General features: G+C 38.2%; 3 protein-coding genes across 4 annotated transcripts; all 3 read right to left on the minus strand.

Annotated features, from left to right (window-relative positions):
• Window positions 1-10,565: 10,565 nt before the first annotated feature.
• On the minus strand, window positions 10,566-17,088 carry LOC100329063 (wolframin). Its single transcript, XM_002741359.4, has 4 exons — window positions 16,834-17,088; window positions 14,753-15,232; window positions 13,890-14,041; window positions 10,566-13,629 (listed from the first exon to the last, which is right to left on the minus strand). The coding sequence occupies exons 1-4, from the start codon at window positions 16,931-16,933 to the stop codon at window positions 11,866-11,868; spliced, it is 2,496 nt and encodes an 831-aa protein (XP_002741405.2). The 5' UTR covers window positions 16,934-17,088; the 3' UTR covers window positions 10,566-11,865.
• Window positions 17,089-19,861: 2,773 nt separating this feature from the next.
• Window positions 19,862-39,718, minus strand: LOC100374552 (uncharacterized). Its single transcript, XM_085504834.1, has 14 exons — window positions 39,342-39,718; window positions 31,502-31,647; window positions 29,944-30,119; window positions 28,703-28,826; window positions 27,621-27,805; window positions 26,775-26,858; window positions 25,516-25,669; window positions 24,706-24,984; window positions 24,104-24,360; window positions 23,158-23,281; window positions 22,592-22,773; window positions 22,146-22,232; window positions 21,808-21,964; window positions 19,862-20,975 (listed from the first exon to the last, which is right to left on the minus strand). The coding sequence occupies exons 2-14, from the start codon at window positions 31,608-31,610 to the stop codon at window positions 20,392-20,394; spliced, it is 2,502 nt and encodes an 833-aa protein (XP_085360960.1). The 5' UTR covers window positions 31,611-31,647; window positions 39,342-39,718; the 3' UTR covers window positions 19,862-20,391.
• Window positions 39,719-43,507: 3,789 nt separating this feature from the next.
• On the minus strand, window positions 43,508-60,342 carry LOC100374399 (solute carrier family 23 member 1-like). 2 transcript variants are annotated; one of them, XM_085504705.1, is made up of 13 exons: window positions 60,274-60,342; window positions 53,385-53,648; window positions 50,813-50,970; window positions 50,462-50,550; window positions 49,991-50,073; window positions 49,198-49,379; window positions 48,325-48,445; window positions 47,597-47,738; window positions 46,473-46,726; window positions 45,943-46,072; window positions 45,564-45,707; window positions 44,492-44,587; window positions 43,508-44,315 (listed from the first exon to the last, which is right to left on the minus strand). In XM_085504705.1, exons 2-13 carry the CDS (start codon window positions 53,622-53,624, stop codon window positions 44,143-44,145), a joined length of 1,812 nt encoding a protein of 603 aa, XP_085360831.1. In that variant the 5' UTR covers window positions 53,625-53,648; window positions 60,274-60,342; the 3' UTR covers window positions 43,508-44,142. The 2 variants fall into 2 exon arrangements, with proteins under 2 accessions (XP_085360831.1, XP_085360832.1); XM_085504706.1 differs by lacking the exon at window positions 60,274-60,342 and adding an exon at window positions 56,172-56,249.
• Between the last annotated feature and the right edge of the window lie 11,747 nt (window positions 60,343-72,089).

Genomic DNA, 72,089 nt, shown 5'->3' on the forward strand with positions numbered 1-72,089 from the left:
CCCTGATAGATGAGTGGTCAGGTGATTGACCGATAATTGAAGTAAAGTTCAATGGGAGGTGGTTAGTACTTGCATGCGAGACAATCTGAGTAAACAAGCGGGTGAAACTTTTTTGAGTTTTTTGCAGTCTGCACGTATTTGGTCCAAGCTGTTAAAACAGCGTGCAAAAATCTCCAAAGCGATTCCAATGTTGCTAGATTTGTTTCTTTATTTTACCTAAGTTGTTGTTATATCGAACCATGCAGTTATAAAGTATGAAAAATGACTAAAATCCATTTGAAACCTCCCACGTTAGCTGACTGTTATATGAGCCGGCCGTAAAAGGAACAAACACATACTAAAAATGTTAAAAGCGAGTGAAAAGTTGGTAGATTTGCATGTATATTCTCCATAAGTCATTTCATATAGAACACCGCAGTTAAATTTAAAACAAAATTATGAAAAAGTCGAAAACAACTATTTATGTTGGCACATTGTACCACTACCCAAGCGCAAAGTGATTAACAAAGTGCTTACAAAGTTGTGAAAACCTTGTGCAAAGTTGGCAGATTTACACAGAAATGTTACCCATTTTGTTACATTATCGAGTCCAGTTGTTAAAAGTTCGCGAAAGTGAATGAATATGTCATAATAGGCCGATTGAATATCGTAGTGGCCCTCGAAGGATGTAGAATTTTTAAACATTTCCATACATTAAATGGCCGCCAATTACGATAACTTCTAATGACCCTGATAGATGAGTGGTCAGGTGATTGACTGATAATGGAAGTAAAGTTCAATCGGTCGTGGTTAGTACTTGCATGGGAGACGACCTGAGTAAAACAGCGGGTGAAACTTTTTTGAGTTTTTTGCAGTCTGCACCTATTTGGTCCAAGCTGTTAAAACAGCGTGCAAAGTTCTCCAAAGCGATTCCAAAGTTGCTAGATTTGTTTCTTTATTTGACCTAAGGTGTTGTTATATCGAACCATGCAGTTATAAAGTATGAAAAATGACTGAAATCCATTTGAAAACTCCCACGTTAGCAGACTGTCATATGAGCCGGCCGTAAAATGTACAAATACATCGTAAAAAAGTTAAAAGCGATTGAAAAGTTGGTGGATTTGCGTGTATATTCCCCCTAAGTCATTTCATATAGAACGCCGCAGTTAAATTGAGAACAAAATTATGTAAAAGTCTAAAACAGCTATTTATGTTGGCACATTGTACCACTACCCAAGCGCAAACTGATTAACAAAGTGCTTACAAAGTTGTGAAAAGCTTGTGCAAAGTCGGCAGATTTACATGGAAATGTTACCTATTCTGTTACATTATCAAGTCCAGTTGTTAAAAGTTCGCGAAAGTGAATGAATATGTCATGAAAGGCCGTTTGAATATCGTAGTGGCCCTCGAAGGATGTAGAATTTATAAACACATTTCCATACATTAAATGGCCTCCAATTACGGAAATTTCCAAATGACTCTGATAGATGAGTGGTCAGGTGATCGACCGATAATGGAAGTAAAGTTCAATCGGTCATGGTTAGTACTTGCATGGGAGACACCCTGAGTAAACCAGCGGGTGAAACTGTTTTGAGTTTTTTGTAGTCTGCACCTATTTGGTCCAAGCTGTTAAAACAGCGTGCAAAGTTCTCCAAAGCGATTCCAAAGTTGCTAGATTTGTTTGTTTATTTGACCTAAGTTGTTGTTATACCAAACTATGCAGTTATAAAGTATGAAAAATCACTGCAATCCATTTGAAACCTCCCACGTTAGCTGACTGTCATATGACCCGGCCGTAAAATGAACAAACACATACTAAAAATGTTAAAAGCGATTGAAAAGTAGGTGGATTTGCGTGTATAATCCCCCTAAGACATTTCATATAGAACCCCGCAGTTAAATTGAGCACAAAATTATATAAAAGTCTAAAACAGCTATTTATGTTAGCACATTGTACCACTACCCAAGCGCAAAGTGATTAACAAAGTGCTTACAAAGTTGTGAAAACCTTGTGCAAAGTTGGCAGATTTACATGGAAATGTTACCTATTCTGTTACATTATCGAGTCCAGTTGTTAATAGTTCGCGAAAGTGAATTAATATGTCATAATCGGCCGTTTGAATATTGCAGTGGCCCTCGAAGGATGTAGAATTTTTAAACATTTCCATACAATAAATGGTCGCCAATTACGATAATTTTTAAATGACCCTGATAGATGAGTGGTCAGGTGATTGACAGATAATGGAAGTAAAGTTCAATCGTTCGTGGTTCGTACTTGCATGGGAGACAACCTGAGTAAACCAGCGGGTGAAACTTTTTTGAGTTTTTTGCAGTCTGCACCTATTTGGTCCAAGCTGTTAAAACAGCGTGTAAAGTTCTCCAAAGCGATTCCAAAGTTGTTAGATTTGTTTGTTTATTTGACATAAGTTGTTTTATATCGATCCATGCAGTTATAAAGTATGAAAAATGACTGAAATCCATTTGAAACCTCCCATGTTAGCAGACTGTCATATGAGCCGGCCGTAAAATGAACAAACACATACTAAAAATGTTAAAATCGATTGAAAAGTTGGTGGATTTGAGTGTATATTCTCCCTAAGTCATTTCATATAGAACCCTGCAGTTAAATTTAGAACAAAATTATGTAAAGGTTGAAAACAGTTAAATATGTTGGCACATTGTACCACTACCGAAGCGCAAACTGATTAACAAAGTGCTTACAAAGTTGTGAAAAGCATGTGCAAAGTTGACAGATTTACATGGAAATGCTACCTATTCTGCTACATTATCGAGTCCAGTTGTTAAAAGTTCGCGAAAGTGAATGAATATGTCATAATAGGCCGTTTGAATATCGCAGTGGCCCGCGAAGAATGTAGAATTTTTAAACATTTTCATTCATTGAATGGCCGCCAATTACGATAAATTTCAAATGACCCTCATAGATGAGTGGTCAGGTGATTGACCGATAATGGAAGTAAAGTTCAATTGGTTGTGGTTAGTACTTGCATGGGAGACAACCTGAGTAAACCATCGGCTGAAACTTTTTGAGTTTTTTGGAGTCTGCACATATTTGGTCCAAGCTGTTAAAACAGCGTGCAAAGTTCTCCAAAGCGATTCCAAAGTTGCTAGATTTGTTTGTTTATTTGACCTAAGTTGTTGTTATATCTAACTATGCAGTTATAAAGTATGAAAAATGACTGAAATCCATTTGAAACCTCCCACGTTAGCAGACTGTCATATGACCCGGCCGTAAAATGAACAAACACATACTAAAAATGTTAAAAGTAATTGAAAAGTTGGTGGATTTGCGTGTATATTCCCCCCAAGTCATTTCATATAGAACCCCACAGTTAAATTGAGAACAAAATTATGTAAAAGTCTAAAACAGCTATTTATGTTGGCACACTGTACCACTACTCAAGCGCAAAGTGATTAACAAAGTGCTTACAAAGTTGTGAAAACCTTGTGCAAAGTTGGCAGATTTACATGTAAATGTTACCTATTCTGTTACATTAACAAGTCCAGTTGTTAAAAGTTCGCGAAAGTGAATGAATATGTCATAATAGGCCGTTTGAATATCGCAGTGGCCCTCGAAGGATGTAGAATTTTTAAACATTTCCATACATTGAATGGCCGCCAATTACGATAATTTTTAAAAGACCCTGATAGATGAGTGGTCAGGTGATTGACCGATGATGGAAGTAAAGTTCAATCGGTCGTGGTTAGTACTTGCATGGGAGACAACCTGAGTAACCAGCGGGTGAAACTTTTTTGAGTTTTTTGCAGTCTGCACCAAGCTGTTAAAACATTGTGCAAAGTTCTCCAAAGCGATTCCAAAGTTGCTAGATTTGTTTGTTTATTTGACCTAAGTTGTTGTTATACCGAACTATGCAGTTATAAAGTATGAAAAATCACTGCAATCCATTTGAAACCTCCCACGTTAGCAGACTGTCATATGACCCGGCCGTAAAATGAACAAACACATACTAAAAATGTTAAAAGCGATTGAAAAGTAGGTGGATTTGCGTGTATAATCCCCCTAAGACATTTCATATAGAACCCCGCAGTTAAATTGAGCACAAAATTATGTAAAAGTCTAAAACAGCTATTTATGTTAGCACATTGTACCACTACCCAAGCGCAAAGTGATTAACAAAGTGCTTACAAAGTTGTGAAAACCTTGTGCAAAGTTGGCAGATTTACATGGAAATGTTACCTATTCTGTTACATTAACAAGTCCAGTTGTTAAAAGTTCGCGAAAGTGAATGAATATGTCATAATAGGCCGTTTGAATATCGCAGTGGCCCTCGAAGGATGTAGAATTTTTAAACATTTCCATACATTAAATGGCCGCCAATTACAATAATATTTAATGACACTGATAGATGAGTGGTCATGTGATTGACTGATAATGGGGGTAAAGTTCAATTGGTCGTGGTTAGTACTTGCATGGGAGACAACCTGAGTAAACCAGCGGGTGAAACTTTTTTGAGTTTTTTGCAGTCTGCACCTATTTGGTCCAAGCAGTTAAAACAGCGTGCAAAGTTCTCTAAAGCGATTCCAAAATTGCTAGATTTGTTTGTTTATTTGACCTAAGTTGTTGTTATATCGGACCCTGCAGTTATAAAATATGAAAAATGACTAAAATCCATTTGAAACCTCCCATGTTAGCAGACTGTCATATGAGCCGGCCGTAAAATGTACAAATACATCCTAAAAAGTTAAAAGCGATTGAAAAGTTGGTGGATTTGCGTGTATATTCCCCCTTAAGTCATTTCATGTAGAACCCCACAGTTAAATTGAGAAGAAAATTATGTAAAAGTCTAAAACAGCTATTTATGTTGGCACATTGTACCACTACCCAAGCGCAAAGTGATTAACAAAGTGCTTACCAAGTCGTGAAAACCTTGTGCAAAGTTGACAGATTTACATAGAAATGTTACCTATTTTGTTACATTATCGAGTCCAGTTGTTAAAAGTTCGCGAAAGTGAATAAATATGTCATGAAAGGCCGTTTGAATATCGCAGTTGCCCTCGAAGGATGTAGAATTTTTTAAGATTTCGATACATTAAATGGCCGCCAATCACGATAGATTTTAAATGACCCTGATAGATGAGTGGTCAGGTGATCAACCAGTAATGGAAGTAAAGTTCAATCCGCCGTGGTTAGTACTTGCATGGGAGACAACCTGAGAAAACCAGCGGGTGACACTATTTTGAGTTTTTGCAGTCTGCACCTATTTGGTTCAAGCTCTTAAAACAGCGTGCAAGGTTCTCCAAAGCGATTCCAAAGTTGTTAGATTTGTTTGTTTATTTGACATAAGTTGTTTTATATCGATCCATGCAGTTATAAAGTATGAAAAATGAGTGAAATCCATTTGAAACCTCCCATGTTAGCAGACTGTCATATGAGCCGGCCGTAAAATGAACAAACACATACTAAAAATGTTAAAAGCGATTGAAAAGTTGGTGGATTTGAGTGTATATTCTCCCTAAGTCATTTCATATAGAACCCTGCAGTTAAATTTAGAACAAAATTATGTAAAGGTTGAAAACAGTTAATTATGTTGGCACATTGTACCACTACCCAAACGCAAAGTGATTAACAAAGTGCTTACAAAGTTGTGAAAAGTTTGTGCAAAGTTGGCAGATTTACATAGAAATGTTACCTATTCTGTTACATTATCGAGTCCAGTTGTTAAAAGTTCGCGAAAGTGAATGAATATGTCATAATAGGCCGTTTGAATATCGCAGTGGCTCTCGAAGGATGTAGAATTTTTAAACATTTCCATACAATAAATGGCCGGCAATTACGATAATTTTAAATGACCCTGATAGATGAGTGGTCAGGTGATTGACAGATAATGGAAGTAAAGTTCAATCGTTCGTGGTTAGTACTTACATGGAAGACAACCTGAGTAAACCAGTGGGGGAAACTTTTTTGAGTTTTTTGCAGTCTGCACCTATTTGGTCCAAGCAGTTAAAACAGCGTGCAAAGTTCTCTAAAGCGATTCCAAAATTGCTAGATTTGTTTGTTTATTTGACCTAAGTTGTTGTTATATCGGACCCTGCAGTTATAAAATATGAAAAATGACTAAAATCCATTTGAAACCTCCCATGTTAGCAGACTGTCATATGAGCCGGCCGTAAAATGTACAAATACATCCTAAAAAGTTAAAAGCGATTGAAAAGTTGGTGGATTTGCGTGTATATTCCCCCTTAAGTCATTTCATGTAGAACCCCACAGTTAAATTGAGAAGAAAATTATGTAAAAGTCTAAAACAGCTATTTATGTTGGCACATTGTACCACTACCCAAGCGCAAAGTGATTAACAAAGTGCTTACAAAGTTGTGAAAAGCTTGTGCATTGTTGACAGATTTACATGGAAATGTTACCTATTTTGTTACATTATCGAGTCCAGTTGTTAAAAGTTCGCGAAAGTGAATGAATGTGTCATAAAAGGCCGTTTGAATATCGTAGTGGCCCTCGAAGGATGTAGAATTTTTAAACATTTCAATATATTAAATGGCCGCCAATCACGATAGTTTTTAAATGACCCTGATAGATGAGTGGTCAATTGATCGACCGAAATGGAAGTAAAGTGCCATCGGTCGTGGTTAGTACTTGCATGGGAGACAACATGAGAAAGCCAGCGGGTGACACTTTTTTGAGTTTTTGCAGTCTACACCTATTTGGTCCAAGCTGTTAAAACAGCGTGCAAAGTTCTCCAAAGCGATTCCAAAGTTGCTAGATTTGTTTGATTGTTTGGCCTAAGTTTTTGTTATATCGAACAATGCAGTTACAAAGTATGAAAAATGACTAAAATCCATTTGAGACCTCCCATGTTAGCAGACTGTCATATGAGCGGGCCGTAAAATGAACAAACACATACTAAAAATTTTAAAAGGGATTGAAAAGTTGGTGGATTTGCGTGTATATTCCCCCTAAGTCATTTCATGTAGAACCCCGCAGTTAAATTTAGAACAAAATTATGTAAAAGTCTAAAACAGCTATTTATGTTGGCACATTGTACCACTACCCAAGCGCAAATTGATTAACAAAGTGCTTACAAAGTTGTGAAAAGTTTGTGCAAAGTTGGCAGATTTACATGGAAATGTTACCTATTCTATTACATTATCGAGTCCAGTTGTTGAAGTTCGCGAAAGTGAATGAAAGTGAATGAATATCTCATAAAAGGCCGTTTGAATATTTTCTAAAACAGCCTAAAAGGATATGAAAATCATTTGAAAAGTTGGTGGGTTTCCTAATATATTTGACCTAAGTCATTGTTATATCGACCCCACCGTTAAAAATAGAGAAAGAATGAGTCAATGTGTTGAAAAAGCCCCTTATATTAGCAGATTATACCACTATCAAAGCGTAATATGATAAACAAACTGCTTACAAAGTTGTGAAAAGTGATTGCAAAGTTGGCAAATTTACATGGAAATGTGACCTATCTTGATATATTATCGAGAACAATCGTTAAAAGTTTACAAAAGTGAATAAATATGTCGTAAATGGTCGTTTATTATCGTACTGACTGCTGAGGCACGCAGATGTCATAGGTCAACTTACGGGAGACACAATTGCAAACGAATGCAATTTTGAAACATTTTAAAACATCAAATGGCCATCAATTAAAATGAAATGCAAATGTACGTATATAAAATGTATTCTACTTTAGCAGACCATACTTCTTTGCGGTTCCAGACTAATCTATCTAGAAACAAGAATTGTGTGATACCATCACAACAAATAAAATAAAATGGCATCAATTTTGGAGAAGTTGTGTCGATACCATATACGGTCAGGCACGCGCATTGTTACCAACAATTAACAACTTTGATAATTTTCAAGGAATCAACCTGACATGGTTGGCGATAAGTTTTGCGCCCTCGCCGATGAATTCACTCGAACGCAGTAGTTTGTGAATCGTGTAGTTACAGGGCATTATATTTCATAATGAAAACACCTTTATAAACTGGACAAGTGTTTTGTGTTCAATCTGTTTGGCGCTGAAATTAGAATCTGTTCAAGTCAGAAATAGTATATCTATAATCACTAAAATAAAAAAACAGTCTAAACGAAGGTATTAAGGTAGCAACAGTGAAATAACATTTTTTTTTAATTTCGAATTATGTAACATTTGGTCCAAATTTACTGTGCGTGATGCATTTGGTCCGTAATTTCAGTTTATTCCCAAAAATCTGGGTAAACACGTCTTCCATACATTTACATATCATGTAGAGTGGCAGACTGAAGACAAATGATTTAATTTTCATACTGATTTGTTGACCATCTGGCTTTATTATGTATTGTGTAATCTATAAATACTGTCCGTTATGCCATCGCGATCGATGCACAGACAATTACGTTATAGCATTTTAAGCTTTTTCTGTGTTTTTAAAATAATATATCATGGAAGGAGTTCTAAAATGAAAAAAACCTAGCCGCCGAAAAATGTCCGACGTCTGGGCTCATATATAGTCAGCCCGCAGAGTGGTTTGAAGATGAGTCTATCGACAGTTATGACAAAAGTTCTGCGCACAAAATTGCTCTGTGTGATTGTCACGCTGACACCGACAGTTCAGACGACGACAACGAGATGGAAATCTTGGATACAGACGCTGGTTCATTGTAGAGTTACAGTCTGTAAATAAAATTGGCAGTGATATATTGATGGGTCGTTACTGTAAAAAGGGGAATGTCGTTTTGGTAGAAAACACGAACATCCATCCTGGCCTGGGAGTCATCTTTACGATAAGAGCACGAATCCAAAATGCAACTCCACAACCGGATTTTTTTCGGCATGAAAAAGTAGACATTCTTGTGATTTAAACCGTAATACTTTCCATAGAGTAATGCAAACTATCTTTACTTCAAGTTTGAAGGTATGTATATCCCGTAAGTAAATACTCACATAACTAATACATTTATCAGTTGTCTGAGGTAAAAGCTGTCATGATGGCTAAATAATTATTTAACTGTTTATTCGCGGCCAAATTCGAAGAAAAGTTTTTTTTTGCGTTTTTACGGAAACTAATTTTTGACTATCATAACTATTGAAGATGTCATCATTTATCACTTTTTTTAACAAATTACACAATCCATTTGCCACAAAATGGGATAAAATATGATGTTTAATGGACGTTTATGGGAGCCGTTGACGAAATTCATGAAATTTAGTTCATAAAATTCAACGAGTATATATATATATACGTAGTCTCTGATTAAAAAAAAATATTTACAGAAGTCAGGCATAATTAGTTCGTTTGTCACAGACATGTTGCTCTACTTGTTGCAGTGCATTGTTTTTTAGTTAAAACAACTGATTGAGCGTATATTCGGAGTTTGCCCCTAATTCGAATTCATTTGAACAGGGAGTACAGCCCATATGTTAAATGGCCTGAAAACGAGAATGCCCCCCCCCCATATATGCTGAATCTCTTGGACACGAGAATGAACCCCCTCTAGACCCATATGTTGAATGCCTTGAAAATGAATCGATACAGATGTGAGAGAGTATTACTCAGTTTTGACTATGACACCGCATATACTACTAAATGGTATAAAAACTTATTCAAGAAAAGCTAAAGACTATCTTTCTTTACTTAAAACTCACACTGCTTTATACACCACTATAATGTTATTTGTCAACGCTTAATAACAAATTATCCAAAAGATATAATGTAATATTCCAAACATACTTGACTGTATGATCTGACTCAGTCAATACACCCCCCCCCCGTAAATGGCGCTGTGCACATCTCAAAGTAAAGACTATTTGTATGTCGCACAGTTTCAATCACAAAGATCTATTTATTTTTTCACGGTGGTAAATATTTTCAGGAGATGCTATATACATATATTTATGTGTGTTTGTATAGTGTATGCGTATGCGAAATTATTTTACGTGATTTCAATTTTAAGTTAAAGGGTGGTTGTCGTCGCGCCACGCATGTGCGTGATATATGGGTCTCTTATAAACAATGATGACTACTTTGACTGTTGCGCAAATCAACGAGTACAAACTGAGACGTCACCATGCTTCAATTGGTAATTTTTAGGTGATTGGAAGGTATCGAAGGAGTCTCCGGCGTTAATTAGTGCAAGTCGCGCTCAGGTCAAACCTCTTACTTGTATTGCATTGTGGGAAAATCAATGTTTATCAACACAAATGTCGCACATGCGCAGCGCGATGACCAGCGCCCTTTAATAAATAACCATTTTCCTTACGTGAAATGTGTATAGATGAAAACCAAAATAAAACGATTCAATTTCTGTTCTAGCTAAAGTATATCATGTTCTATCACATATACTCTACTTGAATATGTGTTAAAATAAAATGTAATAAAACAAAGTTAGATCGTAAGGGTTCCATACTTCTGAATTCTATTAAGTCTCATTTCGTCAAAAACTAGTTTAGATGGAAAAGGCAATGTATAACGTAAGATGTATTGTGCGAGAGTATAATCACGTGTTAACCCGTTGATGTCATCCGCTCGTACTGAATGTCGTGTTTTCGCGGAATAACAAATTAAAAAACTTACAAAAACATAAAAAGTGAAACGTTACAGCTAAAGCCTGTACAACCATATTTTATTCAAATCGGGTGAAAAGATGCTTTCTCGTGAATGGTCGATCGTCAGTTGACAAGAGTTACAACTAAGGAGCTCGAAAACACTACCGTCATCTCAAGGCTGTTGACTACCATTACAATCTATCGCCAGATTTCTTTGACTTTTACCATATATAATAACCGAACTACTTTTCACCTTAAAATGTGTCAAATGACGATATTTTCAGCGATATAATGTTGGTTGCTATGGCAACAATTATTCGCCGTTGGGGTACATGGTGTGAAAACACTATACGTAATTATAAGAAGGTTGTCCCGAATTATTGGCAAACGCTGAAGTACTATTTATTTTTCGTGAAATAATACATTAATATGTCATTGAATGGAAATAGTTCCAAAAATTACATTTTTGCATGTTTCCAGAAAGCTTTTCTCTCACTCAATGAATCATGTCTATATCAACAATTATGTAACACTCGGAAGAAGAACGTGGTAATTTGTTTCGCCCTTATTTAATAGGTCGAATGCCCGCGAACGACTTTAACGTTCATAGAGAAAAACTAGTGTAAAATTGATTTGTCTGGACAACTGTGAAATTACCATTTACGAATCAATTACATAGCTAAAATAAATGAAGAGCTTGTGTAGCATTGAGATCGTGGATAGGCACTTAGAACTCAGAATACCTTGGTCAATTAAAGCATATATGTGTGTTATCATGTTATTCATTGAAATAGAGACATGTTGCAGGTTGTTGCACCAATACGTTGCATGGCGGGATTGCATAACATATGAATCATTTGTTGATCTGCATATCATTTAATGTGGAACAGTCGTCGTGACGTGTCATGTTCGATATGGTCACCATACGACCTATTCTCGGGGGCGGTGCTACGTCACAGAATGATGTTCTATGTTGCTAAGACGCGCACCACTTTACCGCGTATTTCTATGGGCTCTGCGCGAACTGCTGTGGAACACCGCATGCAACAGCCGGTGAAAACAGATAAAGTCGAGGAAACCGCACAAACCCAACATTGAAGTAATCCTGAAAAACCAAATATATATATGTTGCACATGCAGGGATAATCTAGTTGGTACACAGTTTTGAAAAGTCCCAACAACTATTCCAAAGTACAGTTTCTGAGCGTTTTTGACCTTTCAAGTTTGTTTTCACCGTGATGGTTGCCTGGCGCTGAAAATGCCCGGATATCCGCCCGAGAATACAACGCATGTAAATTATATTGTTTGTTTAAGTGAATTTCGAACGCACGTGCCGCGTGACATCTGTGTCACTTTAATTTTACTCTGACGTGGAAAAGAATGGCGGGATGAAGAAATTCAAAGCGAAAAACAGAGATTCCATTAGCTGTTCGGATATGGTTTGTTGCTGGGTGATTAGATCCGCTTGTATAGATGTACACGTTAGACACTGAAGTGAGTAAAGAGTCAAGGTCAACCCCGGAGCTCCTAAATTAGTCGTCAGCGTACCGGTGAACTCTATGCGATTACCGATCTGTAGCGATAAAGCCGTGTGTCGGAAGGAATGACTGGCCACGATATTAATTACGCTCGATTTACCATCAGTCGATTTCATTTTGGCACTTATTTGAAAAGTCAACGTGTCGTACTTAGACATGTGACAATCACGACCGGAAATTTGTTTGATTTCACATAATTTATTCGTGCCATTTTCGGTAGCGTTTTCTGTTGTGTTGCATTCTGGGTACGGGTCGCCATAGACGCAGCTTAGCCAATTAGAAAGTGTGGCGGGGAACACGTTGAGGGCGGCCTCTGCTTTGTTGTCTACGGCTGATATTTTAACGCCAGTGACGTTGCCCTGCCACGTGACCCACTGGCCGGTTAAATGATCACAGACGATTTGTGTGTTTGCCACAGTACTCTTGCCTGTGACAGGTCCGCAAAGATTATAGTACTGTTGCCAAGACATCTTGGACGCGCCTGATTTGAATTGAGTTATTCCAACGTAAACAGCAGGGAAAAGTGACAATATCCCGGCTACAACTAACGCCGAGGTGACAGCTTTCTTGCTCAGTTTGAATGGCAGACCTTTACTGAGATATATAGGTAAAAGTAAGACTACTCCAAGAAGTATTAATGAGATTAAAATTTTCAGACCTGATCCTGTGATGAAAACAACTTTTATAACCCAAATAGCTAACCAAACAATCGTAATAAGCACCATTATAGGAGCAATGAAAACCATGGCCCACCAACCAAACAAACCTCTCATTAACCCATATATGGACGACTGCGAGTAACACGTGACTGCTATCTGGAGCCACATCACGCATATTAAATGAGGTATCAAAATCTGTAACCCGTCACGCCACGACTTGCGCAGTAGTACGTTGATAAACAGAGCGGGAGGTATGAGATGGAGAGCGGTCAGAACGGTTAGATGGACGTGAAGCGACTCCATCAAGCTGATGGTGTATCCGTTGTTCAGATTATTCGCAATGCTCAACATAACGCCTTGTGACGAGCTCTGTACAACGGAGCTTTGAACTGCGGTGACGACCTGTACACAGAGCGACACTAACGTGATATGGTCTTCGGAGTCGCCTAAGCCGATATAGGACGACATTGTGAGGAACAGTGATATAATAGTGAACTCAGAATACGGTAGCCAGTCGGTATCCACCAGGGAAAAACTGAAAACAAATGACAACAAGGCGGCCAGAAAACTGAAATAAGGCTTGAGCGTAGTCCAATCAAAATACGACTCGGTCTGGTCCTTGTCTAGTGCTCTATAATGGTCGCTTAGCATCTGCGACCACGATTTCAAATTAATTTGTTTCCTTTTACCCTGAAACATCTGAAGCGTGCAGACTATTAGAGAAAAGAATGAGAGGTACTGTAAAAATATGGGAACAACAAATAAAATGGTATCTAATGTACACACACTGTACAGGAAGATTAACAGTAAGGTTTGGATCTGTGCAGTGGGGACCATGTTACGCAGCCATGACAAGCCTTTGTTTGATACGGTGTCGATGACGTAACTAGCGGCTAATTTCATTGAATAACCAGGATATTTGAGAACCTATGGGACAGAAAAAAAAATAGTTTAAGTGGTTAAGTGAGATTGCTTTATCGTGTTGTCAAAAGGTTACTACTTGTGAAACTATAAAAACAAAAGTAAAAAAACTAGTTACAACGAACGACAGAGGGCACTAAACATTGAATAATGTGTATAGTTTGTATAGTTTAATACATATGGTATTATGTCAAAAGAAAAAGTAAAATAATAGTTACAAGAAATGACAGAGGGAGCTAATAATTGAACAATCTGTATAAATTTACCTTCTGTATCGCCGTGGCTTTCTCATACTCCTCTGGGTCAATATTTGTATCGAAATCACCGATATCAGACAAATTTGACAGCTCTTTTGGAAGTATTCCTTCAGCTAGGTCAACCGCCTTGCCAATGAATGCATCTTCACTCAGCTCCTCACCTAGTAACAATAATAACACAATAAGAGTTACATCAACTATCAGAGGTACAGAGATTTCTTAATATTTAACACAATTCAACGGAAATGTGCTGCCATAGAGTTATGCATTTTAACTGGACGCATTAATCAAGGTATTATAACACATCGAGCAAATATTTCAAATTAAGTTCTGTGAGCTAAGATCAGCACCGACTGTGTACTGTATGTCTATTTGTCTCAAAAGTGTAACGAGTCGTATGCAAATGATTTAGCTGACTAAAGTTTAATAAAATAATGATTATTTCTAATAAAACCTATTAAGCACTTTTGGTTATGTCAAATTTAAAATTGTCATTATTTCTGTTGGTGAAATCCTATGAGAATTATACGAACGAATCATACCAAGTAACATACATAGGTAAGAATGGCGGCACACGCCGTCGGCGTACAAAAATGTACAAAACGATACAAAATTGTAAAAATATCAATAGTTTCTTACCCAGTACATATATATTTTATTTTATGTGGCCCACATTTTGTGCATGTTTCAAAACAGTTTTACATAGCTGCAAACCAGACCGTGTAAACTCTGAAAGTAGTCCGGTACCATATCTCATATCATAATTTATGAAATTAATTTTACCACAGTGTGACGTCACACATAGGCGATAACGTGTCTACGTGTATGATAATTATACTTATCGCCCTATATATTCCAAGGATAATGTATACCTTTATCGATTAGTTTCTCCATAATCCTGATTTCCCTCAATTTACTTGCAGACATCGCGGCGCCTGATATAGCGTTACGTAACGATTCTTTGGTCAACACTGTTTCATTCTCTGGTAACAGTGAGTGGAAGAAAGACTTGGCAGCGTCGGCTATACCGCCCCCTGAGTCAATCTCGTCGTTCTCCGTTGTATCGTCCTCTGTGTTAGTACTGACGTCACCTACAGTGTCTGTTGTGGTATCCGGGGGTGCATTGTTAGAAACGTTTCCTTCATCTGTGGTGATAGCTCGAGAATTGTCGTCTGATTGTTCCGTATCGAGAACAGTGATTGGTGGGGATTCCTTTCCACCGAGAACTTCAACGCTTTGGGTCGGCGCATCTGGTTGTTCTGCGCCGTCGTTTACGGACTTGGACAGAGGTGTAGGCATAGAGCCGTCGTCTGCTTCCACGTTTTGCATTCTATTATCTTCTTCTCTTTTTTCTGAACAAAACAATAGAAAGAAATTGTTATGTTACACGATTAATAGTTAACAGACTTAAACTAGGTTCGACACGCCGTGACCTCTCAACTAAAGGTTAATCAGCTATATTTATTTATTATTTATTTAATAGTACAGTTGTTGTGTGTGTTATTTGAATCTCGTGTGTTGCGTGTTTATAGTAATTCAAGTTTGTCTGTATATACTAAGACTAGTATGAGGTCTATACTATCTGTAGCCTCCCAGAGTCTACACTAAAGTCAACATCCCCATTTTGTATAACATCGTTTAAATTTGCATATTCACTTTGTATTATATGCAGAACACATCTCACTTAGAATTGTGATCAACATGAAAAATTATTATATCAGTTGTTTTGGCAAGAATTCTGAAATATTGGAGTATTGGAGAACTCAGGCTGAACTTGCACTGAAACGTCGTGGTGTCTAATTACCAACTGAAACACTGATGAAACATAATCATTCAAGGCAACTTTACTTCATTTTACTGAATTGTTCGAGTTACGGACATCGAGCTACGAAAACATCGAGTTACGAAAATGACCACCATAATTTAGGAACCACGCCCACTTTTGCTTTTCAGGGTTCTGTTGGATCATGGGGGTAATGGTTGGATAATATTTTTCATGAACCGCGCTTAACCCACATCCCTAAGACCTGGTCGGTGAGAGGTTTGAAACAGATCATACATTGAATGGAAATGCATGTAAGTGTGTGTGTGTGTGGGGGGGGGGGGGATATGTCGACAAACAAGCTGCTCTCTTATTGGTCTGACTGTTGGGTGTTTAGGGCAGGCACACTTCGCATTGACTCAATAGCACCAAGCATTTTGCACGAATCAGTGTTCTCTCACTTTTGTAAATATTGTCTCGCGGGTTCAGAACAAGGTCATACTTGTCATGTTTTCTGCATAGGCTTACAAAGAAATGAGATACGACAATAGCAAGGTACGGACAGAAATGTCAGTCATACAAAAAGCAACTATCAAATACAAAGCGATCGAACACCTAAGACTGTGGTTCGACAACCGACATTATCGGCAAACCTGGAACTATGACCCGCAGCTTTGTGGACGAGACATTGTTTATATATATATATTGCCTCAGCAAAGCGAGTATTATGTGTCAGTAACCCGGTCAACATTACTGGGTAGTTCTATTTTTAGAAGTGATAACACATGTTTTTAATTTGAATATGTTACTAATTGATGCCGCACTGGATGACCTGAAAAAGATTACATAGTCAGAGAGGGACGGCGAAAGATATAATTTAAATTTCAACTGATATGAGTTTTTATTTAATTGACGTAATGTAATAACGTCATGCGATTTCTCGCTGCTGTAAAACTTCAACAGAAATATCATCAATACATTTTCGTGAAATATGTTTAACCGTAAAATTGAGTGATTTGTGTGTGTGTAGATGTATGCTGTTGATGTAAATTGAACCATGTAGGTATTGAGTCGACGATTGCACAATGAGAGGCATACGTCAGCATACATGAATTACGTGTATAGTTCAGGGTAACATTGCGTGAATGTAGTTTCGTCCTACTAGACGAACCACAATACCTACTACAATACCTGATTGAGGTTCTGCATCGAACTCTTTCCCGCCCTCTTCTGCCGTTTCTTCCACAAGTCGCCTTTTCTCGGCACCCGATGCGTCCGATGTTTCGTCCATCTTGTTGTGTCTCTGTAAACGTCCGAATTCCTAACATACCATGGGTACCAAGGCCGTAACTTACGTCAAGTTGACCTTTGTACCGACCTTTCACCCAAGTACATAAATCTCAACGTTTTACTAATTTTTAACGCTGATTTCGCCTCACATCCGGGTTCCACATCTTCCTGATTACATCACTTGTATCTAAATGGTGCTATAATCTGAATTACGTGTTGCCATCCATTTACATTGGCTACTCTAGTAGTCAATACTCATTATTAACAAAAATAATGGCAGTAGGGACAATTTCGTATCAAAGTTTCTGAAATGTGAACTTCTCTATTAAAATGAGCATCATTTTAAAAATATTCACGACTAACACACTTTTAGGAATAATTTTTCAGAAATGTTGCCAAATTATAATTTGTGCACGTGGTTGGCTGTTTTAATGTGCAAAGAAAAACAACAACTTGGAGTATCTGAATTTCATTCCAAAATGACCGTCTAAATAGGAATTAACGCAACTAGGAAATCGCAAGTCGGCGTTTCGTGGAAACAAGTTTGAAGGGGCGGTGGTCTTCGCGCAGCTCACGTTCGCAGTTCATCATGTAAACAGTGTATTTTAAACGCGTGTTTACGTCGCTATGAATCCCACATCGAACACGACGCGGCGCAACAGCCACCCCAATTTTATATTTGCTCTTTAAATCACAGGCGCCCGGAACGTTTCTTGGCTAATAAAAAATGACCTAAAGTGGGATCGGCATAGTTAATCAGTCGCCGGTACATTCCCCTACTACTCATATAATAACACAAGGTAGGAAAGCGTTGACACCATGACATCGAAACTTCCCGAAAATAACACGATTTTCCAAATTATATTTCGATCCGCTTCTACCCCAGACCATTCGTCCCGGTGTTATCGCTCTCGATAGCGATAACACCGGGACGAATGGTCTGGGGTAATCCGCTTCACACAACTCAGGCATGATATCGGTAGAAACTATCGATCGACTTACATTTCCTTTATTCGAACTAAAACGGGTTAAATCCTGTGAAAATCGAAACACCAGAGCAATATGAATCAACCCATCTACGCGGATATTTTGAAGCAGAGGCCCGAGCATGCGTAAATGTTTGAAACTGCGCATGTTTGGAACTGCGCATGCTCGAGCCTCTGGGGCGGTGGTCGTTACGCCGCGTCCTGATCGATATGGGACTCACAGCGACGTATACAACGCGTTTAAAATGCATAGTTTGTTCAAAGTTGGTCGTTTATTTGATAAAACCTTTCGCTCAGTAAAATCAGGATTTCCACATTATTATCTAGTTAACTACTAATGAAAACAAAAATGAATCCTTGCAATGAAAAGTCTCTGTGCCGTTTCTTTTATTCTTCAGAATTGGATCACACGCCGTATAAACAAATCAATAAAATTCACGAGTAATTTCGTTCTAAATAATGTTCTAGTAATAAAATCTAGAAATCGTTCCAAGGTGGCACGTTAACATTCAATCAACAACAAAAACCCAAAACAAAAAAAACCCACTGTATTGTTGACTTTTCCAAAGCAGCGTAGTGGGTTTGTAAGGATGCTGGTCATAACAATTGCATGTCAATGATCGTCACGGCATGTTAATTCATAGTCACGTGATCAATCTGGCCATTGCCGCCCAGACCACAATTAAACTTCACAAATACGCCAATGTAAACCTTGAACAGGGACTATTTTAATGCACATAGACACAAGTACCCCATAATCAAAACAATGATAAACAATGCCACCGTGTTTCTAATGAAGCCGTTTCAACAACAATGGTACAAACAGATTGGAATAGTACTGCAATTTAAATGTTGGTTAGTTTTCACTAAAATTATACTCACAAATTTAAAGTTTCGTTATTCCGGTATAACAATAAATGAATAAATAGTACAAATCATAATACCTATTTAGTATGATTAGCAATCTCGTGGGAAAATAGTAATTGAATATTCCTTGGACACTGCCCTCTACTCTGACACTGATCAAATAGTTTCTTACTATGCATTGCTTCTTAACTCTCCATTTTCAAAAACGTTTCTTTCTTAACAATTGTTTCAATGTTTCAACTGTCGAGCATAGTGTATCTTCATATATGTATTATAATCAAAACCTGCCCTGGGAGATTTCCTCTCACCTTTAAATTGCGCCCTCTAGAGACGAAACAGGTGTTTTGTTTTGTTTTTTGGCGAATGACTACAAATCAGTATCAACGTTAACCGATTTACGTCATGTATGTACGCGTTTTGTCACGAGGGGTACGAATAAGAGTAAGACAATTCACCATTTCCTACGATATCCTGTACATTTGAATTGCAATATCGTGGCAACATATATGCTACTTTGGATTTTAGTCTCTATCGGAGATTGTAAATGTTTGTTTTTCTCATGGTTTTTGTGGCGTTTGGGGATTATTTTATTTTTTGCGTCAGAATACATGGTTTCATTATGGTGATATATGTCACTGGTCGAATTGAATTTTGTTTATATAATAATGTTTATATTGTCGTTAGAGTTCATTAATGCGTCAAACCAACGTTTATTTACTGGAGGAATGACTTACCTGTTAGCGGAAGACACAAGCCAATACTAGTAAAATTTGTACATTTCATGTCGTGTTACCATTGAGTCACTGACCTACGAGTACTTTTACGGGACTTTTACATTGTCATCTCATGTTGAGCGATATTGTCAGACGGGGCAGTAATGAAACCTGACCGTTGCTGGCGTGTGCCTATTATTGCAATGTATCGCATAAGTGCGGTGGTCGTCGCGCGTGTTTTGTTCGATATCGGACCAATAGCAACATATAAAACGCGTGTAAAATACATTGTTTGTATACATGAAATTCGAACACGGGTTGCTTAACGACCATAGCCCTTTAAATAATGATTAAATAGTAATATTTTACTAAAATATATTTAATTTATTTCTTTGAAAAAAATGCCTATTTGGTTTACAATACTGAATGTGTATGTAACAAAAGGCATGCCGCCAAAAGCAATCTCCTTTGAAGGCGTTCGAGAGTTAAATATACAAACTCTCTAAACAGCGTTTGAATAAATACAGTTATTGATACGCTGCCTTCAAATCACCCAAGTCCACGGAGCCAACTAGTGAACACGTGCTGTTCCCATCAACAATGGCGACGAGCGCTGAGTGGAGCACGTACCGGAAGCGGAAGTTGATAGGTGACACTTATCAACAGACTATCGTTGGGTTGAACTAAATAAAAACGAGAAAGTGTAGATATATGTGTATATTCAGTCATTGTATATGCTATCATTGAGTACGTGCCGTAGTGATGGATACCGTGTTGTTTTGTATTTGTCTGCGTGTCTCCGGTTTGTTATCACTGCACCCAGTGAACTTGAACTCCGCCACAACTCCTAAGGCTGGGTTTCAAATTGAAATTTGTCACAAAGTTTGAGGTTTTCAGCCACTGCGATCGTTTTTCCCCGACTCCGCATTTTCCGAAACGTTATCACTCTCCTCTGAATCACTGTCACTATCGTCCTCATCTGTCGTTGATTTTTCATCGCTGCGTAGTGCCTCCTCCTCATCAGGGGTTTCTACAGACCCCCTATGTTGTTCATTTTTCCCATTGCAAGTGTCATGTTTTGCGCTTACGCCATTTAAACACGTCTCGTTTTGAAGACTGGTATCGTCCTTTTTGTCCTCCGTGTTCACGCTCTGATATGCCATTTCAAGATCGTTCACTTTTTCATTTTTCTTCTCGACTTTCACATGTTTAGCATTCTTGTTCTTTTTCTTCGCATCACCATTTTGATGTGCGTGTCTGCGTCGGTTTCTTCCACGCCGACACAGGCAGCAAATTACAATGATGATCAGCATTAACGTGACAACAAATCCGATACAAGCACCGATCACAATGTACTGAAATATCGTTTTTTTTTCTTCTAATACTTCTGGTGTGCGGTGACCAAATATCATTTCTATAGTGGCGGGTGTGGACGGCGTTGCAGAGTCTATCGTTAATTCAGTGTGAGATTCTGGAACTATAACAAAAGTATAACCTATAAGAATGCGAAACAGCTGAAAATATGAAAACTTTGAAGCAAATAACATTTTGTTGGGGCTATATCTTTCTGCTTTCTGATTTTGATATTAAATAAAACTTCGAAATAGTGACACCAAAACACAAGAATGAAACTCGTCGCATGGAATAAACATAAATTGCAAAACTGCAAGATGCAAACAATTGTAATTAGAAAATATTTTAGGAAAAAATAGTTGAATTATTCAATCAAGTACCGATATCCGCGTTTCATAAAAACTCATGCCAACTATAACTTTCCTAATTGATAGGCGGTCTAATTTCGGTGAATTCGATTTATTTTCGGGGGACTAATTGCGTAAAAATTAAATTAATACGAAGAACAAATGTTTTATTTTTGCGTTGAATTCGGACTTCAATTGGTTCAACAAAAACATGCTCGTTGCTTTGCGACCCGGGACAAGGCAACCACCATATCATCCAACGAATCTGAATGCAACACACTGCTCAAACAAATAGCGCCCGCTAGCAAGTGCTTCTGTGGCGTAGGTGGGTGTAAGAGACGCCCTCAGATTTTAAGGTATGAACGACTTCACAACCAAATAAAGTTGTCTATTGATTACACCCACTGATTTTTGACGTCACTGAGGCGTTTTGTCGACAGGGGTGTGCCGTTTACTAATGTTTTAGCTATTTACTAGTACTTCACCAGAGATATCAATTAGTTCTTGCCTTTTGCAGCGCCTGTTGGAGTGTTCAAACAAGAATAAAAATGTTGATCTTTTTATGGACCACGTGAAACAAAACAATTATAAGTCAATTTTTAGCCTCACCCTCTGTACTCGGGATTATGACACTAAGCCATGCACTTGAGTATGTTATTCCATACGAGTTACCAGCCAAACACGTGTATTTACCAGCGTCCTCAACGGTAACATTTGGTAAGACGAGATAATTTGGATTGATATCCCAAGTGGAGTTGATGTCGGTCTGCAACGAAATAGATTTAGGTATATTAATTGCAAGGAAATACGTAAAGAAATTTCTCTATATATTCTACCATGCAGAGAAGCACCACCAGTGCTCAAAGTGAACGCATCAATTCGATAGAGCGCTATGACGTGTAATATAGTAGTGGTCGTAAGTTCCGCTAAGAACTTCAGTCTCATACCTTATTGAGGCACACAAACGGGGGGATTTCGTCAAATAAGTAAGCAATTATTTCAATACAAGTCCTTGGTTGATTCAGCCACTCGTACTGAAAGAGATGCACATTAATATATTCATAACAATTTATCATATGGTTATCAAGTCCCGACGTTATTTAACTCGAACAAAATGTGGCCAATCTCGACAGCGCAATGAAATAACGTAAACATCCGGGACATATTTGATTCATGTCCACGTCAAGAAAAAAATCTTGTTTAGAATATATCAGGCATTTGAGGTGACACTCCCTCCGTGGCACTCGAACGAGAATGGGGGAAGTATATTTTATACGGGTTTATACGGTATATTTTATATTTTATATGAATCCGTCTGACACTCTCAAATGAGGACCATATCAAAAAGGACACTCAGGTCATGACATATTAACCAGACGAAGACGTCTAATACCTCAACAGCTTTGAATGAATAGTCTCCGATATTGACGTCACTATTCACATGTTTCACCCATCGTAGTTTCGGGTACACTTCTTCGCCAACCACTTCACATTTAAGCACCACAGATGACCCAATGAGGGCGCTACTGTTCTTCGGCATGCCTTCTCGCAAAACTGGGGGGTCGGCATTCCGTGCTGTGAATAAAAGATATATACATTTTTATTACATCATTACATCATTCGTTACGACACGAACACGTGACGCATTATTTTGGGCATAAACCACGACCCACGAATAATAAAACTACAATGGACTGGCACATTATGTTGATTTGGTACCCTAAAATTTATCCCGCCTTCAGGTTCCTGTGCCATTTGAAATGTTTATAGGCGTGAATGGCGAAATCTTAGAAACTATATGATACGTAGTACGCTATGACATAGATCATTTCATAAACTGTCTCTTCTGTGGCGGTTTATAAGGGAAGATTCCCTATTTAGCGTGGCGAGGCGAGGGGTTTCCAATTCAGTAAGATTATTCAATTCTGAACACAACACAAGACTTCTTAAGTTACCTACCCACGACGTCCAGACGGTAGCTTGCATTGATGGACCCATGTGGGTTCGAAACGATACAGGTGTATTCGCCGCTATCCAACTCCAGTAAGTCCACCAGTATTAACGTCCACTTCTTGTGCCTGACCTGTGGATGGTTAACGATACCAGTTAATAATAATTGGATAAAGTTGGCAGAGTTGTAATTCAGAAAATTAATCACAGTTGGATTTCACATTTTGATTTTAGTGTTTCATACACTGGAATCGGGAAAAAAATGTTTGATGATGTAATGAACAAACTGCACATGAGCAATGAAAATCCGTGAGTACAATATATGTAGTTAATTATTTCATCGACCAGAACTATTTTATTATACGCTTTAGTTTAATAGCAATAATTGCATATTGATGACAAAGGTTGAAGTGTGTAAGTGACTAACTCAGTGTCAGACGAAAATTCTCTTCTTGGCGCGCTTTTTGGGGGATTGGCCACTATAGTCTGGTTCCATGTTTCAATTTCAACACGTGGTTCCCGTGCAACATCAGCACAAGTATGGTGTTTGAATGCAACTGTGATACTCTGATACTGCCTTTAGTTCTGTTCTTGATAAATATGCATATGGAAATAGATAGGGCCAATCAATCATTGTACTGCAACAACCGAATTGACAATAATTGACCGGGATTATTACCCTTAGCGTCGTACTTGGGGAGGGAGTCAGACTGTTAACACTCTGACATCGTTCAAGTTAGAGACATATGGTAAAGCTAGTATTACACCTGAGAGGGCGGGTTTCATGAACGACGGTTCTAACGTGACAGTACAAGAAACACGAAAATATTTAATGTTCGAAATATTCGTTGTGCAACCACTTGATTGCAGAAAGCTTGTGTGATATAATATCCCACCACACTAAGCAATCCAAAAAAATATTAGATGCCGAACGTTGCTTTGTCTCGACACTAACCTTGTAACCCAGGTTCTCACTATCAAGAACATGACCATTTTTGGACCATTTTATTTCTGGTTCTGGATGACCGCCAGAAGGACACCGTAATCGGACGTAGCCGCCTATAGTCTTGGTCAGTGACGTTCTGGACATCTTCTGTGGTGATGTGAAGTATGGTGGTGTCTCCATACTGTTATTTCTGGGTTCAGGCTCGTAGTTTGCCAGAATGCTCTCTTCATCACTGCTGTATTCAGCGAAACTGTTGATGTCAGATACTGTAATTGGAAAATTTGTCTTTTTTTTATTTATTATCTTCAGGTGCGTGGTGAAATCGACCTTAAATTTGAGCCACAAGCAAACTCATTCACCCGAGGGCTTGAACTTAAACCTCAGACATGACCGACACTATTCTCGACAGCAATTCATTCATAATCACCCATCCCCAGCAAAGACTTACGCCTGACTACATTCAGATGAGATCAATGTTCATTTGTGTTGATCACGCGCCCGTTCTTGTCTCACGTGATATCGCGTGAACAGAGATTGGGATTTTCATCGTTTCTGCTCACATCATATGCGATAATTAAGTTCTTCCACATAACGTGCACACGTACACTTACCTGCGTTTTTCCCAACGCTGAGGCTATAATTGCGCCAAATGTCACCATGGCCATTTGTCACGTGGCACGAATACTGCCCGCTGTCCTCTGGCAGAGCATATAAAATTATCAAAGTTTGGCTCGTTTCTAAATAATTGGAGAAGTCGGTGATTGGCTTCCCCTTGTTGTACCATATGACGCTTGGGGTCGGATATGCTGTAGCAGCACAGCTAAACCGAACCGACTCGCCGATACTGGCGTCTACCATGGTGTTTAATTCCTCGATGAATGAAGGTGCCACTACGAGAAATCATGTATACATATATAATATTAATGAGCACGTGTGTACAGTAGGCACTGATATCAAGCATACCATTGGTGGATTACGAGGTCACATAACATTTTCAGTGACCGAGTACGTCATGCCGCTAAGCTAGTTGTGTTAACAAAATCTTTCAAATATGTGTCTGTCTAAAGTGGGTATGATTTTAAGAGGATTTTGGCAAACAAATGATTGTGGTAAATTCTGTGGATCGAAATGCAAATTTCTGTGATATTCAAACATAATTAACTTTTCAGCTAATCGATCGACACAAAACTGGTACACTGTATCTACCGTGACTGCCATATTTTTCAATATATTTAGCGAGCAATGAACCACCGTGAAATGGCTAACACCCCCCCCCCCCCATAGTAGCACATACCAATACTGTGGGAGTGCCCTGGGGGTTCTAAGACGGTCGCCAAATAACTATGCCTAGTTAACTAGATTTAGATGTTCCCACATTTACTACAGCTTCATAAAGTTCGGATGAGTGAACAGTATGTTACCTGGAGGTCTTTTCACGGTAAGCCATGCACTGCGACGAGCTATTCCAATTGCGTTCCCAGCCAGACAAGTGTACTCAGCGGCGTCCTCAAAAGTAACGTTGGTCAAACGAAGCTTCTCTGGATCGATCGGTGGCTGACCTATGTCGGTTTCCGGCTAATAACACGAGAATATATTATATTAAAGTTATGCGTCTGTTCAGATTACCACAATTCCGAAGCATATAATTTCACAATGGCTTGCATGAACGAATTTCAAAGATTTCACCCTCAAGATAAGGAGTTCGTTGTGGTTGACCTGAGCTACAGTGCTGACGCCAAATCGTAAAGTAAATCCATGATGGTTTACCGTGTTCTTTCCTGACCCATAAATTACGTGTCATGCCTCGGAGGGAATGTACTTTAAATTACATAGTTATATGGACCAATTCAAATTATCGGACGTTTTGGTAGTTTGTGGCCCCAATATTGCTTGAAAAAAATGTCTGAGTAGGGCGTTTGTAAAATTTTGTCAAAACTGATTTTGGATTCAATTTGCTTGTTGGAAAATATCTACCACGTGCACACGCTCAACGGTGACGTAACACTAAGTCTCTGTGTGCGACAGATCGGCCGCTATGCCAGCGGGACTCCATGACGTGCAGTCAAGCCTCGCTGATGATATACGGTTACGTCGATAGCAACGGCGCGCGTACTTCACCAACTTATTTAGCTCTCCCCTGCGGCTGTACACCTCAGGTCAGGACCCTTTAGCCTGCATCAGTGACATAATCACGTGGTCTGTCGATAATCATGAGCACGTAATGACGCAATAAACGAAGGCTGATAACATGAACTGTGCCAGATCACACGAGTCCAGGGCAAAACACCGACCATGACCGAGGAACATCAGAACGTTGCAATGGAAACGCCGAATTAATGGGACAGTTACAGACAATGATAACGCTTATTGAAAACTGGCAATGCATCACATGTTTGAAACGAAAACTATCACTTGGATAATCAATTAGCGTTGCCTCGGGTGACTGCAACCTTGAAAACTGCCAGCAACACGGATTTAGAACATTTCCGGAGAACCAGTGCACCAAATCCCGAACAATGGAATAATGTACAACAGCGATAGGAAAGAACAGTTTTCAGTTATTAAATATATCTTTCGTTGGTTTATGTCATCTTGAATAAAAAAATGCACAAAATGCACCAATATTTTTTGACACTACACCCCCACTCCTCCACTAAAATAAAATAAAAAACGAACATACCGCAATACAAATAAACGGCGACTTTTCAAACAAATTCCTCGTCATGGCAACGCAGTTCCATTCGGGGTGTTTAGGCCATTCACGCTGGAATAAAAAAAAAACGAGAATGCGTGCATTATTACCTTATTGTATAATTGGTTGAACACATCGAAATAAAAAGCAATTTAATTCAAGGCATTATTATCTGAGCACGTAGTGGTCGAGTACATCAGAATAATGGTTCGGTGTATTACGTGGTGGTGCCGACTATTCGGATGAATCAGCAGCGTAAAGTGAGTATGTACACTTCAATGCGTTAGAAACAGAGACATAATAAAATCAATTTCAGGTCAGTTATTTAACGGCCTGTTCGTCCACTAATGGCGTGTAACATAATGAACCTTAACGTAAACCAGCATTGTCTGTTGACGTGGACAATCTTGCTGCTTGCCATCATTTTATTTGGTGACACAAATTGTATTATTGTGCGTGTGTCATCTGCAATTTGAGATTAATGAGTAAAATCTATCTTTTCCTAAAACCCAGACTTGGTCATAGACCGAGACAAAATATTATCTTGCGACGTAGATAGTGTCAAGAACAGTCGCCAACTGTTGGTTTTGTCAGTGATGTATATGTAAGTGCGTGGCGCGACTAATAGTATAAGTTTTCAAAATAGTTCATCGCGCCAATGGTCAAATCGGTGAAATTCCGTAACGGACCAGCTTCACTCAATTACCATCGTTTGATTACTTCGAGGTGAAAATGTCACCTACGAAACCCATCACTCGTAAACGAGCCTTAAAAAACGCCCTCGTCGGTGACTGATGAATATATTCTAAGTTATGGAAATAATTGACGATTTACCTGTAAGAGAGAAAACGCATCGCCGACGTCATTGTTCGATGTACTTGTGTGCTTTAACCACTGTATATGCGGCGCTAAGGAGTCACGTGACTGTACCTGACATCTGAATGTCACGCTGTCCCCAATGTACGCCGTCTGGTTTTTTGGTAGCCCTGACTGCAGTCGTGGTATTTTTATCACTCGTGCTGTGGTGCAAAATATAAATAAAATTAATAAACACATATTACCGCACATATGCGCAATGCATTATGGGAGAGAAGTTCCCATTATTTACCCTGGGAACTCACTAAATTAAATGTAATTTTTTTTGAAATCCTTCAACAATATTAGAATTCATATCAATAAACATATATGACGTTTTTCTTGCTGTTTCTTCGACCAAAAAAATTCGTGATACGAAACAAATCGTCAGTAAGGCATGGACGCTCGTCGTAGATAATATCGAGTTTTCTATATTTTTTCCGCTTATATTTGCCTTGTTTTTTTGTGTAACGTCACAATGCCTAGAGACATGTAGATAGGCTGCAGAGAAACAATTTGAAGAATAACTACCAGATTATACAGAACATGAGAAAATAATGACCCTCTCCCCTCCCACTACAGTGGCGGATCCAGAGGGCGGGCCAGGGGAGCCACACCCCCCAAACGCATGACGATTCGTATCATCTGGATTACGCATAGTTTCTCTGCGATTTACGCTCCGTATATCTTAAGCGTAGCTTAGACCCCCCCCCCCCCAATACATTTTGCTGGATCCGCCACTGTCCCACTATAAAAACGTGATTGGCCATTCTTGTAACATATGACATGACAAGACACGTGATTCGACATATTGTTCGTACTATAATTCGTAATCCTAAGCACATGTTTGTTGGACCATAAGGTTTGAAGATATCGCGGGAAAATGCATGGTCGCTTGTTGAAAAGTGTCGAGCCAGTGACAGCACCCTTCGTGAGTACTCTCAAACGATCCTGCAAGTTTTCGGACGTAAATTGTGTATCACGGGCATATAAATAATAATGGCCCTCCCCAAAACATTATTATAGTTATATAAGCTATGTCTGTGTTTGGACCAACTTACCAATGACCTCTAGTTCATACGTAGCGTTTATTGACCCGTACTGGTTACCCACAATGCATGTGTATAGCCCACTGTCCGATGGCAGAAGGTCTTCCAAGATTAGACTCCATTTCTTAATACGAACCTACAAAACATATGCAATACATGGACGTGACAATAACGACACACTTTGATCGGAATGGCAGGGTACTAGTCTTTTATCTGACGGTGGGCGGACGAAGGCGTGTAGTCTCCCACGACGACGCCCATGTCCGCGGAACAACTTGTGATGCATTGATGTCAACTTGAAGCTAAAGCAACCCCAGTAACTAAATTCAAATGAGAATTTTTCTCTGAACAGTAATTATAAGCCTCAGTCGTCGTGCAGCGCGTGTTTGAAAAAAATTGTGTAAGTATCTTGCAATATTTACGTCGCATGGGTCTCTCATAGCGGTGGCGCGCGACGTCGATGTCGCTGTAACCGTTTTGAGATGCCCCAATTACCGAACCCCAACGTGCTTTTTGAACTGAATAGGGTATTGTAGCACTGTAGCTTTTGAGATTATCAGCGTAGTCACCATGAGCTCATTTGTTTGTTGACTGGCAACATATCGAACAAGGTAATGGTTCAACTGTAAATCGAGGTTGCTATCTCGTTGCTGATTTATTGTGATCTGTACTATCCAGAGGGGAGGCAAGGGAGGTAGCTAGTACGGTTTTACGGGAAATAAAAATGTTTTTTTTTTACAATTTACAAGGAAAAAAAGACGTTTTACAGTTTACAGTGTTAAAAAATGAAACATTGAATGGTCCAAAGAGCTCTCCGACTCAAATTCTCCGCCACTACTGCGCCGTGTATAGAGACGCATGCGCATATGACCCTCGTAATGCTCTTCATTCGGTTAGAGGGCTTTTTACGTCTTGACATTAAATTTTGTAGTGAATTGTGTCATCTAGTCGTTTTACAGTTTCTAAAATGTAATTTCCCTAGATTATTTTTTACGATTATTTTATTTGGATGTAAATTCTTGTACATACAGAGAAAAATGACACATTTTTACAGTGTACGAAAAAAATATTTGATTGATTACGTTGTACGTCTAGCCTGTGATTACAGATTTACGGAATTTTTTTTTTTATATACGTTGTACGAACAAAAAATAATGCAATTACGTTGAACGAAAATAACCCTTGCCCCCCACCTCCCTCTATCCAGAACAGTATCGGGTGGTCAATGCCTTCAAGTTCAGTGAAATACCAACCTTATCAATTCGGATGTTACTTGCATCCATTTCTTGGTGGTTTTTTAACCAGTTGATACGAGGCGTTGGGTTGCCGTCTGCATGACAGTGGAAACGAGCCGTCACACCTTTCCCAGCAGGCTCGGCGATAAACCGTCGGCTCATCTTTTGCGGTGACGTGAAATATGGCTTACTACCTGTTGAGATAAAAACAAACAGTGGAACAAGTTATAATCAACAACTCTGTGATTTTTTTTTCTTCTCACTTCTTCAACTGTTGAGATATAGCCTCTCTGCGCTTTAGCGACACGTGATTGGCTCTGTAATAATCATAATTTGCATATTAATACCGAATATGATACGAACGTGAGAGAGAACTGTTAGCCCCTGTCAAGGGAATTTACTATCATAATGACATACATTTATCAAACATAATTATGATGAAAACGGAGATTTTTAGATAAGTTCTGATATTTAAAGTTTGGAAGTAATAAATATTTATATGTATATCAGAACATATCTTCCCCGGGCGCTTCAAGTAAGAGTCAAGGTTGTTAATTGTTTGACGTACATGAGAAACGGAATCTAAATAAGTTACCAGTTCGCACGCAAGGAATAACAGTTGCAAATGAGCAACTATCCAGTGTGGGTGTGCCCTCAAGGCAAAGCTCAAACAAAGCTGACAACAGATTTTGAGTCTTAAATTGTTTATTACTCTCTTAAAACCTCTTCACCTCACCGCCCTAAATCAGTGTCGGTTTAGTTTTGGAGGGGCGGCGCGATCATAAATATAACGCGTTGTTCCTGCAACGTAACACATCAGGCAACAATATATATTGTTTGAATATTTTTTCTTGTGCCGTTTTGTTGTTGATATTGCTACAGCCATGTGCAGATGGAATCTTTCGAAGTAGAGGTCGACTTAAAATCATAAAAGCTAGTCTAGGTATCGTCACCGTTACTGAGCTATGAAACATACAACGCTGGCCCCAGGCCATGTCACCGTTTTAAATCCCGATTACCTAGTATGTTGTCACTTAAAATTATAAATTGATAGAGCAGCTTTGTATGGAAATGGACCACGTGGAAATTCTCAGTCATTGTGTTATCGAACAATAATGGCAATTCTCATCAACACAATTTTTCTGTCGCCCACAAGTGCTACAGCTGCTTATTGAGTTGCAACATAGAAACTTGTATCCTGCAATGTCCCTTGGAATGAATTACGTACCGAGTGTTAAATTAGAGGGCGGAAAGGCGGTGAAATAATATAGACTAAATAAATCCGAGTAAGATATACGATAGCGCCAAAATATGCTGAAAATACCAACAAATTTGTATAACACATAACCCCATACGAAGCGCGCAAAAAGTAAAGTTGAAACACTTGCCCACCAGGGAATAAAAAAAACAAGCAAAGAAAGTGGCAAAATATATTACCAGATTAACCCATTTTAACCGTCACAATCCGACACACCCGGTCTTTGTGAGTCAAGTTGTTGCAGCAAGTAGACAAAGCGGCACATTTAAGGCAAGGTGGCACAAGATCGGGGTATTAGTATCCGTGCAAAGTACGTACCTTTGAGGGAGTCTCGTATTGTCCTCTCCAATGGCAAGCTATCACATGACGAGCTAATTGCTAGCATAACAATCACCAACAACGTCGCTTTACTTTTATTGTGTCTCATCCTAGTTTCGACCACTCTCGCGATGTTTAGAATCCTTCTGCAAACATGGAATTATATGAATTGTTAGCAACGGTGTGAGTTTCAAAGATGAGGAACGCGGTGCATCCGCCTAGGCGGACTGAGTTCAGACGAGCGTATAACAGAGAGAGAGTGTGTGTGTTGAGCTTGTTTTATATACACGGTTCTGATTGGTTTTAAGACCGTAATTAACGACCCCCCTGATACGTTATCAGGAGTCAGAAGTCAAAAAAATGGTCCCGACAATCGGCTTGGGATTTACACGTGGGTTGAACTAAAGCATTGTTATAAGTCTTGTCACTGAGTTCCACTTGGTTGATTTAATGAAAGTATTTTTTGCATGGATCCATCGACTGTGTAATTTTAATGAAGAACGTAAAACATAGTATTTTCGTGGTCAAGAATGCAGCCAACTTAACCCCAATGTTAACGTTAGTTTTATTTTGCTGGTGGATTCTCGTGGAGGAAACTATTGCCTCAAATATGTACATCCAGTATTTGATGTCAGTTTTTCCCCTTTCTTGCCACTCAGAGTTAACCAATGGAAATTAAATGTCCGCCCTATCTGTTTTGTTTTCTTCCCCCTCCGCGGCTCAAGTGTAGTACCGACACCCTATCGTATTTGTTTTCCTTGCCGGATCTTTGCTGTGAATGTAAATATATTGTTTTCATCGCCACCTTATCTTATGAGCTTTGTATTATGACTATACACAAATTAAATTCGTATCTCAATCTTCATAGTGATTTTCTCTGCGGCAGAACATGATGTCCATCTCCCGATAATGACTCGATTCAGGTTGTACTCTCTACGTTCTTCAGGGCACGGGAATAAGTACTACTTAATGTAGGTCACGTAACTTTACCGAGGGCGTGTCAATCAAAACACCGAAATACTCTAACGTTATTGTTTTTTACAACTTAATAAATGGGTTGAAAACATACCATGCAAACATTTAAAACAAAATTATGCGCAATTTTTAATAATTTTCAAAGTTTCTTTACGATTTCTATATTGTCCGTTGACAACATTCCATTGCATTGTTACACTTATATGCGTTTGAAATCGCTCACCCAGCGGCCCGATGAAATACCATACTAGTGTGTTTCGTAAGTCTCTGTGTTACACCGCCATATCGCTCGATTGTTCGCGTCAATGTTCCCCGAGAGAAAAAATGTGTAACTCCTACTGGCACCGTAGCATATTCTTTGTGTGCGTTGCAACACAATTGTTTCTAAAAAAAGAACTTTCACCTAAAATATTTCAAGCTTGAATCACCAACATTGGCGTGTATTTCAGTTGAGTTGAAAGCGATTAATATACTTCGCCGGCTTAAAGGCGTCCAATAAGTGTGCGCTATTAACGCGTATATGAATTCATAAATCAAGGTTTTATTTCTAAAAGTTATATTACAAAAAACACTGTCTGTGAAATGAAACGTTGGAAATCGGAAATGGTTTAGTAGTATCTCCGGTATTTATTACACGCTCAGCGCTCTCAACAATTAGTTGACATAATCGAATAAACGTGCCTACTGTATATGCACATGTCGTTGTTCCATGATTATATTTAGTATCGCGCGTTGACATACTTCCGTGATTGCCACGGTCGCAGTATTTGTCTAAGTTAGTCCGGCAATTTTGACTCACCTCTAGCTTATTACAGTGACTTCCGACTGGGCTGATATAGCGAATGGATGAATCTATTCAATTCGACCACAATGCACCGCGCGAGTTATGTGTGTGTGTGTGTGTGTGTGTGTGTGTACTTGGATTGCCATATGTTGCGAGGACAAAAATACAGATATATAGCTACTTCCGAGGACATACACACCTTCCGAGGACCTTTTTCATAGTCCTCGGAAAACATAATTTATATTAATAGTTAATTCGTTTTGCGTAGCTTAGGTTTAGTATCGGGGGAAGGTATGGTTCACGTTATATTAATATTAATATAATTATACCATACCTTACCCCGATACTAAACCTAAGCTTCGCAAACATTTCTATGTTCAGTCACGGGATATTCAACTCTTGTTTAATTAAACTTAATTAAAGTGCAATTCTCCATTGTATTGCATTGTAATTGAGTTTAATTAAACTCCAATTAAAACGCAACCCTATATAGGAACGCGTTTTAATCGAGTTCTTATCGCAACTATATTAAAAGTTAATTCAACTATATTAAAAGTTAATCCAATGGAGTCTTCGGAACATATAGCAATACAAGTATGTGTGTGTGTGTGTGTGTGTGTGTGTGTGTGTGTGTGTGTGTGTGTGTGTGTGTGTGTGTGTGTGTGTGTGTGTGTGTGTGTGTGTGTGTGTGTGTGTGTGTGTGTGTGTGTGTGTGTGTGTGTGTGTGTGTGTGTGTGTGTGTGTTTTGAAACAACGTGACATGCAATGCATCTCTCCCACATACTGTGGAGCATTTCCATGAAGTAATTCTATTTCCGGTTTCTGGGTTTACTCAAAATGTGCTAAATACTTGAAAAATCAGTTAAAAATATTTTTTTTTCAGTACGATTAGTTTTTTTCAATGCATGCAGTGACGGTAGTATTTGGGCTACTCAGTTTCATTTAAATATATCAACGTTTACATATATACGCAACAATATTTTTTAAGAGTCGATTCCAAAATGACCGACGAGAGGCAGTTTTGTATTTTTAGCATGTCTCTGTTTATTTATCAGACGAGTCGCGTCATAAATGGTGCATACCGTTAAGTTCTGAAATAGGCGAAGGGGACTACGTTATTGACAGTGCAAACGCATTCTAATTCGGCCTGTCATTTTCAGTATTTCCCAGATGCTTACAACAACACCTGCACACCTGCGGGAATTGAGTCCTAGGCGACACGCTACGCCGCCTGTCGCGTGCGCAAATGTCGACTCCGTCCCCCGCTTTAAATCCAAGCAGATACAATTGAAATAATGCAACCAGACAAAAACAACTTATATTTTACACTCCTGTATTGTTCTCACCACATGTGTACAAATATTGTTGTAAAATATCGATTTTTTCTGAAAACGGACTCGACAGTTTTAGTTAAATTTAAATAGTTTGTAGATAACCCGCATAGTTCACGTTACTATATACAATGGTCGCTTTGTTATGGCGGACAGACCAACACCAAATACAAACCCCACTACGTGGTTAGTCAGAGTTCCTCAGATTCGGCGTATGGAAATTAGACATATTTCCATTTAGTGGGTTGAAAAACCCAAACATTTTCAAAAGAGAAAGGAAAAATATAAACTTATTTACCGTAAAGACGAATGCGAATTCCTAAAGTCAGATGGCGTGTCAAAGTGTGCACTATGAGTACACGTACGCAGTCCGTAACAGGCGCTAATTGGGAAAACGCTTTAGTTAATATAACTGTGTAGACACGTGACCTCTGCCCGATGCCGAAGACGATATTTATCATTGGCGGATTTAGATGGGGGCCGAGGGGGCCGCAGCCCCCTAATTTTCAACAACCAACATGGCTTTGCGCCATCGGCGCTCGCGAACTTGGCCTTAGCCCAACTTATCGGCCCCCCCTATTCCAGAATCCTAGATCCGCCCCTGTTTATCGATCCGGAGATAGTTCGGCTACCCATGAGAGGGGACATCTGATCGCAAAGCAGCCGAGTAATCAAACGAAAGGTTGAATGATTAAAACTACTATACACAGTATGCCAACAAAACACAAAGGCGGAAACTTTTAAGAAGGAATGTGCACTACGACAAAAAACGTGTTCAATATCACTATTCCCTTCGCAGTATTAATAACTTCCTGTGGCTGATATCAACAGTTTAACTGTGCACAGTACTCGAGATGTCATTTTAACGACCCAGTGATTGCTATATTTTAATTTAAGATGTTAGGATAGAGACACCTGTATCTACACAAGGGAGCGATAACCAATAAATTACCGTTCAATTGTAAGTCCATTGGGACGTTGAGACGGTCACTTATATTAGACTGGATACAGGTGTAATGTACAACGTGCCCATTATGGCAGGTTAATATACTCATAAAAAAGGACGATATTGGAAGACGAAGTCTAATATTGCGATCGTTCGTCATGACAATCCCGGCCCGCGTATTCGTATCCCGCTATAACCTATCTTTTGGATTCATCTGACGCACGGTCATCTCAGCTCGTTTTAAATATGTCAATCTCACTCGTATAGACATACACACGTGCGGTTTGGGCCAGAATTCAATATTTGTGTTGTTATATTATGAGTAAATACCCCTAAACATTTACACAAAGTGAAGTAGAAGATATGCCTCTTCGCGTGTGAAGCATCGATTCGACGAATGCAGCTTACGTGGCGTTCACCCCGAGGCTTCAGACTTGTCTGGATCCATCGCTCAGGACCGTTCGCCGTAGTAAATAAATTACCACGGTTATAAAACATGAGATGTGAGTCACGTCCCTGGTGTATACAAGTCTTTGGCACCTGGCAGTACATACAACCGTGGCGAAACAGACAGAAGTTGTTTTTAAATTCACCTGGCGCTCAACAAGCTTGACAGAGTTGTCGGTATTTTCAGTATTTTCACGCGTGTCCACTGGGACACACTAACATGTCATTGTATTAAGATTGTTGAAGGTGAAATACACTTGCAAACCAAAGAAATGCCATTCGGAACATATTGTATCGACTAAGTCATTCAACCAGTTAAAAGCGATACGAGACATGTTCTGGATCGAGATTAAGGTGTTAGAAGAAACAAGCGCATTGTACAATATCGTTCATTTAATTTCACGCCATTCTCCGTGGCCCTGATTCCGGGGTGGTGATGTGGGTAAAACATCCAAAGTCCCGTTTAAAATAATATGTTCACCATATATACTAGCATATATATTTCAAACGTTACGGCAACCCAGAGCCACCTACAAACTCGATAAATTTCGGCACTTTGTTTAGCCGGTCATTCATGCAATTTCAAGTATATGTTTTTTAAAAAAAAAAGTTTAAAATTGAACGCATCAAGATATTGTATCTCGGGCAAATACACAACAATCCTAATAGTGTCCCTTGTGGGCCATATCGCACAATTATGTATGGCTCATATGAAATCTGGGGTCACAACAGATCGTGGCTTTTTGGTACTTTCTGGACCATTAGCTTGACAGTATCTCCGTATCACACAACAGAACAAGTACACACTGGTGGGGTACAATGAAATGCATTTCACACTGCAGCCAACTCAATGGAAATAAGAGCAAAACTTATCCACGTAGCTGCCAGGGGCCAGCTGCCCATAATAAAACTGTAATAAGTTCGAAAGTTTATTGTTTCCGACTTTCACCGACACCTGCGGGTAGCGATTTGCTGCGTTGTTGGATATGTTGGCCCATGGCGATAGATACGCAATTGTTCTTTTAAACGACTCAGTTGTTTAAAAAAGGTCCTAAGAGCGAGCGCGCACTGAAAACGTGGCACGAATTTACGAGCAATGACAAGCACAGATTTAAAAACAAATAGCTCATCAAGTTCTATTGTGCTTGTTTTAGCTAGTAGTTAGTACCCGCGCGACGAGAGCTTAATATGTCGCTATGTCGGTGCTATAGTGCGGGCATTAGCCGCGTACCAGAGAACCACTCAACCTTTGCTTGTCTAATTTATTCAAGCCTAACAAAGGCACACACTCGCTTAGAACTATAAATACAGCTAGGTGAAATACATTCCACATAGCTTGACAAGTCGTAGCATGTCTGTGCGAAGGACAGACAACTTTAAATGGGCGTGTGTAGGCAGGGATACAGCGAATAAACCCCCAGTTTAAACACACTACAGGACCAACACGTTAGTTCCAATGGCATCGCCAGCCCCGGTGACTTAACATGGGAAAGACTAATAAAACAACACAGTATCCGACTTGACAATAGGGTGAGGGAGAGATGCAATCAACTATGGTCGATGGATATGTTCTATCATATACATATACAATATACACGGCACTGTGTTCTAAACGCAATAAGTTTCCTGAGAGACAATGGAAGTTAGCATAAATCACAGTGCATTTGTCACAGCCCAGGTTCCGCTGACTACGCCTCTAAACTGTTTCCCGTTATACCCTGCCGGGGTACACTGGCGAAGCAGTGACTCGTTCTTTTTATGATAGAGATATATTTTTTTAATGAAACCAGACCACGTCAAGTGTAACATTATATAGGTGGTTTAAATCATTCTCGCCATGCCTTGGTTCACATGGGTGAAAAATAAAAAACGCCGACACGGACACGACGTTATAATTTTGATAATATTATAAATATTATAGTTTTCAGGATATATTACCTCGTGGCCGTTGTAGTAGGCGGTATGCATGGCGTGACTGGAATTTTAGGTCTAGAAAGCCAGTGTAAGGTCATTGATGGGGATGACCCCGATACCCAATGATCATACTGATATTCATTCAATAACCCCCGACGAGCAAAGTCCAATTCAATGATTGTAAATATGATCACGGTCTGTATGATCGACGCCAGTTTCATGAAGAAGGTTTGGAATAATGGCAGAGTACATTAATTGTCACGCTGTCAGCATTCAACGCTCTGTGTCGCCTGTTTTTTATAACCCATCCTAAACTATACACGACAAAGATAAATGCGAACGTATTGTGCGATGGGACAAAAGCAGCCAGGTATATGGCAGCTACCCTAAAACACTCCGTACCGATTCGACTATAGCGGCCAACTCGATCACTCATATTATTTATGCCAGCTCATTTGTGATTAATGGTGGGTTAATAAGTTGACGTGGTTACTACTCACCGTCACTGTGTTGTGGCGTAATACAACGTCATTGAACTTGGAGTCTAGGCGTGTCCGGCAATCTTGGGCGATATCGGCATCAAGACGAAAGGCAGAGGGACCAATCTCACCGATTGTCTAGCTCGACCAGTGACGCATGTCTGACGCGTGTGTTTAGGTACTAACAGCTAGCAGCGCGTGGCAGGCGTATGTCAATTGGCAGAGGCGCGGATATTAATATTTTTTATAAACACACCGAATCGTGTTTTTTTAACAAAGAGAGGAGAAGGGATTGAGGTCAGGCTTTACATATTTATACCACAGTTATCGCCCCTATTATATTTAGTGTTTGTAGATTTATATCAATGTTTCCTTGGTGACTAATATTCAGCTGCTTTGATTATGTTTGTATGGATTATCCCGATTTCATTAGAATCATATTTTGATTAGGAATATTTTTTTATGAATATGGTTATCATATCGAGGTTTGAGCTGACTTACCAGATACGTTTGGATAGGATGGGTACATATATAGCCACGCCTATCGTATTTTGTTCCGTATATATGGGATGGAAATTACAGAAGCACAACAATACGATGAAGAGGAAATATGCCTTTTATTACAAAGCATTCCTTGGCATTATTCGAACAACAAAAGTGCAGGATGTTCCATTCATATAGAGGGTGCGTAGCTTGGCATTACAGGGGCACATGCAGTATTAATGCCTTGCCGGAAGTCTCGCGTTAAAACGCAAGAAAAAGAATTGCATACTGTATCCACGTTGTTTTGTATCAAATGACTAGAGGCCACGAACTCTGTATAAAACCTTCGATTATATCCATGATTTGACATTCGTGTCTCAGTGAAAAACGAAAGTTAATAAACCGAAATATGAAATAAGTATTGGTGTATCCGCCGATAACCACTGAAGCAGTTACTCAGTATATGTCGTGATCGACCTACCTGTGCCGTCAGATTTGTCCCACGTCGCGTCTTAGTGTTCGTACTCCATACCCACGTAGGTCAGACACACCAGCAAGTGACCGGTTAGAAAGGCGAACTTAAAATCCAAGATAAAAGTCAAAGTGAGTGGTGGTGATTGAGGACATACACAGTAATGAACCGCCAGTGTATTCGCCCCAAACAGACCGTTCATAACCAAGTCGATGTCACTTTAGAAAGCTAAATATTGACTATACTGGCGTGCGAATCTATCCACGATGACAATACCCTGCTGTCATTATGAGGTAACAACCCATTCACAGACAACAATGCACGGAGTTCGGTTGAGACAGGAATCTTTACACATCAGCGTATACGTCGACACATGCTTTCAGTTCACACATTTAAGTTCAGCAGTTGCGCGGACTTCGAGACTCGCAGTGCAAACACCATTATGCCACTCTCAACCCACACATACCGAGAAATCAACGACTTGGCCTGCCAAAGATTAGGTGCATTCCAAACAGCCACCGGAACACAAACAAATTAAACATCAACGGCGACATTTTTTCACGCCAGGCGCACCACATTGTCAAGAACGTTAATATCTTCTTAAGATCAGAACACACAATTCATGGCCGTGTATATGTACTTTATTTTTAATAGGATTTACGCTACGTGTTATACAGTTTAAAAAAACGGCACCAACCACCACCTGTTGATGTCGGTGTTGCCTGTTGATATGGCCGTCGATTGACGCAACCAGGGACTTCTTCCCAATGCGGTAATAAAAGAAATAAATTGTTGTTTTGAACATTGTGTATGTTTCAACAAAACAAAAATAAGCAAACCTAGTTGATTTATGCACGGTGATGGGATTAAACAGTGACTTGTTTGGGTGGCGCATTTAGATAAACAGTTTTACATTACAGCACCGCATTCCCAATCAACCAAAGAGAGGGGGCGTATCGTGGGCAAGAAACAACGAGAACAACAGCATTGTCAAATTATTTTCTACTATGGGCCGGAATATCTGATGAGTCGCGTTGTTGATTAACACAATCACACAATACCATGCAATAAACCAGCCCGTAAAACATCTTATAACTATAATATGAACCCATCGAGGCGTTCTTTCAATGAAAGGAGTCATGCATTACGCCCGTATATGTTTTTAGGCCTATGGGTGGATAGTGGGCGTACCAGATATAGTGCAAAACCCCGATTCTCGGAGTCGGTCACGGACTCGGACACTCTGGAGACGTGCTACAACCAAGGACTGATTAAGTGCTAAGTAGCGTGGTACAGTTTAGAAAACACACACTTGACATGTGTGTAAACACCACAATCCCCGCGTTGTATTCAACTGATAACTATCACCTCTATTATGCGCTGAAGGTCACGGAAATACTGCTCGTGAGTGTTTGCTCTGTGTGTTTTAAACAAGTTCATTTCCCCATCGTTCAATGCAACCGTCAATAACAACACCGTCTTACTGAGTTCATAACCATCCCTGTTCGCCGATGTGCAGATGAACAGGTGTTATCGGCCGTGAAATGGACGTGTTGTGACTTGTTAATTTATTTGATGTACAGCGCCACCATTCAAGTTGCTGGTTTATTTTCTGTTAATTTTCCATGACGGGTAGTAATTCGACAACGCGGGGTTTAGTTACGAATGTACGTGCTAGACCTCAGACGTCAATAATCCCACTGTACCCGGCATACAATGATTTCACGAAGACTACTTGATATAAATCATGGGAAATGTAAGAGTACAGCTTCGAACAGAATCGAAGATTATATTCTCTTGTCTCTTGTAATTCAGGGTATATGAGATAGAAAAAAAAAACTTTTTCTTCAGAAATAAAACGTATAAATGTTGTGAAAAATGCTCACAGTTACATTTCCTTGTTTCTGCATTGGTTACCATGGTGACAGCATTGCTTCACATTTAACAGTTTTGCTCGATGGCCTGATGTTTGTATTATTATTGATACTAATCATACTGTTAACACAGGGGAGCGTTTCCCTAGAACGATATGGTGCGCCGCCACGCATCTTCAAATGTGACTCATTTTCGACGCAGCAGTTGGCGTTTCGACCATAGTTTATTTCCAAAAACACACTATCGGGCTTAGTCGGGTTTGTATTTCAGATGACAAACGACTTCAACTTAAAAACCAAGCAGAGTTGTCTACTAGTATTTGATGACTCTGGCATCTACGTCGCAATCGTGTACCTTACTCTGGTTCCAAAAACGCATATACTTGATACTTAGCATTTTACGTCGCAATCCAGGTAAAATGTTCATCGACAGGCTCGAGTATGTAAGGTTTGGAGTGTTATTTATTAATAACCATCACATGAAACGAACATCTGATGCTATTTTCACTAACATACGTTGTATACATGTTTCAATGCGCGATGCATCTTTCTATTAAGTCGTCCATCTACCAACAAAGCAGGTCCGTGACTCAGATAAAGAAAGGACGATTTTATGAGATTTAATACATTCTAAATGACTATATCGATAAACGATTTTCATCTAAGTCCCACATTACCACACGATCGCTTCATCGCTAGAAGGCTCGAGTCGTGCGACTTATGTAAACGGTTTCGCGGCACCATTTAGTAGTTGCAGATACAAACTATGGTGCATTCATCATAATTTCTTCATCAATGCTTTCAACTATTCTATCAAACACAAGTAAATTGCTTAAAATAAATACGGATATTTAAACATATCCAATTAAATCCAAATCTTGATTTCGAGTTCGATTTAGATTAGACTAGAACTAAAACCCAAATGCTTGTGATGTCAAATGATTTGAGTATGTACCTTCTCGACAGAAGTAAATGTTTTTTAACGTCGGCAAAAATTATGATTTTAAAAATAAACGAATGACGAACATTCTGGTAATCACGACGTTGATGGTGGTTCTATCGCACACTGCAGTGAAAGGGGCTGGGTAGAATTATCTACTTTCCCTGGAACTATTTCAAACACAAGTAAATCCAATATGAATATAATACCCTTTATATAATAGTATTTGTTGAACAGGAAAGATTGAACTATACTGGATCTGGTACAGTAGTTAGCGTGTCAAGTTGACCTCACATCGGGAGGTTTTCAGTTCGTTTCCCACAGCCGGCCGTTCACCCTGCAGTATATAAGGTCATGCCACTAATCAACCAATCATCATTCGTAGCCCAATTTAAATGCCTTGCAAGACCCAATGATTTTGTTTAAATATTTTTCTCAGGTGCGCCTTCTTTGAGGGCGTGCATCAACTGGGTCAAAGGTGAGGCTAACATGTGATCTTTTGCTTATTACTTAGCGGCTGTGTACCTGTGGGTTTATTCTGTGTGTATTTGGATGTTCTAACCTTGGTGTTTTTTTCCAGTGATTTCTCTAGGTGCAATGCAAATACAGTAGGTGTGTCTTGTTTACCTGCGATTTGTAAAGGTGTGAGCAGGCATGTTTTTTCATTTGGTTGATTACTGGCATGTTGATTTCCCATTTTTGAGCCATGTTTTCAACTTTGTTTATCATTTTCATATAGCAATCTCCTTATATGTTAACATTGTCGTCTATGGAGTTTTAATGAGTGGTATGAGCCCATAACCCAAACACGTGGTATTGGGTTTGGAGACCAGATTGTATATAACAAACAAATCGGGAGAGACAGCAAGTACCCTGACTTCATGTCTGGATATGTCATTTGGCACAAAACCATTTGAAATAAATAAATAAAAATCCCACAACATCAAATATACATTGCACACGTACGCTGTAATTTGTATAATTTACCGAGTTTGAATGAAACTGGTCAATCACAGAATGGCAAGTTGGGTTGGGAGTAGACTCTGATGGAATTCAAAATGAATAGCATCTGTCTGCAAAGGGCCCCAAGCAGATGATTAATATTGAAAGAAATATCCAAATTAAAATTCAAGCGACAATTTTTTTTCTTTCATGTCTTATTCACATAAGACTGTAATTTGCTCGTCTCAAAAATGATAAAAATGTAACAATTTGATAATTTAGCAACTTTGAAACTCACAAACACCACGGCGACTATAAATAAGAAGACACGTTTTTTCTAGTAATAATCGATTTAAAATTAATTTTTAGAAGTTACTTAAAATAAATAAATGGTTTAAACATATTGATATTGTAAGAACGAATACTCAATTCACTATAATACAACGCTTACATGACATTGATATATTGATAGGTGAAGTTTGGTAAATAGTTAATAAACACCTCACTGACTCGGCAGAGACTTTTAACTTGGCTGTCCGTGTTGCAGTCATCATGTAGCTAAGTATGCCCTGAAGAATTCATCGTAGTAGCAGAGTTGGTGAGTGACACAATTCATTGTGTCTCTCTGATTCCCGATTTTTATTTATTTAATTTGTAAAGTTAACCCGAAATATTATGAATTTGCAGTAATAAATAAACCGAAAATAAACATTACTAACATACAGCCGAGTTTATGACACATACACGCCATATCAAATGCATATATCATAAGTAAATGCACATATACAAAGTATTGTTCAGTTCACATTGACAGGAGTAAAGTACCCACTTTACCATTCAAATGACTTAAAACCCCATTAATTCCATAAAATAAATGTTTTAACGAAGTTAGAATATTCAAAACAACGCAGTTGTTGTGGCCTTGTGTACTAGCCTCGTCCCAAGACCAAATGTATTTGTTTTCTCGTTGGTCATTAAGTTTTTGCAGTGTAAACGCAACACACGACGTCGTACATTATTCATTCCGATATAAGAATTATCATTTCTGATAAAATTATTTGTCCATGAACCCCGGACAAATCGGCACAAAGTAGGACCAACGTCTGTTACGAATTCTGGTTGAGCAAAATGGTAAATCGTAACATTTTCTTATTGCTTCGGTTTGCCCACGTGACTGGGTAACGTCTAACTGTTTCCATCGTATTATACCCCGCTCTTGTGGAGTACCTGGTGAAAAAAGATGTGAATACATTACTGCACAGAAAAGAGGCGATAAGTGGATGGGAAAGAAGATAGGGGAGGGGTAAAGAGGAGAGGTGGGGGTGAGGAATATAAGAGAAGGTCATGTAACAATTCATCGTAATATTCGCTTTTATACTTCACTGTCGAAAGACATGTCTTACCTGGTATAGTATTGTCAAGTAGAAACCCAATGACACCAGCCACGAACATACCCGTTTTTAGCAATACTGTAATAATTTGATCTGCAAGCTTACTACCTGAAAACAGAACGATTCTAACATTTAATGTAAATACTAGTACAACCTATTTTTAGCAGGAAAAAGTTATTTTTTAATAACCTAATATGACGTGTATATGATTATTCTATTACAATGTACCACGTGGTTACTAAAAATCGGGGTTTAAGAAGCTGTGTCATAGTATCATGCAATGACAATGCACAATCCCTTTGTTGTTATTAACGGCAGTCAATCACATGTCAAATCACATGTATATCGAAGTGCCCTATGCATATTTGTATGCAGCATGTTTGTGTCTACAATCACACACACACAGTTAGAGAAACTTATATGGGTACGATGGTAATTGCCTGTCGACTGTTTGTTTCGAATCTGAAACAAAAATGTATGATGAACACACGTAACCAAGAGTATGATCCTACAATGCCCAATTTAGCTGCGAGAAATGAATCCGGGCGATTTTAGGATTTTTGACAAAATAGGCGCCAATTCAACAAAATTGATCAAATCGCAAAACACCATGTGTTATGTTAAAATGTGCAGATTTAAATGTCACGTTAAAACAATCAGAACAAACATAATACACCCAATACGATTTCAACGGGTTCACCGCTGATGAACTTCTAATAATCATGATTAAACGCACGACTCACAGAATTTGAGCTTACTCGAGGATACGCGCTGCTAAGAAATCTTTGACACGGGCATTTTGGACTTTCAGTGTAATGGAAGCAATTTCGGGAACTATTTCTTTTAATTTACTCTTTGTTAACTTCTAGTACTTGATTGAAATTTTGTTCAGCAGAACATCGGGAATTTGTCGTGGGTTTAAATGTTTCATTTTTAACTAGTTAGTCGTGATAATTTTTAAGGCGTAACATCGCCACTCATCATGCATTCGAATTTCATGTATACACGAAAAACGTATATTAAACACGTGTTGCATGGTATATTATCGACACGGTGTGAAAACTTCACCGCGTTTTATGCTTACCTAAGTCGATAATATCTGGATTAGATTCAATGTGATCTGGAATCATAACACCACAAAATATAGCTACACCGAAAATGCAGAGATTTCTGGAAGAATTCATTTCGACAAACTGAAGATGGGCTGCCCCAGCAGCAGTGATGATTCCTATAAGAAACACAAATATAAATAAATGAAAAAAATGAATGAATGAAAAACAAAAACAACTTGAAAAAACAAAACAAAATACTACCGTTTTCATTGTTTCAGGGTCAAATACTGCCACGTTTATATATTTTACGATGAGTTGCATTGCTCACAAGAAACAATATAAAACACAACAAGTTCAAAATCATGTTTGATTGGTCACGTTAACCAAAAGGAGAAATGTACACAGGCTTACCGAGTATAACAATTAGAGCGCCACCTACGATGGGCAGTGGGAGTGTCGAGAGAGCTGCGCCCACTTTACCAATCACTGCACTCACGAGCAAAACTAGCGAAGTCCACTGCATCACACGCCGGCTTCCAACCTTGAATGGATTAATAAAAAAATGGTTTTCAATACTCAGATTTTATAGAACGACTGATTTAATGAGGGAATTCATAAGTCATAGCATCTAGCGGCAAAGCGTTGTGTGACTTACACATGAAGTTGTTGATTGAAAGCAACATATATGTAGTAGAATCTGTTTTTTTAACTGTGTGGCTGGTTTTTTAATTCAACGACGGATAAATACAGACCGTCTTGAAAACAACATCCTCAGAGCAAACAGAAGTACGTCACCGCTAGAGGGCGCTACTTATCGGGAAGGCGTATCGCACCCCAGTCAGCCAGCGTCGCCATTGTTAAAGAAGATAGTATAAAGAAGATAGTTACATGTACTAGTACTTTAATCTACAATGAAATGTAGGATACGATTAAATTCGTACCTTGGTAATAGCGATAGCCCCAATATTTTCTGTGTATGACGTCACACCAACGCCAGCACCCCATATTCCCGCCAAAATACAGCATAATCCTTCCATGGCAATACCGCGGTTTACGGCGTGTGGTGGCGGGGAAGGAGCGCCACTCAGTCTAGCGCATGCGTAGTAGTCTCCGATGGATTCTACTATACTTGCAAGCACACCCGTGATCATCCCAACCACCAACGCGAAACTAAATCTCGGAGCTCCCCATTGACCTGAAACGACATGACACCAAAATAAACATGAAATTTTGGAAATGTGAAAATAAAATGATAATATTGGACAGGTAATACTACAACAGAACGCTACAGCGAGTTAAACGCGGACGTCGAAATGCATTCGTTCAGGCGTGGCAAGAGTGTGTTTCAAGATGGCCGCGGCGCCACTCATGACTGGTCGGTGGGCGAAGCTCAAAATTACAGTAAAGACACATTAACATTCGATAATCTTATAATTGAAATACATTTCTGAAGATATTTTATTTCTATATATGACGTTTCTCGTTTTGAAACAATAATAAAAAATGGCACCGCCAGGATGCCGGTCGAATCTCAATATCTTCACACCATATTCTCGGGCGGACATCCGAGCATTTTCACCGCCTTGCTTGTAACCTTCAGGGTGAAAACAAAGGCCGGAAACTCTCGGAAAACGGTACTTTGGAACAGTTGCTGAGACTTCCATGAACAATGTAACAATTTACCCCAAAATGTGTAACAAATATACAATTGGTTGCTCGGGATTGCTTCAAAGTTGAGATTGAGTTTTTTCGACTTCATCTGTTTTTCACCGGCTATTCGACTGGCGTTCCATAGCAGCTCGCACTGAGCCCAAAAAAATACATGGTACAGTGGTGCACGTAGAACGTTCTGTACGGAGCACCCCCCCCCCGAGAATAGGGTATTTAGATGTCTTACTACAAGCTCTTCTATTTTCTCATTCATAAACATTTTATCTAAACAAAAAAAACTCACTTTATGGTTTTCAACATTCCCATAAAGGTCCATACCCAACTGATGAAGGATAAACATAACATAATTAACCATATTGTATTATAAACATCGTGGTATTATTCAGATACGAACCTGGCAATGGAAACCATATCCACGGCGCTTTCTCAACCGACGCTGTGCTGTAATCGGTTCGGGCCCGATTTCCATGTGGTATGACGTCACTCGCTGTGAAGATATAGCAGATAAACCAGGATACACTAATTGCCATGATCACCTAGACAATGACACATAATATTTCATGATATATTAAACACATCGACAGGTTACTGATCTTTTCGTTTGGAGAGGGGGCATGGTGGTTGCTAGGTTTGAAATTCTAGCTCACAACAGATTTTCTTTTCTTAGAGAGAATTCTGTGAAATCTCTCATATTTGTCCTCAGCCATTTTATTTTGTTAAGCTATTCTTTTATTCGGCTTTTCCGTCAAAAAAAAAAAATAGTTATTGTACTTTCCGTGACAGCCTTTGCCACATTTGTGCCACATGTGGGACATGCTAACGTTTGAAAATAAAAAAAAAAAATATTTACAATAACTGAGGCATGGCCACAGACACACGCACTTTCGAAAGACATATCTCGTATGCCAAGTATGATTTGATTGGTTGAGTAACTTCAAAGACATCTCATGCATCTCGCATAAATTATGGAGAAAACAAGACAGCTCTACGCAATCAATGGTACTCATCTTTCTTGCATTCACACTCCATAGGAAGGACTTTTACTTAAGCAATACTGAGTTTTATATATGTACGCCAGAGTGATTGGAGATTTATTTAATGAACAAAATATTACCAACTTACAGGGAACAGGTTAAACAGCATTGGCCATTTCACATGGCATCCTTTTGATCTTGTCCACACTGGTATTGGCACTGGTATCCGGCGTAAATACTGAGAAAATAACACAATCAAAGCCGCTGTACTAAAAATAAAAAATAAATGTTCGTATAAAAATAGATTATATCAGCCGTAAACAAGTCTACTTAACCTCCTGCACAATGAGTATGGACAAGACTGCCTAAGCGTATGGTAGTTATCGAACATATTCCGCTATTAAAATGCTGTACATCGAAACGAGTGCAATGTCAACCCGTTTAGCAAATCCAATTAAATGTATGTTACAGACTTCTGAATTACGACACCCACAAATATAAATCACGATGTAATTAGGACGCTTTTACAATGTAATCTATTTTCTTCTTCTTTGCATATGTTATCAACGGAAGTGGTTTTAATAATGAAATATAGACGAAAACATGCATCTTTGATGTCCTAGTTGGGTTTTTTTTCGTACACTAAAATGCTGTTTTGATTAACACATAGCTGTATTCGTTCGTTGACAAATAAAAAAAACACACTAACACGCATGTGCAATGACTTATATTTTCCGTACCAAATCATGGGTGCCATTGTTACATAGTTATGTACTGCAAATACATTCTATTCGTTTTTAGTTCCTGTTTAATAATAATCGGAATAGTGAACACATTTGCCAAAAATATTGGACCAATTGTACGTGGGTTCCATTGAGGAACTCCGTGGGTTCTATTGAGAAACTCCGTTGTATAGATTAAATACATTTGAATAATGACAGAGCAATTTCGATGACACGAACGAGGCCGGTCAAAGACCTGCCTAACCAGGTGACAATTATAAAACGGAAGTGTGACTTACAGGAAGGAGATTCCCCAATGACCGCTTGAGAAGAGAGCCGCCACTCTGTAGATACCTAAACCAATCATTACGATGGTTGGCCCCACCGTAAGAGGACCAATGAAACGTAAAAGAAATCCCATCACACCAAATAATCCTAACAGCACTTCGACACACGACGACACAATGATGGCACCTTGAATCTGACAAATAAAAAGAAATTGATCCACTAATCAACCCACCCCCAGGGGGGATACATAGAACTTGCCTAACGGGGACGTGCCCCTGAAATGGTTCTCGTTTTTTAGAATTTAGGTATAAGTGTATAAGGTATAGGCGAATATCTCCACCTCAGATCCCGGCCTCATATATACATCAACCCGGAAATTAATAAATCAATATACAATGCCCTTCTAATAAACAGTGATGACACAAATGGTATTTTGGTATAAATATGGGTATAGATTTTGCTACTACCCAGGTATGAAAATGGTCACATTTTTGAGCACTCAGCTATGTACCCCCCGATCAAAACCTGTCATTTTGTACAAGGCCTTCGTCAACGCTTGGTGTACGTCCACGGTCGATAACTTGAACTTATCGTTACTTTACGGCTATCAATTCATTGAGGTCCTTTGATCGTGATCTGAGTATTTGATGAAAATATTTATTTGACTGCATATAATCAGAAAATCTAACCGCTAGGAAAGATTCAGAAAATATAAAGCATACTGAAGTCACTCTAACTGGAGTGAGAAAAGTTGCACGGTATTTACTAATTACTGTGATAATGGGACAAGCCAAGTTGAGTTACCTCTTGCATTCTTGTTTGCCATCCTATGACGTCAACATATATAGTCTCATTGATATTGGCAGTAGAGTTCATAATATCTACATCTGTATAGAGAAATGCAGTGTGGAATTATGGCTGGATCAGTACTACAATAAACCCAACTATAGATACAATTGTCTGTAGCCTCCACACTATACAACCCGACTGTTAGGTGTTCGGTTTGAATTCCACTCTTAAAACACGCGTAAAAACACTGTTACAGAGTTTATCAATGTGAAAATGGGCCTCGGTTATTTTTAGTCCATATTAGCTAGAATTGCAATATGAATGCTAATGCATACTGGGTGGACGCGTCAATTTACTTAATTTGCTCAATATATTCTAACCGTTGCATTTGTCATAGCTATACTATACTAAAAACTAAATCACCCGTTACGATACACACGCTGACTACACACATGAATATGAAGATTGTTTCAAGTTTATTCCTACCATGGGCTGGACATTCCCATTCAGGCAGTGAAAGAAACACTAATGCTGGGACATAAAAACCAGTGGAAGGACCTTGCATTATTGGTAATCTAATAAATAAATAAATAAATAAATAAATCAATAAATCAATAAATCAATAAATCAATAAATCAATAAATAAATAAATAAATAAATGAATGAATGAATGAATGAATGAATGAATGAATGAATGAATGAATGAATGAATAAATAAATAAATAAATAAATAAATAAATAAATAAATAAATAAATAAATAAATAAATAAATAAATAAATAAATAAATAAATAAATAAATAAATAAATAAATAAATAAATAAATAAATCATCCATACCTTACCCCGAACGTTGTTTGTAGAAAGGTTGAGATAGAGATAATAAATGTGAGTGTACTAAATATGCGGGCTGTGATCATTCCATCGTGGCTAGCACATATTATTATGGACACAAGAAATGGGTATGTCATGGCACCGCCGAACATCGTCATTTGTTGCTGAAAAGAAGGACAAAAAAAACAATTATTTTTGGCGACTACCTTAAAGGGGCAGAGTTCTGTTTTTTGTCACTCCGTGCATAATATTTGAGATCTATGAATGAATTCTGGCAATAAAAATATTGTATGTGTTGCGAAATGCCTTAAATATCGAGTATAAAACGGGTTGTGACGTACACGACAATTGTCCTTTTTGCATGGCGTTGTTTCTTCTCATGAGGGCCAGTCAATGGATTTCAAAAATGAAAACAGGGTTTAAAAATGAAAAAGGATTTTGAAAACGAAAATAGATTTTGAAAACGAAAATAAATTTTGAAAACGAAAATAGATTTTAAAAATGAAAATGGATTTAAACAATTGTTTTTTTTAAATGCAAACATATATCAGAAACGAACATGGGGTTTTCAAAATCGATTTCCGAACCGGAAATGGTTATTAAAAAAGGCATTATAAAATAAAAATGAATTGTAAAAATGTAAATGAATTGAAAAAAATGATTTTATAAAATGCTATGTTGTGAGCCACCTCGGTTGCCGTAAAACAATCTTGTACTTGTTTACTAGTAAAATACTGTTTGTTTGTCTTCATTGACTAGTAGTCAGATTGTTTTATCAGAACTATCTTGTTCTAAAATAATCAAAGTTGAGAGTACAACTTTCTCTCACTATTTAATGACAATATTTTTCTGCAGCAAAGCCCCGGATTCGAACAAACGATTTCCAGCTCGACGACAAGTGAAATGAAAGCTTCTGTCTTATATCGTTCATCGTTTATATCAAGTTCAAATCCTACCATAGGCTGAACATCACAAGCGCCGACCCATACCCTGGGCGAGTGTGCCACAGACCACGGTTACGTATTTAGTAACCGTGCACAGACTCAATGGGGAGGCCAATCCACTGGCCGAGATTGAATACGACTTTGGGGGAACCTTGGATAAGGTCCGCAGGTGCTTGTGTTCGACCGAGCCTGGTTGACGCCAGGATAGCGCATTAAATTGCGAGTTGAAAGGGAGATGGCCGCACAGCCCTGTCATGTAGTCCGAAACAGGAAATGACTTCTAATTCAAAATGCACTCATGTGTCAGCCTAAGCACTTGCAATTCAGGAGAGGGAACAGTGACATTCTATGTCCGGAACTGTCGCCTGGCAAAAACAAAACTATAAAAAAAAGTTGTTTGTAAGATTATGAGACTCGTATCTTTTAAATTACACTGACGCAACTTTTCTAGTGAGAAAATGAGATTAATCAGTAACATAAAAATGAAACAATCTGACAATTATTTCGAAAAAAATAACTTCTTTCAAAATTTATCTTTCGGCTAAACCTTTCACTGAAGCGGACACCTCCCAAATAATGCACGGTTCAACTGGCATACTATCTGAGCGCTCTTACAGCATGCATACAATAAACACAAACTTAAACAATTCCTATTGTTCCATTGTTTGGGTGAACCACGGTCTCTTGAGAGTGGTACTGTGGGTCTAAGGCTTTTAGTGGTTTGTGTGTGAGTGAACCGCTTTTGTGTTTGTCATGGAATTACAGTTCCCAGGCCCCTGGAATCACAACATCGACTGAATAGTTATTGAAAAGGCTTTGTTAATATGTATTTCCTCTTACACTTCAGCTTCAATTTAGTTCAGGGCTTATTATTGCCGGGTCAGAAGTTTAAAATATGCAGACTGAAAATCCATACAATTTAAAAGTTGCTTTTGTTAAATATAAAAATACATACATTGACCAATAACCTCAATAAAATGGTCGACTGGCGGCCATGTTGTTTTTATTTATACACATACCGATTCCTCACTAATATATCGCTTGAGGCTCGCAGATGAAAAGGCTTTGTATCAGAATCATACATATTGGGTTACAGGTGCATGTCTGAGATGGCTTGCCTGATTTCATTCAGTTAGTACAATGATTCTATATACTGGATTTTGGTTGCAAATTACGATTTCTAGTGATTCAACCAAATATTATCAGCTCATTACACTACATTGCCAACAACATCTGCTATCATCATAGCACTATTTAGCATAATGTACACCCACACTACTGGATTGGTGCTAGTGATGGAATTTGGTACTAAATACAGAACGGGAACTGAGTATTGTCAATGGGTGTTTTCAGATAAAATGACTTGCAATGTGAAAGTATTTGACTGTCATGATCACAGCCACCATTCTAATGAACCGACTTTACACTACCATAAAGATAAATAAATATACAATGACAAAAATATTATTATTAGTTATATTATTTTTACACCATGATTTGGGTATCGGGGACAAATCGTTTTGATATCGTTTTTTGGCCTATATGTTCGTAATTCTGTCATCTTTCATGTCGATATATGGTTCACCCATAAGAAAATACTCAAAACATTTGTTTATTATTAATGTATTGTTTACCTGGAATCCAAACAAAATAGCGGCATACCACGGAGGGCTTTCCTCGATCGAGAAAATTAAATCCATTCCTTGATAGACCGTCTTTTCATCATGAGTATCTACAACGATCACATCAGCATCGCTCTCGTTTTCTTCGTCGCTAGTTTGGTCGTATCGTGTCGCCTCCTTGCCGTTCATAGCCTTCATTTGGATGTCGCAACCATCGTCCACTTGAACCGTACTATTGACAGTGACGTCCATTTCTGTGCACTATACCAAGAAGTACTACAAAAAGAAAAACAATTGTACAAATTGACATATATCAATCCAAACGTCGTCGACGTTCCGCCTCAGTGTTACTGTATAGCCGTCATCCTCTATTATATAGACAAAGAAATACTGCAACCATCGCAGGAAATCCGTCCGGATCACTGGGAGTCTATTGTAATCACGCACCCGCTATAGATTCAAGGGATAACAGAAAATGTGTCCTTAGTGAATTCCGATTGTTTGCTTACACAAGACTACACGAGATAATGCGATAAAACGTGTCTTTGTTCATTTACAGTGGGCGTACTTGGCAAACTTACATAATGTCTGAGCATGGATGATAATGTGTTATTATCAGTTAAGTAGCAATACAATGTAACAAGTTGCAACGAACTTAATCTGGACCGGGTTTCTGTACCGACTGTAGTAGTCTTTCTTCCGAAAACCAGTTGTACATGCGATGTCTACATTGGTATGGTCAAACATATGATGAATTGACATGTTGAGAATCAACATTCGTCATAAAGGTTTGTTTAGATGTACACACAAAAACGCCCCCCGTGAGACGTCAGTGCCCGAAAACAAACAACCCCGGGGGGTGGGGGCATTACAATTTCGTCGCAATATGTTTTAAACACCGGAATTTCATCAGTATCCCCGTGTTGTTGAATGACAGTTTTTTTTTATTTGTCGTGGACACAGCAAGTAGTCTTTATGCCATACCATGGCTTTATCAAAGGAAAACCATTCTGCTACCGAGCAAATTGACGTGTAAGTTCAATACAATTAACACAATGCAACATATATAACATCGTGATTTGGGTGTGATGGTTTTATCGGAGTATTGTGCTGAAGATATAAAGTTCACTGTCTTCCATGGCAAGATATGATCCATATCAATAAGAACACACGTACTTAGTGAACTAGTTAGTGGCTATATGCACAGTAAACCATTTTACAGATTCCAAAGCAGCGAATTGGGTAAGTCAATTAAGTAACAACTGTAAAATCATTCAGTTCAGAAGTTACTCGGAACACAGAGATAATTATGTCCAACACCATAAATCTAACAAAGCATCTTTAAGAACCCGAGCCGATAAATTGGAAAAAGAATCTGATCAAATATACTAAAATAGAATGGTGAGCAACACATGCTATCGTATGGTCATAATTAGTTGACTAGTCCAACACCACATTACATATTTTTTTATAATTGCCACGACTCGCTTGTCAATACCGTTTATTGCGTATCCATTTTCCAGGAAAAATAAAATCATTAACAATTCTTTGGAACAATCATAACCTAATTCGATAAACTAGTGTTGTAGTAAAGCGTTAACACCAAACACTGTCACTAGTTTTTAAAACAAACATTGAAACTACATTTGTTGGTATAGGTTTTGTCGGTCGATTTATACCAAGGCGCTTAGTATTACATCCACACACAATCCTTCTGGTTTCTCATTGTTGACTCTACACGACGTTAAAAGGAATTGTTGATAGAAAAGTGGAGGGTCGTCATAGTGCTCACCTCTACAAGGAACATTACAATAAACATATTTATATAAATCCAGTCACAACAAATGTAAGCAATTTGTGGTATACATTTGATATAATAGGGATGGTATCAAATTCAGGACCCAGTAATATCAGATTAACTAAACTCGTGCTGTAATTTGTTTTATTAATTATTAACACTCCGTTATTGATATTAAATCCAATTTAATTTATGAGGTCATCTGTAATGCAATTGACGGGTTGTCAATTTCACAATGTAAACAAATTCGACTCAATTCATCAATGTAGCAGAAAAAACACGGCGACCCATCACGTAAATATTATCTAACGTCATGTTATGTATGGAGTAAATTTGGCTTTAAATGGAACCGCCTAGCAAATTACGAATACAATTATGTACCTGTATGAAGATACACATCATTAAAAGATGCCCAGACACGGGCCCATCGCAAAGTGAGAACCATATGTCTTGGTAGGTATTAGTACACGACTCTATGTAGTCGTGTTTCTTATTATATCGCTGCCGGACTTCTGTTCGTACCATTTCATGAATAAACACCGATAGAGGACAATACGTTCTTACAAAAGCCTCTCTGGGACAAACAAACTATTTGACTACGATTCCGCATTCATTCCACCTTACCTGTGCTTTTGTGGTACATACACTTGAATTTGTACAAGACTAGCTGTATTCAAGTGACTACAGACACACCCATATACATACATGCATACAAAGGCTCATTGACAGTGTTTTTACAAAATTACTCCCACCACAATGTGCTTAAAAAAGTGAACACTCCGCCTGTAAGAATATAAACACGGTCACGCTTACAATTGGTGATTGCGCGAAAGAGGCACAGGACATGAGAACCATTTTGCGCTGAACGGTCACCATCGTACAGGATTGTTTGCATTATTGTTGCGCTTATTGTTGACAAGTACGTTAAGAATGTCAAATTAGACTTGATAAAACAGGAATATTCTGCCAAAAGCGCTCGCCGATTTGGAAAATATACAAACCTAAAACTTCGCTCAAGATTCGAATCTATGCCCGTCACCCGGGTGCAACTTCCTTGGACGTACGTTGGGACACAGTGTAGACGCAAACCTCTCTTACAGTTCAGTCATGTAAGCCAGTTTTCTTCCTTCCTGTCATGTGATAGAAATGACAGGCGTGTAGCTGTAGCGACGCCCACATTGGCTACCACTATCATTGTAACAACCTGCCGCATGGAGCCACGCAGAGTTGCTGAATGTCATTCGATTTCAATTCAGGGGACACCGCCGCTGAGCAAACCACTATGAATAGCTCACTCGGCTGTTGACACGCCACGCTGCGATCTCAGTATGAACCCAATTGATGAATCACGATCGGCACGCTGACTGCGGTTTGGTGGCAATATTTGCGAGGATTCAGAGCGAAGGTCAGAGAACTAATCAGAGAACAGGTCTTCACAAGGAGTGTACGTAAAAGCATTCTTTTAGCAGTTCACATGGACACAAACAAATGAAGTGAACGTGCGCTATAAAAAGGCTGTACCTACGTGATTGTATAAACATCATAACATGGAACGTCCGCGCAGTGTGAGCGCAGCATACCGACGAGAAAATTAAATCGAATAAAAATGAAGCAATGAAAAGCGAAATAAAACCAAACAAAGGCAGTGCCAGGCAATCGCATATTTACTAAGTATTACCGACATAAAGCTCAACAATATTGAACAAAAAGAATGCGTTCGTCATCTTCTAAAATTGCCAAGTACATAATAACTATCAGGGTTAGGTGTGGGTTGGGGTGACAGAGACAGATTAAATTATTAGTACCATCCTTCCTACCTCTCCCACATGCAATACACTACTGTTTCCTAAAAAAAACATATCTACGACACTATTGGCCATTATATTGACTATTGACCATAGTAAATTAACTATTGACCATAGTATATTGACTATTGACCATAGTATATTGATTATTGACCATAGTAAATTAACTATTGACCATAGTATATTGACTATTGACCATAGTATATTGATTATTGACCATAGTATATTGACTATTGACCATAGTATATTGACCAATGACCATAGTATATTGACTATTGACCATAGTATATTGACCAATGACCATAGTATATTGAATATTATTAACCATAATAATAATCGTAATATTTGAAACCCATTTAGCCGCCAAAATTCACGCATCTGGAAAATACTAATCAGCGTTTTAGAAAATGCAAGTTGTTGAATTAGAACATGTTCTAGAACACTTGAGGTTGACATTAACACATTATTTGAATTACCACTAACTCTCATGAAGTTAACACAACTATTTATGAAAAAATGGACAGTTCTTGAATAATTGACCAGAGATCATACTATTTTTTTTCTATTAAATGAAAATACATAAACATGATATGCCATAAAATGGTATACATTTATTGCACAGAACGGTTCATAATTAAAACCACGTGCTACACTTAATAATATGAGCTTATCACGAGCATGCCGAAAAGTATGCACGAAGACAGTAAAGTACACTCAGCGTCGGTCGATACTTCCGTTGTACTGTCTTCGTGCATACTTTGAGGTATTCTTGTAATATTAATTGCACCATTTGGTGTGAAATACTATTTGTTTCAATTTGAAGCATTATGTATTTTATTAATTTGGTCAATTCTGATATTGATAGTAAAGACCCTCTTTAAAAGTAATTTATTTCATGGTAGTTTCAGTGAGTTGAACTTCAAAAACGATTTTGCGACAGTATGCCACACACTGTACAACCTAACACGAGTTGCATTCACCTTCTCTATCGTTCGTCCTTGTTAGTAAAGTGCCAAATAGTGTTTACTTTGAGCCATTTTGCTACACTTTCTGTTTTCAAAATGGCATTACTTTGATTTAAACGACGACTAGAATTAATGTCCTCATGTTTGTGTAATAATAAGTCTGGGACACCACACACCGCATTCGTTTATTTTTTTATTTTGTTCTAACACTTATGGTAAAGTTCATACTTAGTTCTCAGGGACGGGGCACTTCTACATAATTACGTGGTCTTGAACCTGATCATGTTAACTGTGTCACATTGACAACTGTTTTGTTCGTCAACATATCAATTTCTTCCTATTATACGCGGCTATATAATCGCATTCTATCAGGACCTACGTCCGTGGCGCGAAATCTTATTCTTGCCGATTTCTTTTGACGGAAGGAGACAACCCCTGTATGTGTTATTCACATTTGGGGCTTACCTCTAAACACGGGGCCGTGGTATATCATCTATTTTCGCGTAGCTCAATGTATTAGCTAGGTGCATTTGTTTTACTTTGTGATACATTCCTGTAAATATCACTAACATTCACTGTAGTCGCATACAAACCCCTTGATGAACTACAGAAATTATGAGGATTTTTTTTTGGTTTTTGCTGATCAAACATTTGTCTTGCTTCTCCTGTTTTAACTATGTGATCGAGGCCACCAGAACGTTAAAGCTTTTACTCCCACAGAAACAAAACTGTTATGATTCAGCGAAAGCTGTTGCCCACACTGCCGATTGCGACTTACCGCGTATCGATATATATTTCCCGACTTTCTACTCGATCGATCGGAAACTGTTAATACTAGCTCTGTCGGTCGACTATGTGAATTCGTTTGTCTTTTTGTAGTGAACGTTTTTAGCTTTTGTCGAACATCATTACAATTCCACTAGTTTGCGATTCCATCCTTTTTATTATATCGTAGTTTAGATGTTTGTATTTTCGCGTAGTGTGCTTTACAAAGCTTTTACTGTGGTGTTTTTTTTTCACTGTGAATCTATGCGTATTTCGATTTTTGATCTTGCAAATCTGTCAGTTATTATAGTGAACTATACACCGTGTCATCGCCAGGCGTGTTTTATTGAGATCTCTCGAGATGATAAAATGTGATTAGGCCAAAGATGTGTTGTCAGGCTATTTCCTCTTTACACATGGATACATGACATCGTATGGACACTGTAATGTTAATAGGCCGCGGCAAATGGTAGAATGCAACATTAACAACGTAATCCGATGGGAGTAAGTCAATAATATTATTCACAGAGTAAATACCATTGAGCACTCGTGATAATAAAGAATGTGCTATATATGGACTTCCACAGCATCTATCTATATCAAATTTTAATCCGATTGGTGATCGGAAAACCGGGTTGGTAAACATAGCGTAAAACAAATTCGCAGAAATTGTCGTACAGCATGGCCTCAACCCCATCTTCATAGCCATCAGACACCCTGTACACTCCTCCTCAAAAAATGCATCACATCAATGCATGAGTTGATTTTGATTTTAATAAAACTTTAAAGCGACATTTTGACGAATATACTTATAATTTTCAACCACAACACCAGTGACCCCACGCAGTATGTGTATCAGTTGACAGTATTCAAGTTCCCCGTCCTCGATATCTGTAAATTGGACCGTAATTTACTATAGCCAGGCGATTTCAAAGGGGGTGGCGTCTTAAGGTAGAGAAGCCTACTCATCATTTTTGAGAAGGTTGGTCATAAACCCCATTTATTCTGTAAACTCGAGCTATTGTCACATGGAACTATAAAATAGTGTGTTACTGTCACATATTTTTAAAAAATCCCTATTTTTAGAGCATATACTATAGAGCTTAATGTTAAGCAAAAATTGTCTTTATAGACATTTCTTCAAACCCAGATTGTTGCAATAATTCAGGAAAACATAAAGTACCTCATCGTTAATAATATATTATTTTTTCAGCCCAAGTCACCAGACTACAATATGAGATGTGGCATAATATCTCTGCCATAGGAACCTATGATGAAAGCACTATACAACCGCCAAAATGACCACTATCCACTAAAATACAATCATTTTCTCGAAAATTAACCTCGTGACCCCAGTCAATATTCTTTTAATTACCGGAAGTACAGTTTATTTAAAAAAATGATAAAAATGGATACCATAAACTCATTCAACATTAACAATAGACGCTTTTCAATTACTCTTGGCAGCAATTGTTGATGGCAGCGATGTAACATCCTTAATTAAGCCCCTCAATGCTGAAAAAACACTGCCACATGCACATATACGAGTAGTATTCTTTGCTACTTACCTGAGATAGTCATTCACTGCATAGTCGAATGCGAATACACACTAGCAAATCATCGCCAACCTATCCACGATGTCGGATTTCACACGATCATATCGACCACGCTTAAGGTCACAATGATTGACCTTAAATATATTGCACGCCATGAAATACATAAATTATGTTACAATACATGGTATACATATACATACATATTTTTTGAATTTCAGAGACTATATGTTGTGGTCATGTGCATTTTTTTCAAAGAAAAACGAGCGTTTATAAACATATTATATTTAGAATTTCGGAATTTGTTTGGAATGTTATTACTAATGATTTTCAAATATATAGTATCCATTTGCACTTATACTATTACATACGTGCTTCTGGAATGACATTGGGTGTTCATTTTGGTGACTTTTTTTCACAAATTAGCATATATTAGCATAAATTAAATTTGGCTGCTGATGTATGTCGTATGTGCATTATTGATGTGTTACATACAATCAATATCAGAAGGAAGTAGGCTGATTGATGATCCTCCCCGCTAAAAAATATTTTTAACTAGTGTTGCCATGGTTTTTCCAAAACTGTTTTGCCTTGAGTGCAAGTGTAACCAGTCTATCAAGGTTGAACATACCTACAGACAAGCCGGTTGGCTGAAAGGCTTCGTGCTAGAGGTGGTAATACTATCAGGGGTAAATTCTCTTCTCTCGGGTTCTCCACACGTGTCAGGGGGAATCTCGTCTCGTCTCTCTATCGCGTCCTCTTGAGGTACGGGATCAGGAAAGTCACTTCAGCTTTGCAGTCAAATAAGACACACACAACGAAATACGTTTCAGCTCTCGTCTTAGTCGGTCAATCGAGCACACTATAAGACACAGCGCCCTGGAGAAAAAATCTCCAAGACTATCACAAGGCTGACCCAAGACTCTCTTAGACTACGTCAATACTCGCTCCAAGTCTCTCCAGGACTGCACTACGACTGCGTCTCTCGTGCTGTGCTCCCCAAGACCAACTCAAAACTCTCTTTATTCATTTTCAAAACTCTAACCAATTACAATGCAGTAAAAAGACTCTAGGGCGTAACCTTCAATCATAAAGCCAATCACACTAAGTACTGGATACGTCATATCTTTTGATTAATCGTTCACTACATTAATAACTATGAATACCAACTGTCAGAATCGATAGAATAGCGACGGTTATCTCGTAATTAGTTCCAAATCACTGAGCCAAGTTCCGTCCAAAACTTTCAAATAGGCCTAAACGATGACAGACATAACACAGCAATTCAGCTAATAATCAGCTAATTAAGTCGGTCAACAGATACGCGTAAACTAATTCATGACAATACTTACCTTGGTCCGACTTTAGAAATGTGCTTAATTAACTTGTTTATTAGAGTTTAACACTTAATGGACGTGAACTTTCAATGAACTTCAAGACTCAGTAAATGTTAATGCTTAATAGACTTGAACGTTTGAACGCTTGTTGTCATTTGGTGCAGCGCTGGTGTCCGTACGAGGCCAGGTATACTCTAGTAGTTCAAATACATTCTTATCTTGTGATTGTCAAGACCAAGTTTGGTACAGGATGATTAATTTGAACAGTGTCACTTTCAATGACTTGTTCTTAATATTTTGTTCAATTTATTATTTCTTAATAATAATATATAATTAATATGATTTATAAATGACACATTTTTTGGGAAGCTATAACAAACAAGCAAGTTTTCGGTCGCTATGATAACAACAGTAGGACGGAACTATTTTTTTGACTCACAGAAAAGTTATAAAGACGTTTCTGGCGACAGTTGCCACAACTTTGAAGGCAAATTTCGTTTCAATATCAAAAAGGCAAATAGTAACTGTGGGCCCACACTAAAGCTGAGTAGGATTAGATTTGTATTCAAAAAATATTGCCATGGCAACAGTGGGTCAGGAATTTTATAAGGCTATAAGGGCAATCGCAGCGGAGCGGATTGTAAAGTATTTCTATATTACATTTTTTTTAACGGATCATGAGCATTGTTACTTATTTTTAATTACGGTTTAATATATTTATAGGAACAAGAAGAAAAATATTTGTATTTTTAAATTACTTTTAAAAGCAACAGTCTGATATCAAGGACAAAGTAAGTGATTTGCATGAATTGGCATGGTATATGAGTGACCTTTTGTAATTGTCTACAATAAACTCAAGTGGAGTGTTTAGTTTTTCTTAATATTTTGTTCAATTTATTATTTCTTAATTATATATATATATATATATATATATATATATATATATATATATATATATATATATATATATATATATATCTGTTCTATTTTTATAGAAGAACCTTTCCAAACAAAAGAAATTATAAAATTTAAAAACATAAGAGGTAGTCACTAAACCATGTACTTCCACACTCAAGCAAGAGAATAGACATGTTGGTGAACTAGCCTTGAACTGTGAGTGTTTTATTGTTTACACTCTGTAAAATACCATTTTTTTCACAAATAAAAAAAGAACTGCAGACCTCACTTCTTTATATTTTTGAGTGGGTCAGCCAAGTTTCCACATACAAAAATACACGTGATATTTTTATTTAATAATTTTATTTTATAATATAATATTGCCACTGAATTCTTTAAAATAAATTTAACATTTACAAATATATGTGTTGGACACTATATAATCTTAACATTTTACAATCCATAACCTTATATTTGAATCTGTTTCAAGACATTTGAAAAAAAAAAATATTTTAGAAGCATAACAATACAACGACTAGATTTGGTGTCACAGTTTGCTCCCAATTCATACTGGAATATTGCCAGCAATAATTAATAAAGCTTGTTCAGAAAACCATTTATTCCCGACATCATATTCAATGGCTAGTTCTCAGAATCTACAACAGTAAGTAAATAAACAGAAGTCATTTTGATGCCATGTTTTTAGACGACACCGCTATATCAAACAGATATTCAACACCGCCATATCGAATTTGGATTTGGACCATACCATTTCAAGCTGCAGGGTGTCTAAACAATGACTCAACATACAATAAACACATCTTCCACCCACCACACAAATTTTAGCCATAATTGAACAACCAAGAAAACAACAAATATCAGGCTGCATCCTGAAAACAACGAGATAGCGCATTACAACAAGACATTACAAACATGAAATCCTCCACCCCTCCCAGTACACCCTACAGCATTAATGGTTCCTATACTCATTTGCATCTATGTACAACAAGCTTAGTCAATAGATGCACTTGACTCATTAAACTTTTGACCAATGATTTATAAATGAAGTACTTATTATTAATCAAAACTTAATCTTGATAAGTCGTTGGCATTTCTGATTTTAATTGTTTAATACATTTATGAGACAACTTTGACATTTAACTTGAAGAAACTGGACGATAATCATAAACACAGAACCTTGCATCTCCACTGAATGATGACATGTTCATTGGATATTGTATTGTATTCAGTAGATTAAACTCATTACCATGTAAATCGTTGTATAATCATCAATAACTACTTCACCATTCCATGAAGATGGTCACATGCACAGAATAAGGATGATCTAGTTCATAAGCTAAAGGTAAAGAGTAAATGCCACAAATGCCAGTGCTTGTGGCACAAGTATAGATAAAAATCCTGTCAATGTATGGTAATCAATTGAAAACAGTTAACGACCTTGTCAATGTTTACCTCCATGAAATGTTTCTCAGTAGCAAATACTGTTGTTGGGGTGTATGACATGTATGGCGACCTAAAATCAGTTACACAAGGAGAGTGTGATAGACGACAAGCACTTGAACAAGAGGGAAAGCAGTTTCAAGTGATTGGTGGATGAGCAGTGCCCCCACCATAGAGACAGTCTGCCACACAACGCGCTATCACTAAATGCTTGAATGCGGAAGGCACACGAGGACGCATGCAATAGGATGCTGATGCATGCTATAGTTTGCCAGAGAAACAAAGTAATGGTAAATATTATTGTGCAGGCGTCCGATGCAGATGAAATGATTCTACTGGTACTGTATTTCATTCAGATGAAGAGCTACTTCACAGGTTTGAATTTGACTGGATAGCACCACTGCTATATATGAGAAACGCCGTTATCTACCTATCCGTGCTGTTTCAGCAGCCGTTGCTGACACATTCTGCAAGATTCGCCCAGCTGTTTGACTGGATGTGATGCAGTATCTTAATTTTTTGAATTTGGAAGACAAAAGACTTCAAATTGGTTGAATACAATGGTTCTGATTGCTATTCAGATTTAGATCTCAAGACATCAATGATGCGGGACTATGCTGTTGAAGGGACGTTTGTGATAAATTTGTATGATACAAAATCCCGCAGGCCTCAGTAGAATTAGTACAATAATGGCCCAAGGAGAGACAGGTCACTCAAAAAACTACCGCCAAGCAAACCTAGCTTTGAACAGCATGTTTTACGAGGATCGTGACAACCGAAAGTGTGAATGCTATCACACAATGCCAAACCAGACATTGTAACTCCTATTGGACATGGATGGCAGACGAATGAAGAAACTATATACATTTACCCGTATTTGTCAAAGGCCTAACTGCAGCTGAGACTATAGATGATCTGCTCCGCTCGTGTTCCAAGCACTTGTGTAGAAGGCTTTACTTGTACTTCCACTTGTACGAACTGTTACTGATAGATGTGGAAATGTGATAGCTGATGATGGTGGATCAGATGATGATATTATAAGGTTATTACGAAGATACCTCAAAGTATGCACGAAGACAGTACAGCGGCAGTATCGACCGATGTGTGAAGTCCAGTCAAACCCTGGTGGCAGCCATGTTTGTTTTTATTATTAGAGGACGCTTACGCGCGTAATCATTCCATAATTGGAATTCGCATTTCCTAATATGGTAGGATGAAAATACCCTGTAAAATACCGCAAAGTTACGGCACGCTGTAACTTATGGCGTTACGGTGACAAATGTATAATAATATAAATGATTGAGACAATAATAATCTTACCGTAATGAGACGTGCATAACGTCATTGAGCTCAATAGTTTACCCGTATAGTTGACATTAGAAATTTCTAATCTATGATTTTGGGAAACACAAGTTGGAGTGAAAACCAAACAGGCACATCAAGAGATTAATTATGGTATGCATAATACACTACAATATATTTAATGTATTCAATGTTATAATTTATATTAACCATGATAAATTTAACGCATCTCATGAGGAGGAAGAAGATGCTTTACTGACATCATTTAACCTGAAATGGAAAGTAACATGGGATGATCAGTTAATCCGTTTTTTCGTAAACCGCAGCATATTTCAAAATCCCCAACTTTTCTGAAAGATGGTACAATTTGCGTCAAGATGAATGGATGGGTTGTATTGAACTAAAAAAAATATTGGCCTATTTTGATATCCATCGCTCGCTTATTTAAGGGTGATTATAAATGCACGTGGGATCCAGAACCGAATTACGGTCTATTTTAAGCTGCGCCACAGTGGTTATTCAGTGCGCGTTCGGATATTGTGTAAAACAAACAATGCATTATCACTTGAAATTAGAGCATGAAGAAAATGAACTGGGTAAGCAGAACATACAACCCACATATCATTTGATTTAACTAGGCAATATTTCTACCACTGATAATTGCTTCTGACATCTCCCACATAGACAATCATATTATCTGTGTTTTGTTTTGTTGATGACACAGCCACACCATGGTATGAGAAGGTGACCATCTTTGATGACATACTCGCGGCACAATATGTAAATCTACCCATATACTAAGCAGTGAAGTGATAGGCTTAATGATTTCTACTCACTGTACTGACTTACTATGAAGATAACCTCTCTTGTTTTATCCCTAATTTGTTTTACGACTTCTTCTATTAGGTAATTCTATATGTATTTTACTATGTATTACCCGATCTTTGCCTAATCCTGCTATATGAAGGTGATTGAAAGTGCTCCAAATTCAGTTCGAACCGGGCTATCCAGGATTAGTTCCAAACATGTCTGGCGATCATGAATTCTTAATGAATACTGCTTCAAGAGAATAGATAGAATCTACATTACCTTTGGCGACCATCTATTCACGAATGCTTCATCATGCCTGGAAATTTAGTATTCTTATTTTATTCTTCCAGAAATTTACTTGTGTATATTTATCTCTGCTTTGTTAATAGACTTAGTGATGGAACTGATCGTTCTGCTGGATTATGAAATAAAATATAAAACACAATTACCGGGTTTCTGGCAATTGAAAAAGGTAGTATTTCTTTTAGCTCTGGCTCAATATGGCTGTGTGGCAGTATGTCTTGCTTCTTAGAACCAACGTTAATTACTCATGTAATTACATGTTAACATATTCTGAGTGTCAAAAAACGTCAAAGACAATTACATTATTGACTGTATCATTTGCAATGATCTGTTTTCAAAACATTGTAACTATAGAAACCACCAGTCTCGATTAAAAATGTGTAGTAAGTTAATCTGCATACAATGTTCGACATTTGTATACCCCCTCCAGCGATGATCAATTTTGGGTTTCAAATACCTCAGGAAAGTGTTCTATGTTCTTCGTGTAATTAGGTGTTCATATGCAAGGGATTTTTCCACACAAAAACGTCGAATTCGGTCGAATTTTGTTATCGCTTGGCTTAATATTACTTCAAAAGATCGCATTTTTGTGAAAGATTGGTATTTTTCTCCTGATTTGTAGGAATCTGAAAAACGCGTTTCTCAACTTGTCTCTTATTTAGTTTTATGCTGCATTCAAGATGGCGGCCCCATATAGTAAATATCGTATTTATTTTATTATCACGTGTGCGCCAGCTGACTGTGGATTATACAGTCTTCTGAATGTTAGTATCTACTACGACATAAGAATGATGTTAATATATGTCTCCCTAGGTTATTGATGTCGATATCCGTGCCCGTTAATGATGAGTAGGATATGTAAAGGGGCAAAGTGTTTCCATAGTGACACCTTCTTCGTGTTTTTTTGTAACTGCTTCTCGCCGTTTCCTTGCGTTACATATTGTGACGTTAAATGCGGGGGGGGGCTTTATGGGGCTACACCGTATTCAGGATCGGGGAGTTTGTCTTTAATACCGGTCTAATAGTCTTTGTCTTTGGTAGCGTGCTTATCTAATAAGTCTCCTCCCTCTCAGCTCGTCCGCTGTCACGGGGTGGGGATCGTTTGGTGAATGTATATCACCACAACTGAGACTGTGCAGAGAAAGAAATATACCAGTAACGATTATAACAAATCAACACAACACAATAAATACGGTTTCCTGTACTTTAATAAACAAATAACAGGGATGCTGGTCACTGGAACCAGCAAGGAGGGGGAGATACACTGTAAAATGAAATAAATTAGAGACTTGATCGATGCTGCAGGGAACACTCCACTCTCCATTGGACAGCAATGTGCAATGTTGCGTTCCTTCGTATCTGGCACACTGGCGAAGCAGCTGCACTACAATTTAAACTCGTGCTCTGTGTCCAGGGAGTATCGGCAACTGCACTGCTATCTGCTGCTACTGGTAGCACTGGTACAACGGGAGTAGTTCAGGCAGTGAGCTTCGGTGGTTCCTGTTGATCAGCAGGGATCACTGCACAGCACGTCTGCATATGTACCCCTGTATAGGGTACAGCTCACTGGAGTCAGGAATCAGCATCACAAGATGTTACAGGATCAAGTCAGGTCACCTTCCTGACTAAAGATTTTCCCTTATGTCTCAACTTAAATACCCTAGCTAATTTATGGCCATGCAAATAATAAAATGTATATAACGAAATGATTGGTTATCTCGAAATAGCCGACAAATCAGTGTACAGAGGATGCCAATTTTGGTAGTGGAATAAACCACTCTTAATCCAAGCTCTACCAATTTAAAGTAGGAGACTCGGGTCAATGATGTCATATCTATTTTCATTGCCAACAACACTGTGTTCAGCACATTCCAAGGTATTTCACAATCACCATGTTACTGTCTGAGACATACCATTATGCCACAGGGAGAGACAAGATGTATGTATCTCAACTTCTGCTGACAACACAATCCAGTGACTGTATCAGCAGTCTTAAAAATAAACATGTGCAATGGGTTGTTGCAAAGTATCCAAACATGTGCGCTTTTCATTCACACAGCCAGGGCTCTGTACTTTTAACTTACAATTTATGTCACAATATATTTGTATTCGAAGTCCCCTTAGATGAGATAATCCCGTTATTTCTTGTAGATTAGAACCAGGGATATAAAGGCCGTGTTCTACATCAGACAAGATAAGAAACAACGCAACACGCTGTGAACCTCGTGGCGGTTTGAGAAAGTTGCTGTATCAGGTTACTGGTAACCATGGTGAAATAGAGCTATTTTTAGAGTCAAGTGGGTTTCATGACTTTGTATCTAAATAGCTCACAAACACACCCACTACCGGCGATCATTCAATGATGCGAAATCTAACAAACATTGCTATAATACGTGTTATACTGTGAAACATTTTATTATTATTTCCACAATTAAACTGAAGTTGACAAAAAATAAATAAATAAGGACATGCGTAGTGAGACCTTCTGCGAGACCTGGGATAACAACTCACATATGACATAAGTGATATATATATATCGGTCGTTTTTGTGTTTTTGTGTGACAGATTGTTTCATGTTTATTTTACGTCGAAATAACCAAAGAAATATAAGAAAGAGTAGTACTTTTGAGACCGAAACAAAAATGGTACAAGTTTCCGTAGCAACAAGCTACTTCTTCAGATGCATGCCGTGAAATAAAAAGTCAGTTGTACGTCGTACATTTCATTCTTTCTGTCACCTAAACATGTTTAGCAATATCCCAACAATTGTTTTAAACAATAATAAAGCAGTTTGTTCATTTGATAGCTCATTTCGACGATGTTTTACTCGTATTCTACGAATCAACACGATGCTCTCAACTGTATTCGCCTTCTAACACACCCGTTCAATAAATGTCGCCCTCTAGCGACGGAGCGAATCGATCTATGACGTCATAATTACTGAGATCAGCAATGTAGTTCAAACCGACAACTGTGTCGTTGTGTAGACTTTGCCACTTACAATGTAACACATATCCAACATCCAGTTACCTCAAAGAAGCGATTTTACGAACGGTGACTTGAACATTTGTTCACCACAGTTTTTAGTCACGTGGTTTACCTTTGTTGATTTTCAACCTAGTTTACCAACAATGCGTTCGATGAGACTCAATTTCAGGGCATAATCAGACGACTATAAATGGCATGAGATTCATCTACAAAAATAATGAAAAACGTGATAAATTCTTAAATAAATTTTCCTTCAATTCACGTAGCATGTTTTGGCGATCTACTTCAGGGTGAGTTTAGGGCCACGGGGGTAAAAAGGTCATCAAAGAAAAAAACAGGTTTAAGTTAAAACAAATTTCAAAATCTTTCCCAATTTAATATACTTTTTCGCCAAATACGCGTTGATTCGTGATTTTAAATATTAGTCGTTGTTTTTCAATACTACACCGATGTAGCACCAATGTGTCGATTTGAGTTAAATTTACTTCACTACCTGACCGACTACCGACCTTTGTATGCCCGTTGGCTGTATGCCGCAGGTGAGGAGGAGGAACTTGCTAGAGCCTGAGGTCGGTCCGCAACTAACAACGTTCCCGCTGGGATATCACATTTTATCTCTATACGTATCGTCTTACTCGAGACAATCGATACCTCAATTTCAGCACTTAGACGCGAGTAGTTTTTAATTCCCACCTGACTTGAGTAAAATGAAAAACATACTTATGACCTTTCTAGAAAACTACATTAAAGGCATCATGTATTTAAAAAAAACACAACTTGTGGATTGCACCTCTAGTTCTCAGGTTTTGCATGGAAAAATCAGTTAAATAACTATCAGCCATGGTCAATATCGTTACATATTGCATTTCATGTGTCTGGTTTCGATGAAGATGTTACGTCACCTATTAATCGAGTTTTACTGTTACTCGCGTACGCGCTGAAAAGGGGCGATCACGCCATCTATGGCAGTCAACTCATTTGTCAATGTGACTGAAACTAACAATTCTACCGTATTGCCACCATTTTTGTTATTATATGCCCGTCTTCACTAAAAGCACTGAAAGATAAACACAGACCTATTTCAGTGAAAGTTCAAGTAAAGACATCACCATATCAAACGCAACCGCTACGATTAACCCCATCGATCTAGTAACATACTCTTCACAAAAATGACATTTTTAATCACTATATAACAAACTTAGTTTCCATTGCCTCCATGTTTCGAACAGTCTACAAATTCTCGAACATAATATTATTTATGTCTTAGGTATTACAACCATTTTAAAAGTCTGATGCCATAACCATAACAAAATTATTTATTAAATTTGTGAATTTGATTGTCTTGACAGCTCATGAAGCACGCAGCTTAGAGCGTTTCGGGCAATGTCTGGGCCATTGCACAGATAACCAAATAATCAAATAATCAGCAAAATAAATATTATGATTTTGTTTTCAAATTCATTTTCACACCATGATTTCCAACAGAAAAAAGTGTAACATTATCTCAAACAATTTAAAATTAAGTTTTTTCTGTTCTTCACTAGTTCATAGAGGATGTTAAAAATCTATATCAGTAATAAACATTAATACTTAATATTTCCAAACTATGAGTTAACTTAAACGTGTATCTGTTATCAGTTCAATTCAAATCTGCGGCTCGTCGATTGTAACGAGTATGTTTTGCAAGGGAGGCAAGGCAAAACAAATCCATCTTTCTGTCTGAAATCTAGTAGTCTTTCTGTATTCTTCATATGAGCGAGGTTGGATGACTTAGAAGCCTGTTTTCAATTCCGTGTACCTAGTATTTCGTTGAGGTTAGTCCAACACGCAAACCAGAGTTACAAAAGCAGCAAACGGTGCCAGAATAAATTAAGACAAAATGATTATCTTTTTCCGGTACAAAATTTGTTAAACAAAACGATGCGATGATGCGGTATAGTTTTCCTTTTTATGAAACACAAAGAAAGTCCATCCATGCGTGAATTAAATAATTTTCCCCTAACGGCAGAATAATTGCTTATTATATATATTGATTTATATTTATGCGTGTTACCATGGTTTCACTGGTATACATTTTCTAAACCTGATAAGTAAAATTAGAAATACATTCCTTATTACCCAATAACTATAATGTAAAAGAAAGGACACTCGACATTTATCTGTATAACGCCGCTTCAGGTGGACTAACAGGTCAATCAAGGTCATAGCCTGCATTGTTACAGTTTTGGCGTGTCGAATTTAAATATAATTATTAATTAATTAAGCTGATAAACGATGTCGTTTGTGACGATGGTGTAACATATGCTAAATAAAAAGTGTAATTGGTGTCACAATACGAGACAGGAAGTTGTGTCAGCATTATTCTATACTGAGCTTCTATACCAGTGTAAATAAATCATCAATATAAACTCGAGTTCATATAAACACAAACCAAAACGATTACAGCGCTTACTACCATGTCAAGGTTTGCCAGATTGGCTGAGACGACACATGTCCTGCCTTACAACAAGCTTTGAAGCAAAATAGCACACTGCTATCTCAGCTTTTTTCCCGCATACACACCTCAGGGTCGCAATTACGAAATGTATGAACTATTACAAGTATTTCCAAGAAACGATACTGTAACATTCAATGTCGGATATCGCAATAGCAATAAATTGAAATTCGTGTGTGCAAATTTTCCACTCAAGTACACGCTCTTTTTTATGTACATATTTATTGATCAAGAATTAC

Source organism: Saccoglossus kowalevskii, chromosome 10 (genome assembly GCF_978046115.1).
Source record: "Saccoglossus kowalevskii chromosome 10, keSacKowa6.1, whole genome shotgun sequence".
Taxonomy (NCBI): Eukaryota; Metazoa; Hemichordata; class Enteropneusta; family Harrimaniidae; genus Saccoglossus; species Saccoglossus kowalevskii.

Bases quoted from the DNA above. Each gene is read 5' to 3' on its own strand.
- LOC100329063 (XM_002741359.4), bottom strand. From the start codon at position 16,933: ATGGACGAAACATCGGACGCATCGGGTGCCGAGAAAAGGCGACTTGTG. The intron at 14,042-14,752 runs GTATACATTATC...TATTGTTACTAG, and splicing joins GGAGAAACTAATCGATAAAG to GTGAGGAGCTGAGTGAAGAT. The intron at 13,630-13,889 runs GTAAATTTATAC...TCTGTCCCATAG, and splicing joins AAGCCACGGCGATACAGAAG to GTTCTCAAATATCCTGGTTA.
- LOC100374552 (XM_085504834.1), bottom strand. From the start codon at position 31,610: ATGAGACACAATAAAAGTAAAGCGACGTTGTTGGTGATTGTTATGCTA. The intron at 28,827-29,943 runs GTTGGTATTTCA...TATGTTTTGTAG, and splicing joins GTAACATCCGAATTGATAAG to GTTCGTATTAAGAAATGGAG. The intron at 27,806-28,702 runs GTAAGTTGGTCC...TTTGCACCACAG, and splicing joins GTATGAACTAGAGGTCATTG to CACGAGTGATAAAAATACCA.
- LOC100374399 (XM_085504705.1), bottom strand. From the start codon at position 53,624: ATGGACGTCACTGTCAATAGTACGGTTCAAGTGGACGATGGTTGCGAC. The intron at 50,074-50,461 runs GTAGGAATAAAC...TTCTCTATACAG, and splicing joins ATGGGAATGTCCAGCCCATG to ATGTAGATATTATGAACTCT. The intron at 44,588-45,563 runs GTAAGCATAAAA...TTCTGTTTTCAG, and splicing joins TCCAGATATTATCGACTTAG to GTAGTAAGCTTGCAGATCAA.